The sequence below is a fragment of the Bactrocera neohumeralis genome, chromosome 3 (assembly GCF_024586455.1).
Source record: "Bactrocera neohumeralis isolate Rockhampton chromosome 3, APGP_CSIRO_Bneo_wtdbg2-racon-allhic-juicebox.fasta_v2, whole genome shotgun sequence".
Taxonomy (NCBI): Eukaryota; Metazoa; Arthropoda; class Insecta; order Diptera; family Tephritidae; genus Bactrocera; species Bactrocera neohumeralis.
The window spans coordinates 35,270,305-35,342,393 of record NC_065920.1 but is presented as its reverse complement, the minus strand read 5'-3'; the positions used below and the strand labels follow the sequence as shown (position 1 = coordinate 35,342,393).

At 36.1% G+C, this 72,089-nt stretch overlaps 1 protein-coding gene across 1 annotated transcript; it reads left to right on the top strand.

The window, feature by feature from the left end:
* Positions 1 to 17,013: 17,013 nt before the first annotated feature.
* LOC126754037 (gamma-aminobutyric acid type B receptor subunit 1) lies at positions 17,014 to 62,352 on the top strand. Its single transcript, XM_050465892.1, has 12 exons — positions 17,014 to 17,598; positions 36,429 to 37,455; positions 41,010 to 41,153; positions 46,418 to 46,693; positions 48,428 to 48,688; positions 53,990 to 54,337; positions 54,510 to 54,811; positions 55,051 to 55,189; positions 57,664 to 57,939; positions 59,141 to 59,459; positions 59,672 to 59,907; positions 60,059 to 62,352. The coding sequence occupies exons 2-12, from the start codon at positions 36,604 to 36,606 to the stop codon at positions 61,154 to 61,156; spliced, it is 4,251 nt and encodes a 1,416-aa protein (XP_050321849.1). The 5' UTR covers positions 17,014 to 17,598; positions 36,429 to 36,603; the 3' UTR covers positions 61,157 to 62,352.
* Positions 62,353 to 72,089: the final 9,737 nt, after the last annotated feature.

Below are 72,089 nucleotides of genomic sequence, written 5' to 3'. Positions count from 1 at the left end.
GTTAATAGGCAAAAATAAATAAAATCGGATCGATACTTACCAACCACAGACTGATTTTCGTTTTTCTAACAAACCTTATGCCGAATAAGTTGCGGTCAGTTAATATGTTATATACATATATGTACATAACTGATTGGATTTCGATCCTCCGGTTGGCGTTTTGCACCATGATATATCCATGGCTTTAATTATTGCGAGTTGCAGGGGTTACATTTTTCGGTGGACCCGAATTTAGCCTTTCCTAACTTGTCGATTCTTTGCATTTTTAGTATTTTTATTATGGTCCGATACATTTTCACAGTATCGATAGGGGGGTTCTTATAGAGTTCTTATAGGGTTTGTCCTAAGCGAACTCGATTAGTGAAGCTTTAGTGATAGAGATATGTACATTAAACCTATTGGAGGGAGGAAAATGAGCCCATTCCTCAATTTTTTTTTTCATAGGTGCCCCTTGCCACTGCAATCCTTTGTGCCAAATAATAGGATTATATCTTAATTTAGTGCCTAGCTGTGGCATTTTACAGTCTTTCAATTAATGACATTTTGTGGGTGTGGCAGTTGTCTGAGTACGACCATTAACGAACTCGTCTTCAGTTTTTTGCCCAGGAACACGTGTAGCATTCTATTAAGACATCTGAATTTTTACTCAAGTTGTCGCTTACACAGACGGACATATCGACAGACAGACAGACAGTCACTCGGATTTGAACTCGTCTTGTCATCCTGATCATTTATATATTAATAACCCTTTATCTATAGCGCTTATTTTTAGGTGATACGAACAACATATTGCAAGAGCATAAACAAATTTTAATGAAAAGTTAAAGTCAGTTTAAAAATAAATATACTTGTACCTCTGGATAACATTTCTTATTTATTTTCACATTATTCTCTTATCCTTCTTTCTTGCGATTTGTAGGTCGTTTAAACATATAGAAGTTGCTAATAATAAACCCTCCCATCGAAAATGAAGAGAACATGAATACTTTCCGTCTGCAAAACTTATGTACTTAAGTAAGATACACGCATACAACGAAATAACGGGTCAAATATGTAATGACTACGTATATCAGTAATTATGTTATTTTTTGACTGCTAAGGATACAGGGTTTAACCACAATTATTTAACTTCTGCTCCGGTATAACATAAGATTTGCTTACTCATTTGTTCAAATTGCCTCCTACTCTATATACCATAAGCATCAGAATCATTATATCATTTACGGCGAAAAACTGTTGGAAAAACCGTTCAGCTCATGAGGTTACCTCCATCTCCACGTCGCAGTCTTTACGGTGATTAAGCGTTGAACTCATCTGCCTTTGTCTAAGTGTTTCAGCACTTTGGCACTATTAACGCTTTCACTTTCCTTGCTTCGTTTTCGCTTTTATATTCGTTCGAAAAAATGCAATAAACAGGTCGCTAACGTTTACTGTTAAAATAGTTTAGTTGTTTTTATTTTCGTATAACTTCAGCGTAAATTGCTAGAACTAAAATCGAAAAATTTTCATACTGTTGCAACACGTTTCTACAGAGTATAATAGTTTTCTTCACCTAACGTTTATACTTATCACCTAAAACTAATCGAATTAGAAAGAGAGCTATATACTTGCATACAATCATAAACTCACCCGGAAATTGCAATTAAAAATTCCCCTGGAAAAAAAATGTTAAAACAATTAAGGAAGGGCTAAGTTCGTGTGTCACCGAACATTTTATACTCTCGCATGATAAAGTGATAATCGAGATTTCATTATCCGCAATTTACATATTTTTCAAATACCGTAGTTGTGTAAAGTTTTATTCCGCTATCATCATTGGTTCCTAATGTATATATTATACAGAGAAGGCATCAGAAGGAATTCAAAATAGCGTTATATTGGAAGAAGGCGTGGTTGTGAACCGATTTCACCCCTATTTCGTACACGTCATCAAGGTGTTAAGAAAACATAATATACCGAATTTCATTGAAATCGGTGGAGTAGTTCCTGAGATATGGTTTTTGGTCCATAAGTGGGCGACGCCACCCCCATTTTCAATTTTTAAAAAAAGCCTGTGTGCAGCTTCCTTCTGCCATTTCTTCCGTAAAATTTAGTGTTTCTGACGTTTTTTGTTAGTCCGTTAACGCACTTTTAGTGATTTTCAGCATAACCTTTGTATGGGAGGTGGGCGTGGTTATTATCCGATTTCTTCCATTTTTAAACTGTATATGGAAATGCCTGAAGGAAACGACTCTATAGAGTTTGGTTGACCTAGCTATAGTAGTTTCCGAGATATGTACAAAAAACTTAGTAGGGGCGGGGCACCCCACTTTACCAAAAAAATTACGTCCAAATATGCCCCTCCCAAATGCGATCCCTTGTGCCAAATTTCACTTTAATATCTTTATTTATGGCATAATTATGACACTTTATAGGTTTTCGGTTTTCGGCATTTTGTGAGCATAGCAGTAGGTCGATTTTACCCATCTTCGAACTTAACCTTCTTATGGAGCCAAGAAATACGTGTACCAAGTTTCATCATGATATCTCAATTTTTACTCAAGTCACAGCTTGCACGGACGGACGGACGGACAGACGGACGGACGGACAGACAGACATCCGGATTTCAACTCTACTCGTCACCCTGATCACTTTGGTATATAACCCTATATCTGACTCTTTTAGTTTTAGGACTTACAAACAACCGTTATGTGAACAAAACTATAATACTCTCCTTAGCAACTTTGTTGCGAGAGTACAAAAATCGTATTCACCAGATTTGACTCCGTGTGAGTTTTTGAAAAAATGGAGGCCAAAGCAGCATCTCCCTGTTCAATAAGTTGGCAATCGACTTTCGGTACACTAGGTTCGGGAAGATGGCGTGGCGTGTTGGAAGCGTCTTCCTTCGCATCAAGAAGGCAAACGGCAACAAAAGTAAGAGAAGTATCTCGGCATAGAAGATCTCATTTATGCTACAGGAGGTAAAGAAAGAACTTATTCAGCGATCTGAGGGTCCAAAACCAGGAGCTGAGGGTATTCCATTTAAACATCCGCAAATGAAAGATCGCCTTCGCCAAGCTTCTTCTCAACTTAGATAAGGGCAGCTACGACGTGACTTTAGTCCAGAAAACCATTGATTGCATCGGGTAACGTAGTCGCTGGGATAAAGTCACAAAACATACACCCCGAGCGTGAATAACAAGGTATTTTGGTGAACAAAAGTCTATATTCCCATATTGACTTCTGTCTTTTAACAGATGGCCTAACGGTGATGGCAGTAAAAGGTGTCAATGATGAGCCTTTACTCCTTGCATCCTGTATATGCAAGACATCAACAGTAGAGATTCAATGGCTGGCGGCTTCATCCAGCAGAAGGAAACCTTACCTGAGTGTAAATTGATGAGTTGGTTCAGTTCAAACCAAAGTTTGCTACCATTTTCAAATATTGCTACTACGAACATATCGAAACATTTCAAAATCTGTATTAACTAATGTTTAATTCTCTCTAATTATTTGGAGAAATTTTAATACTACTTTCGTATACACATACAAAATGTAAGAACACAAACTTATATGTGACGTGCCTTAGAAATTGCATTAAAACATTTAATAAGTTACGTATACGCAGTGTATCCAAAATAAACGATCAGAAAATACTCTTATGAAAATACGGAAATTTACGATTTTCCGAAAATGCTAAGGTTAGCAGATTTTTGGTGATATATTCAAAACTGAAGCCAACTCATTGTATTTGAGAGACCTAAAATATCTAATGAGTTATTCAAATTCGTGCGGCATATAGATATATTTAAGTTACTTTCCCATACAAACATACAATTTAGTGAAATGATAAAGTAGATACTATCGTAAACAAGCCTACAATTGTAAGCTCCCACTCGCGTGACTAAATTAACTTGCTATAAAAAAGTTAGCAAAATTTTTTCACAAAACCATAAAATTGTTTTCTGCAGCATGTTTTTAATTTGAAGGAATTTTATGTTTAAACCATTACAATTACTATTTAAGCAACAAAAGATTTAAACAGCGAAAAGGTACAAGTTTTGCCTAAAGAAGGGAAAGATTTGAGTTTCATATATATTATATTTATATATTATATTCTCCAGTACTCATACTAGCGAAAGTTGAAGTTTAAATATTTCGGCATTAAGAGCTTAGGCTCTAGACTCTCAAAAAAAGTATACTTTTGCCAAAAGAAGAGAAATCGTATTACTTTTGAGTCCTCAGTTCTTATTTAGTATATATTTAGTATATGACTTGTAGTTAAATTTGGAGTACTCTCTGACTCGTGGTGAGTAAATTGTAAACGCAAGAACACATCGTTCTTGCTGGATAAATGTACATACATATCACATATATAAAATTAAACACACACAGTTCTTCTTTACATAACGAATGCAGACGAGCCTTCTAACATAAAAGTATTGAATATTTTATGAGAATCCATTTGCAGCTCCGCTTCTTATCTGAATAGACATATGAAGCCTAAGAAAAGTGGATTGCAAAATCATTTTAATGCTGCGATTTGCTTTAAATATGCAATTATTTAGAGCGGCAGTTCATAGAAATTCATGTGAGAGCTTTTAATAAATTGGCGTATATTTGTATGTGGCATATTCAAAAGCTTTGCGCAATCATTGTAAAGTCACACTGATTATTTATTTTAAAGAATTTTAAGAATAAACAAGTAAGAAAGTGCTAAGTTCGGGTGCAACCAAACATTTTATACACTTGCAACTTGCAAGAATCAAAGCCAGGGAAAGACTTTAAGGTGTGAAACCAATCATATATAGCAAAGTCAGCCGGATGTTCGAAATACTGTTATTAGTTATATAGGGGCTAGGCCAAGTTTTCGCTCAAATTTATCTATTTTCATTGAGATAACCCACATATTGAGAAAGTCACCTCGAAATTCGAAAATCTTTATATTAAGTATATGGGGGCTAAGGGAAGTATTGGTCCGATTCAAATCGTTTTTGACATACAGACTTACCATTGCAAGGGAGGATTATCCCTTAATTTCAGCTATATACTATATCACACATTGACCAACCAACTCGAACATTTCTTTGTGCTAAGAAACCTGCATACCAAGTTTCATCAAGGTCTCTAAATTTTTACTCAAGTTACAGCTTGCACGGACGGACGGATAGACAGACAGTCAACCGGATTTCAATTTTTCTCGTCACCCTGATCATTTATATATGTATGAATATATATTAAACCCTATATCTATCTCGATTAACATGATGACAAAACTATAATACTCTGTAGCAACTGGTTGCAAGAGTATAAAAATTCATATTTTTTCATACTTGTGAGCTGCCAACTCCAACTGAAAATGTTTTTTTTTAAGTTGTCTAGACAATCAGCGAATGCATATCACATTTCACGTTTGCTTTAATTAACTTTACTTCTTTCATTCTTCTGCAATTTGCTGTATCTTAGATTTCATTGCGACTGCGCCTGCGACTGGAGCTGCCAACAAGAATTGACTGGAGAAGATTGACGTAAGACAATAATTAAGCATTTGCTGGAGAAAAATCGTAAGGCATTCAGTCAGAATTGCAATTGTTTGCATTACTCTGTAAATAAAGCATATGCACACTTGGCACATTTAAGGCAAATGAGCGCATTTGTGGGGAAAGTTTTGGCAGGCACGTTAGTTGGAAGATGAATTTGTCAATCAAGCTAATTATTGACAGTATCGACAAGGGCCATGATCTTGCATGAGGTAGAACAATGACAATTCAGAGTGGCATTTCGAGAAAATTGTTTATGTGCACTTATTTACATATATATATATATGAACAATGTCTGTCGAAAATTGTACGTGTTGTCGCAACTATCAATCAATCAGTATTAATCATCTAAAGATAAAACTTGAGGAAGGTAACGTTATAAAAGTATAGCCGATTTAATTTTCATGAGGTTAATTACCCTAATTGTACAATATTATGAAGGCAGTAAGACTCTTCAATAATAAAGCTTAGGCGACTAGTTCCAGAATATATAAAAACAGACTCACCATTAATGCAGTTTTGAGTACACAAACGTACTATTAGTACCTTCACAGTGCATCTTCTACGAATATATGTGGTTCATCTAATTGAAAGGGATGAAATCGGCTAAAGAATTGCCCTAGACCCCATATAACTAACAAACCTTATGTGCCTTAAGATATTACCCTGGCTTTGATCCTGGCAAGTTGCCAATGTGAAATGTTTGGTTGCACCAGAACTTAGCCCTTCTTTACTTGTTTTCGTCATCTTTTATTTTTCGAAAATATTTTCAGGAGAAAGGTTGCCAGCTGCTCAGATTTAATTATTTAATTTTATTCATATGAATAAATACAAGGTCTGTCGCAAAAGAAACAGAACTTTTTAAATATAACTGTTTCTGGTGGCGCCACCTATTGGTGGGTATATGAAATAAAAAGTTTGATCTCCTGTTGACATTTCGTAAAAATTTTAAGACAATGGGATAACTACAATCGATGTTATCGATCAAAAAGTGACAGCAGCTTTTGGTCATCGGTCGTAAAATGCATTTTGAACAAAGAGCAAATATTAAATTTGGTTTTAAACTTAGGTAAACGTTTACTGAAACATTTCAAATGATGAAAAAGTTTATGGTGATCAGTGCCTATCCCGTAGTAATGTGCATGAGTGGTTTAAGCGATTCCAAGAAGGTCGTGAGGACCTCTGTGACGATCAGAAGTCTTGCCGGCCAAAATCAATGATAACACAAAACAATATTGAAAAAGTGCAGGAATTTATTAAGAATGAGCCGAAATCTTCTTTGCCTTACATGGAAATGGAGTTAATTATCACCAAAGACTCCATTCATCACATTTTGATAGATAAACTGGGTCTACGAAAGGTGTGCTCCAAATTTGTTCCGCACAAATTGACTGAGGAGCAAAAATTGCTACGAATCCAACATTGTAAGGATTTGATTAAGGAGTCAAGAAGGGACATAAACTACAAATATTCGATTGTGACTGGTGATGAAACGTGGTGCTTTCAATATGATTCCGAAACCAAACGTCAAAGTGCCGAATGGAAGCATCCAGACGAGCCATCACCGAAAAAAGTCGTCTTCAGAAGTCAAAAATAAAGACAATGCTGATTTGTTTTTACGATTCCGAGGGTATTGTACACCGAGAGTTCGTCCCACCTGGCCAAACGATTAATGCTGTGTTTTACCTTGGTGTTATGAAGCGTCTTTTGTCACGCATTCGTCGTGCTCGACCACAATACCGTGAGGCAGGGTCCTGGCGCCTGTTGCACGATAATTCACCGTGTCATCGGTCGACGCTTGTCACTGATTTTTTGACAAAAAACTCCATATTAGCCATTAATCACTCTCCCTACTCACCTGATCTTTCAAGAGCATTCCGAAAAATGACCTTTAACACTCATTTGAAAAGCTAATTGACCGGGCTAACCGCTGTATCGAAGCACAAGGAAACTACTTTGAATAAAAAAATATAACTTTTGAAAAATATTAATTTTTTTTAACAGTCCTGCTTCTTTTGCGACAGACCTTGTTTTCATATGCATGGCAGTCAAATTGACGAGGTTAAAAAAAGATCATAATTTTAAACATATTTAAAAAATATTTCTACCTGTTTAGAAATATAATTTTAATTTAATCTTTAAGATTAAGCAGTTATTACAATGAAAACATCAAAACAACTCTCTTCTTCTTTATTGGCGTAGCACCGCTTACCTTTTCCTTTTCACCATTTGGCACCAACTGAAGATTTCAAGTGTAGCCAGGTCCTTCTCCACCTAGTCCTTCTAACGGAAAAGAGGTCTTCCTCTTCCTCTGCTTCCCCCGGGGAGTACTGCGTCGAATACTTTCAGAGCTGGAGTGTTTTTTCGTCCATTCGGACAACATGACCTAGCCAGCGTAGCCGCTGTCTTTTAATTCGCTGAACTATCATCAGATCATCGTTCCATCCATTGCAATATTCGCTGTTGCTAAAGCGCAACAGACCATAAATCTTCCACAGAACCTTGCTGCTGATGGCTCGTAATGTCAATTGATCAGATGTTGTCATCTTCCATGCCTCTGCACAATATAGCACGACGGTGATGATTGACTGGTAGAATTTGGTTTTGTTCATCGAGAGAGGACTTTACTTCTCAGTTGCCTAGTCAGTCCGAAGTAGCACCTATTGGCAAGAGTTATTCTGGATTTCGACGCTGACGTTGTTGTTGGTAATAATGCTGGTTCCAAAAGAAACGAAACTATCTACCATTTCGAAGTTATGACAGTTAACAATGACGTGGAAGCCAAGTCTACGACTGTTTGTTTCATATTTCGTCTTGCCGTCGTTGTCCAACATGGAGAAGCAGAACTAACGGCGAAGATGTTATATACGTAGCCAATGATATCGTTGTCATCGGCGTACGAAAGTTGTAGACAGATCTGCAGCTCGAATAATTTTCTCCAGCAGTAGATTGAAGAAGTCGCATGATAGGCAGTCTAGTTGTCTGAAACCTCATATGGTATGTAACGGCTCGGAGAGGTCAGCCGTATTAGTTTTGCGGAGATACCAAATTCAGACATAGCGGCATAAAGGCAGCTTCTTTTAGTGCTGTCAAAAGCAGCTTTACAATCAACGAAGAGGTGGTGTGTGTCGATTCTCTTTTTACAGGTCTTTGCCAAGATTTGGCGCATGGTTAAAATCTGCTTTATCTTTCATTCTTTACTTATGTACGATATTGAGGAGTCTTAGCCCACGGAAGTTGGCGCAGATTATGGGGTATCCTTTTTGTGGATTGAGCAGAGCACACTTAAATTCCAATCGTCGGGCATGCTTTTGTGCGACCATACTTTACACAGAAGCTAATCCATGCTCCTTATTAATTCTTCGCCGCCGTAGTTGATTATATCGGACGGTAATCCATCGGCCCTCGCAACTTTGTTGTTTTTCGGACGGGTAATTGCTATTCGATTGGTCGGCCAATGGAACGTCTGCTCCATCGTCATCGATTGGGAAATCGGGAAAAAAGATTGCTGTAGAAATATTATTTTTCGATTTTAACATTTGAAATTTTTTATGAAAATTAATTGTCAAAGATAAATGTCAAAACTGGTCAAAAGATTCATGGCCGCCAGCGTATAAGCATTGCCATTAAGCCAAGAATAAAATCCCTAAGTTATGGGTATTAATCTAGCATGATAGTTTTATAAGTTATTTGTTTTTTTTTTTTGTTTTTTTTTTTTGTGAAAGGTTGTCATGTTCAAAAGCGAAAAATGTCTAAAGATGTTGTCGAAAATACTTATATGCAAATGTTCTTACTTTTGAGAGGATTTTGAAGGGAAGAATATTAGTGTCATATGCAACGATTTCCGAAAATATTAAACATTTGTTCCTACTGAAAGTATAATAATTGAATTGCAGCTTAGTTTACTTAATTTAAGAAGACTCAATTCTTACTTTAATGAGATATTACCTAATTAGATTAACTCACATAACTTTACTTATCAAATATGAAAATCTGCCAATTAATAAAACACATTTCAGAACTTGAACAGTTTTATTTAAAATTAATTTCTACTCTTCTCCGCATTGAACTCATTATTTATTCGTTATTTAGTTACAATTTAGTTTTACGTACTTTGCCTCACAACTCTAGTTTGATTAATAAAATTTCCGGTTACACACCCACTGTGGGAAACAATGTTGTCGTTAGCCCATTAACAGTGCGAACACCAATTAAATTAGCAGAAGCAAGCAACAACAAAAACAATCGACACCTCTACGCCAAGCTGCGCTATCCACATGGCAACTTGATTCTGAAAACCGATGAATCAAATCGTTGTAATTGAAAAACCAAAGCGAATCATCCAGCGGGTATGACGAGAAGCAGCAAATAAATGAATAATTGTAGAATCGGTTGGCAATAAAAAATGTGCTAAATGTGGCAAGTGGAACACAACCATGTATAGTATTGTAATAAGTATATATATGTCTAAATGAAGTTATGTTTATCGGAGCAATATTGAAATGGACAATTATGCAAATTACACCGACTATTGAAAGCACCGAGTGTTTGAAACGCATCACACTCATGTCGGGGCTGGTGAGTAATTGCATCAGCTTAAGCCGCGTTCACTGCGCACACATTACCAGAGATTTCCATTTCGCAAATATATACGCAAACACACATACGGCCACCCACACATACACAAGTAGCTGTGCAATGTAAACGCATAAGAACTTACCCCTCGCCTCGCTCGCAACAAGTTGTGGCATCCCACTGTCTCTTGCAATTTTCCACATGTTAAAGTTCACCGTGGCAGATACCTGCGGCAGTCAGTAACACATTTATAACACTAATAACATTAATCACACCATTTTATAAAGAGTTTATCTTTTATCAGCTGTCAGTGGAAGAACAGTGAGCTGCCAATTGCCAGTGGCCAACTTTCCGCTGCCAACAATTCCATCTTCACTTGCAGACACCGGTTAAGTAGCAGCCAGTGTGCGGAATATTTTACTTTCACCTTCTTTCGTTACATACTTGTATATTTATAATTGCAGACGCACATTTGCTTTTATATATGGATTAAGGTGTTTCTTAAATCTGGAAAATTTTGATGACACCAAAAAACTCATTTACCAACCTAACACCAAACTCAGCTGAAATACCAAATTTGGTTATAGAACTTCTTCTAAAAACCAATTTTAATTACTTTTAAAGTTTTTTTTTTAAATAGTGTTTTAATAAATAATACAGAAGCGAAAATGTTCTGTTTAGGGGACTCACCACTTGTCATTACGCATCGTAAAGTGATAAAATCATACATTTGTATTACATAGAAAAAATGAGTTTACGCAATTACTATACTCAACGCTATGTTTTCGGTTCGTTACAACTGATAACTTTATGAGACTTTATGAAACCCCTAAATATATATTATTATATAAAACATAAACGCCTTTTTTCGATATTCTGATGCAGATTCCCGTTGTTTCTGCTCTTCTTCGAACTTGCCAATCCTTTGAAAATCGTAAACTGCTTTGAAGACTCTCTAAGTACTTTGAAGTCTCTCTATCTACTTCAAGTAACTTTCTATGTTTTGAGCTTTTTAACAAACTGCTTTAATTTCTCACCAAGATTCACAAAAAACTTCATCGGCTTGCAATCGAGATCGATACAACACAAAGTAATTTCTACTAAATTTCATTTTTCTCATACCAGCTTCACAATAATATGTTGTGATAGAAACCACTGGCAAATCAAAACTCTCAGACTTAAAGCATCCCGAGCTTCCATAAGAGTAAGAACGTCTAGCCTACTTCCAACTTTTTTCTATCCCGGTTTCGATTAGAATTTAATTAGCCAATTTACAAGCATAATAACAAGAATTTTATTAAAGTTTCGTTTCGAAAGAACATTAGTTAATTAAAATATAATATTGATGGCGCTTTCAAACTGCAAGAAGGTCCTCATTATTACCAAACGGGAAAAAAGTAATCGAGCTAACCTTGAACTTTTTTTAAATAATAGCAATGGAACAAATGATTCATATACCACAATACTATAACAACATATATAAATAAAACAAGTATGGAAGGTCTAAGCAGAGTGCAACCAAAGATTTTATACGCGGATTAAAGCCGGTTAAATACCTTCAGGTGCTGGCAATATAGAAAAATACAGCGAAAGGGTTCAACTTCATTCTTCGACGAAATGAGGAATGAATTACAAATTTGGTATCACAGCCTCACTTAATTTTTTTTACTATATTTTACTTCCGATCACCGAAAATTATACTGAAATCATACTCAAATGAAATATATGTGATATGAACTCAACCGAAAAGTCTAACTTTAGTATATGAAAAACACCAACCACATAATAGCAATTCATTATACTTATTAGAATATGAGGTTTAGAACAAAACCAATTAATTTCAAAATCCTGAGTGCCAGTAATTTGGGGGCTAGGTCAAGTTTTCGCCCAATTTTGTCCATTTTAGGCACAAAGATACACTGTTTGGAGTAAGACTTGCTCTCTCATTTTCATTGAGAAAACTCACATATTATAATCGGTTATATGCGGTACAAAGTCACCTGGAAGTTCGAAAATTTTTATATTAGGTATATGGGGGCTAAAGGAAGTATTGAACCGACTCTACTAATTTTTGACACTAGAGTATATTATTATCATATAGACATTTTATCCGAATTTCAATAACATACTCAAAATACTGACCGATATTCTCGGAAAAATTCAGCCATACGCACTGGGGTCTACATATTTGGCGTCTGGGCTCTTGAAAAGTTATAGTCCGATTGCGCCACTTTTTGGGCGTAAGATGGAATACCTGAGGGTACTTTTGTACAAAGTTATATTGGGATAGTCTGATTGCTTCCTGATTTGTATACTGGAAAGTAAAAAACTGAGAACGAATTTTAAATTATGTATGTGATATGGGTAATAGGCGTGCTATTCGTCTATTTTCTCACTGTAGTGTAGAAACGTTAGGATAATATTACATACCGAATGTGGTTGTTACCGGTAGATCCCGAAAAATTGAATATCACCTCAATGGACGCCTATAAGGCGCTCCTGTATCTCCCTGGGTGTAAAATTTATATCTGTGACGTATCTAGTTTATGATTTTTGATCCTTGTTTCTGCAATTCCCTTTACCAAATTACAGTTTTATATCTTAATTTAGTGCTTACTTATAGCATTTTATTGGTTTTCGAATAAAGGAATTTTGTGGTAGTCCGATTACATCTACAAACTCGTCCCTTTGTTTTTGCCAAGGAACACTTGTGCCAAGTTTCAATGCGATATCTCAATGTTCCGAGGCTATAATACCCTTCACAACTAAAATAGATTCCTTAAAAGACCTTGATTTTCATCACTCAATTTTACGGCAGCTAATTGAAAAGTTTTCCACACAAATGCTTGATTCCGATCGTTCAGTTGGTTTGGCAGCTTTTTACTATCATAGTCCGATATCGATATCGGTTCTGACAAATGAGCAGCTTCTTGGTGAAAGAATACGTGTGTAGTATTTCAGATCGATATCTTAAAAACTGAGGGACTGAGAAAGGTATACAGACAGACGGACAGACCTGGTAGAGACGAAATGAAATGTACATGGGTGTACCAGAGGCTTAGAACTGTTTTTGTATATATTCCAGGTTCGGTTGAAATGATGCAACTCATCTGCAAGTAGTCTTCCCAATTATCTGCTCCTCTACACTCTTGTAAACAAAGAAGACTCTGCCCTGAATTTAGCAAAGTTTCCCAAAGAAGTATAATTTTGTTGGCACAACAATTAATAGTGAAGTCTTTCATAAATAGATTGCATATAATATTTTTCTGGTCAACCGTTTTACTACTTTACGCAAATATTTTTCTGATGTAAAATTGTTTAAAGCTTTCTGCTCAAAAGGATAAGATCTTTGAAGAATCAGGAGTACCCTTATGTACACACATACTCTTACATATGTTTCGCTTTCTGCCACTCGTGCAATCTTGGGTATTGCAAACAATTTTAATTGACTTTTCCATTTACTATTTAAATATTTAATGTAGGAAGACGTTCCATAGTGTTTTTGTTTTCCGCTGATACTTTCAATTCTGCGGAAATAGAAGTTGTAATGTATTTGTATGAGTTTGACTTTGCACGGACAGGTAAGTATAGTTGTTGTTGCTGCGGTAATTGAAATTGCTTACGTGCACTATTATTATCATTCTCCTTGCCGGAAAACAAATATAAGAAAAAAGTAAAATTTTCATTCAATAGCCGATTCTGAATTAAAAACGCGCTGCTCAATTCCATTATTTCCGTTTCAAAACAATATTTTTTGTTATCAAATTCAATGTTCGAATCAAACGATTCTACCAATTAAATAAATTTAAAATCTTTAAAGAAACGTTATTTTGCCTTTTAGGTAACTACATACATATGTATAACTATATGCAGAGTTGTACGGACAAAATTTAGTTGGTTCTTTGAGAAATATATTTTTTTATTCAAATTGTAAGATACAGATACGATTTTTATACCCTGAACAGGATATATTATGTTTAACACGAAGTTTGTAACTCCCAGAAGGAAGCGTCGGAGACCCTATAAAGTATATATATATAAATGATCAGTATGTTGAGCTGAGTTGATTTAGCCATGTCCGTCTGTCTGTCTGTCCGTCTGTCTGTGTATATACGAACTAGTTCCTCAGTTTTTAAGATATCCTTTTGAAATTTTGCAAACGTCATTTTCACTATAGCGTATAGCTGCCACACAAACTGAACGATCGGAATCAAGTTCTTGTATGGAAAACTTTTGTATCTTCACCAAATTTGGTATAGATTATTTTCTAAGACAGCAATGTAATCTTCGAAGAAATTGCTCAGATCGGCTTACTATAGCATATAGCTGCCATATAAACTGAACGATCGGAATCAAGGGCTTGTACGGGAAACTTTCGCATTTGACGTGGTATTTTCACGAAATTTGACATGGATTACTGCTTAAGGTAATAATGTTATCTCCGAAAAAATTGTTCAGATCGGATTACTATAGCATATAGCTTCCATACAAACGGAACACATAGTTACTAAAATAAATGCATCTATGAAGGGTATATTAGCTTCGGTGCAGCCGAAGTTAACGTTTTTTCTTGTTTTGTTAATATTCAGAAAAAATGTGGTTCAAATATTCCTAGTCCCAAGTTCGAGCCGAGTTCGAACTTCTTGTTAGCGCTACTTCAAATGAAAAGGAGCTAAACATCACAAAAAAAACCGATAGAAACCTTTATAAAAGGCCGGATGGATTATTTCAACTATGCTAAAAAAATGTCCAATTGAATGAAAAAATAATGGATTTAATTTTACTAAACCCATTAAAAGTATTGCTACAAATACGAATTAGCGGAATATAAAAACATAACGGATTTTTCAATAGGGACCCTACAAAAGTCGACCGATAAGGACCATATTTTTCCCCGCTTTTTTGACATTTCTCTTTATTAAGGATTGTCATTTCATCATGGAAAGACATAGGATCCAACAACGAGTCGAAATTATTAAAATTCTTTACTGAAATTCGGAATCAGTGGCCTCAACTTTAAAAGCGCTACATCCAATTTATGGTCGTCATAATCGTCCTGTCAGATCAACAATTGAGCGTCTACTGGAAAAATTTGAATCTACAGACATCATACAAGATGTTCCCGTAGCAGTGAGACAGTAATGTCGAGAATATTGCTGCCGCTTGGGCATCAATCGTTCTCAAGTGATGGGTATCTCTGTGACGTCGTTGTGACAAATTTTACGAAAACATCTTGGCATACATCCCTACAAGATCAAATAGACGCAAGCCGCTTGACCATCAAAATCATATCATATGTTCGTGAATTGGGCTGAGCGACAACTTGAAAATGAATCGGAATTTCATCGAAAAATCATCTTCAGCGATAAGACTCATTTCTGGCTGAGTAGCTTCGTGAATAAGGTCAGGCAGCAATCCAGACGTACTCCATGAGTCATTATCGCATTCCGGAAAAATTACGGTGTGATAAGGTTTATGAGGAGGCGGCGTCATTTGGCCGTACTTCTTTCATGATTATCAAGACCGGTACGTTACTGTGAATAGAATCGCTACCGCTCAATGATAACCCAATATTTTTGGCCCGAATTGTATTATATGGACGTGGACAATATGTGGTTCCAACAGAACGGCACATTGCGAATGTCGCAATCGCTGCATTGAAAACCAAGTGTGGTGATCAATTGGCCGCTTCGGTCGTGCGATTTGACACTTTACATGCCAACATGCCAGCGACGATTGATGAACTTTGTACGAATATCGAACGTGAAATTGCAGCAGTATCGGCGGAATTATGCTTGAAAACCGTCGAAAATTGGGTTCAGTGTCTGGACTTCTGAAAGCGTGTCCATTGTGGCCATTCAAAAGATATCGAGTTCCATATTATTGACACTGAATGTACTTTCAAAGGAATATAGAATTTTATTGATATCCCAAATCGTTTTTGTTTTATTTAAAAATTTTGTAGCGCTCTTATTGAAAATTCCGTTACATTGGACGTATTTTTTTACTATTTTTAAAGGCACATAAGAAGGGACTAGATTCGATCAAATACTCTCCCAAATTACGCAAACTCAACCTTAAGTATGGTGAAGTTTGAAAAAGAATATATAGACCTAATTAACATTAAAAAATAAATAAGTTTAAATTATTTACTAATTAGTAAATGAATTAATTATAGAACAATGACGCTTTAATACTCCTAACTTTCTCATAATAAAATTTTAAGCAGATTCAAGTCTATTACAAAATGTATTGAATGTGTCATTGGCATTTCAAAAGCAGGGGAGGGCAGCAAAATAACTAACAAACCTTTAAGCCCAATTCTTTTGTTCTTTCTGACAAACCGAAAGTGTTGTTCAATCAATATGTACCGATAACGTTAGTTCTTATAAGGCTTTGTTGCAATAGTTCTTTTTGAACGCAATGAAAAGGGCACTCAATTCCAATGTTGAAGTCAATGTCATTCTTGATAGAACCACAAAGGCAACAAACAATGCGCATATGCCCAATAAACCATCAATAACGTTAGAAAAAATCCTTACAATTTTCCTTCCACATAACTAGAACGGGGTCAACGCAATCCAACAATAATTTTCAATATATTACTCACACACTGGAATACATAATCGTATGCAGGTGTTTCGCATCTTCAAGTCAGTGTCTAACAAGTAGTTGGTCACATAGAAACATTGAATTCGCTTAAATTTCTACAAATCGTCCGTTTAAATGTTAAACGGCAACATGACTTATTGCCAAACAATGAGCAGTCTGCAAATAATAACGGCAGACTGCAACAATTTATGAATGAAATTCTAATTGGAGGCGCAACGCATGCGCCGCCAACGAGGCGAAACGAAGGCTACAGTACAGCATCTCGGCGAAGAATGTTCGCACTTAACATCGCATTTGTGCTGAAGCTGGACGCATATAAAGCAGAGATCTGAAGCGGCGAACTTCAGTTGCGGCGGAGGACTCAACCAGTGTGGCACACTGGAAGAAAACCGAACTGAGGCGGTGGTGTCATTACAAACAATAATAAATAATAAGTGTATAAAAATGTAATAAAATATTAAAACTAAAAAAGCAGATATATGAAAAAATAAAAAACAAAAACACAAAACAAAATGTGTTTTAAATTGTTTCACCGTGAAGTTAAATAAAAAAATTGTGTTTGTTTAAGGTGTGAATAATCACGGTTTATTTGGGTTGTAATTAATTTTTTTCCAGACAGTCATATATTGTCAATCTCTAAATTCGCCATAAAATACCAATTAAATGCATTTGTGTCTATGTGTGTGTGTGTTTACTGTTATTGTTTGTACCATAAATTTCACTTGAATATGGGAATACATTAAAACGGCGTCTTCGTTACAATCAGTGTCAACAACGATGAATCTACAACGATAATAAAAGCAGAAACGCTTGAACGCCAACCAACAACTATATAAAACGCGACTTTAAGACAGCAATGTCCTTCAGGTGCAACGGGGACATTAAGCGAAACGTAGGTGCTTTGTTGATAGTTTAAATTTTACTCCAGCCAGTATTTATGAATGCACCTATATATATATATATATAAATATTAAATATACGTATACATATGTACATACTCGTATATTGTGTTATATATGTAACATGTCTGAAGATACTTTGTCTGTGGAAAATCATAGTTGTGATGTATGCTTTCGTATTATAAATTATTAACCAGAGTTAGTGCTGTCAAATTGTACAACAATAAAACCGACGCATTTATATTCTTCATTATTTACACATGTGTTATAGCGACAAATCTAGATTGGTGCGACATGACGTATGAGTAACTCAATAAAATAAGCACAAGTCAATCAACTCATGCGAAAGAATGCAAAGCTGTTGTTGTCCCTTGGTGAATGTGTTGTATAAAAAACACTTTTAATTCAACAAATAATAATTTAAAATGCCAGAAAAAATGCCGAAGATTTTAAAATATTGATTTATTGCGCTCACGTGATGAAGAATTTACTTTTACTATACTATAATTAATAGCAGCACCTTGTCGTTGTTATATAATATATACTCATTTATAACGGCATTAGTTTCTTTGCGAAAACATAGTTCAATTATGAGCAGGAAAATGAGCCAAATCGCGATGCTAAGCAATATTTTGAAATAAATTTATATTTTTCCAGTACTTGTCTTCAATAGATGAAAATACGATCGGCTGAAACAAGTTACCAAAACTGTTGGGTTTTATTTAATACGAGTACTAGGGGATCCAGCCACGCGTTGCTGTGGTAGACATTGTACGCTATATTCATATAATAAACTATTCAATACAGTGAAAATACAGGTACAAATCCAAGGGATTGTACTTGAGATTTAATTTTGAATATGTTCATACAAATAAATTTCATTTGAAAAAATAACGAATTTAAGGTTAATAGAGTTGTCCGCTTAATAGATTGTACTTAATAAACATCAACAATTTGAATGGTTAATGGAGATGTCCGCTTAATAGAGCGTCCATCTAATAGTGCTTTCACTGTATTTTTTTTTATTTCTGAACTATTTTTACTATTCTATCTTCTAAGTTGGTTCGAACTGGACAGTGCGCAAAATTTTACTAAAATCGGTTCAGTAGTTTAGGAGTCCATCGCGGACAAACAACGTGACAAGTACTTTTTACATAAAGCTGTAGCTTGGCAGAGAAGAACGAAGTAGCAAAGGGCATTTGTGGGCAAAATTTATTGAAAAATTGGGCGTGGCCCCGCCCTCTAACAGTTTAATGTATATCTCCTAAACCACTTAAGCCACAACAATCAAATTCTTATAAGAACTTCTACCGACAGTGTGAAAATGTATACAACCGGAAATTGGTTAACCCAACTCACTCCCCATATAACGGTACAGTTAAAAACTACTAAAAGCGCAATAAATCAATAACTAAATAAGTCAGAGACATTAAATTTTACCACGGAGATGCTATGAGAAAGCTTTACACGCCCCGGTGTGAAAATTGGACGATGGGTGTGGCACCGCCGACTTTTTGGTTAAATTCCATATTTCGGGACCCGACCAATCGTCTTCGATAAAATTTAGTACGTGGCATTCTTCTTACATTCTTATATCACACTGTGAAAATGGAAGAAATGGGTAACAACCACTCCTACTTCCCATATAGCACAACTTAAATTCCACTTGATTCGTTCAGATTCAAATTAAGAAGCAATTAATATAACGGAATAAAACTTGCACGAATAATTTCTTTAGTTTGTGCTACCTTATCACCAAAAATTGTTTAAATTCAACAAAAACTGTTCAAGCCTCTAGGTCCCGAATATTTACACACCGGTACCTATAGTTGACGTTTGATCGCAAATGCCTGTCAATGTGTGATATATAACTGAAATTAAGGGATAATCCTTCTCTTATAATGGTATGATTGTTTGACAAAACTGAGTTGAATCGAACCAACACTTCCCTTAGCCCCCTTATATTTAAAATAAAGATTTCGAGCGTGTGGCTGACTTTGTACCGCATATATCGGCCAATATGTGAGTTATCCCAATGAAAATAAAAGAGCGCGTTTTAGTAAGAAAAATATAAATTTGAGCGAAAACTTGGCCTAGCCCCCAAACTAATATCATGATTTTCGAACATCCGGCTGAGTCTTATCTATATGATTGGTTTTACACCTTAAAGTGTTTCCCTGCCTTTGAGTCTTGCAAGTTGCAAAAGTATAAAATGTTCGGTTGCTCCCGAACTTAGCCCTTCCTTACTTGTCTTCTAATTTACTTTGGTGTGAAAATATACAACATAAAAGCAAGGACGAGGATAATAATGATTTTGAATTGGATTGTGCATAAAAAATAATGTAATTTATGATTTTATAGTAATTTTAAAATTATCTCTTTCGATTTATAATTGGAATTCGACCTCTATTTACCTTAGCTTTTAATTTTAAGAACTCAAAAATTATTCCAGTGTTATTTATTTTTTATTTGCACAACCTGTTAACATTAAGAACTTGAATTTTATTTTTTTTTTTGTACTTTCGGACGATATTTCGAAAAAAAAGAAAAAAAATTTACTTTTTTGGTCCACCCTACATACTATACATATATTTTAAGCAAAATCTATATGTGTTTCCTTTTACGAACAATTAATGCATTATAACGTACAAGTTAAAACTACTATTAATCCAATTATATTCTCGGCATGGAAAAACAAAACTAATTAAATACCTGAACATTTAAATAATTCGAACTGGACAAAAAATTATTGTGTCAATAGCTGGAAGCCAGCAATGTTGTACAATTCTGATGGCCGCCGAATAATAATATACAAAGCAAAACTACTTCTTCACAAAGTTGTTTTATTTAGCTGAAACTGCCTTTAAAGTAATTATTTTTCTTATAATTTTATGCTCTTTTTAAACCCCATACATTAGTGCCAAGTTGGACTTTAAGGAGCCCCGGTGGTCTAGAACGCTCAAATTAAGGGGATTTTCTGAATTTTTTTTAAGGTTTAAAAAAAGACCAATCAATTTAAAATTTTTACAGTTTATTTATACACTTATGAAAAGTACAAAAATATTTCTTTCTTAAATAAAAAAAAAATTTAACGATATTAAAAATGGCGTCCAAACAAAGCTATCTTAAAAAATTACTCCCGTTGCCGTTGTTGATTTTGACTCTTCTGAACATCTCAAACATAAAAACCAAATAAATTATTAATCAGTAGGAGTGCAGCTATCGCTGGTTTTACAACCAAAAAATAAAATTGAAAATTAAAAAAATTTCGCGCTTTTGAAGTTCAGATTCTGAAAACAGCTATTTTTGGACCAGTTTTAGATCGAAAAAAAATCGAAGTTCTTAAAATTAAAATTTGATCGTAGTCCCCGCAATAGATATTGATCTTATAAACACCATATTAAAATTTCAAGTGATTCGGATGGACAGTTTTTTTTTTAATCAACGGCACTCCGAAAAAAGTAGTTTTGAGATAAATGAGTTTAAAGTATCAATTCATAGAGCGCCTCGACCGCGCGCTACCAACTTAAACGGCTATAGAAGCTAAAATAATGTGAATATCCTTCCAAAAATTTTACAGTATATTTTTAAAGGACTATGCTTTCGAACCAACTAAAAAAAGTCGATTTTTTGAAAATTCTAGACCACCGGGACCCCTTAAGTTTCGAATCCGTGAACATTAGAAGAACATTACAAAATAATATACAGACGAGTACTGAACCAAACCAAATACTATAATACAGTATATATTTCAAAGCACTATTTCTTTTTGGCATAAAAAGTATAGTAAATATCCATATAAGTCGAGCGAAACTGCTGCTATCACCTATTTTGCACAGATACCGAGATTTGTGGAATTTAAATGCGCAACGACAGTATTGGAAATAATGTGTAAGGTGTAACAAAAAGAAAGAAATTATTATGATTAAATAGAATGATTATTTTACTAATTTAATTAGGTTTATGAACTTATAGATCACATATTGACAAAAAATTAGGCAAACTTAAGGCAAATATTTCATATACAAATCATTCACCATAGCCAAAAACAGGTATAAGATCCACGTCTCTATCAATGTACGTGTTGCTGTTCTGACAAAACTCAATTCTTATCGTATTGACCAAAATCGGCCGCTTCTGAACGGTAACTTCCCTCACACAAGTCGTGGTCCATCTTTGACATTAAAACAAGAAAAAACGTTAACTTCGGCTGCACCGAAGCTAATACACTCTTCACAGATGCATTTCTTTTAGTAACTATGTGTTCAGTTTGTATGGAAGCTATATGCTATAGTAATTCGTTCTGAACAATTTTTTTGGAGATTATATTGTTACCTTAAGCAGTAATACACACCAAATTTCGTAAAGATACCGCGTCAAATGCGAAAGTTTTCCATACAAGAACTTGATTCCGATCGTTCGGTTTGTATGGCAGCTATATGCTATAGTTAACCGATCTGAACAATTTCTTCTGATATTACATTATTTCTATAAACAATAACTCATACCAAATTTCGTGAAGATATGTCGTCAAATGAGGAAGTTTCCCATAAAAGAACTTTTTTCCGATCGTTTGTATGGCAGCTATATGTTTTAGTGTTCCGATATCGGCAGTTCCGACAAATAAGCAGCTCCATGAAAAGAAAATGACGTTTGCAAAATTTCAAAACGATATCTTAACAAGTAAGGAAGGGCTAAGTTCGGGTGTCACCGAACATTTTATACTCTCGCATGATAAAGTGATAATCGCGATTTCATTATACGTCATTTACATATTTTTCAAATACCGTATTTTTGTAAAGTTTTATTCCGCAATCATCATTGGTTCCTAATGTATATACTCGTATTATACAGAAAAGGCATCAGACGGAATTCAAAATAGCGTTATATTGGTACATGTCATCAGGGTGTTAAGGAAATATTATATACCGAATTTCATTGAAATCGGTTGAGTAGTTCCTGAGATATGATTTTTGGTCCATAAGTTGGCGAGGCCACGCCCATTTTCAATTTTTAAAAAAAGCCTGGGTGCAGCTTCCTTCTGCGATTTCTTCCGTAAATTTTAGTGTTTCTGACGTTTTTTGTTAGTCGGTTAACGCACTTTTAGTGATTTTCAATATAACCTTTGCATGGGAGGTGGGCGTGGTTATTATCCGATTTCTTCCATTTTTGAACTGTATATGGAAATGCCTGAAGAAAACGACTCTGTAGAGTTTGGTTGACATAGCTATAGTAGTTTCGAGAAATGTACAAAAAACTTAGTAGGGGGCGGGACCACGCCCACTTTTCCAAAAAAATTACGTCCAAATATGCCTCTCCCTAATGCGATCCTTTGTGCCAAATTTCACTTTAATATATTTATTTATGGCTTAGTTATGAAACTTTATAGGTTTTCGGTTTTCGCCATTTTGTGGGCGTGGCAGTGGGCCGATTTTGCCCATCTTCGAACTTAACCTTCTTATAGATCCAAGCAATACGTGTACCAAGTTTCATCATGATATCTCAATTTTTACTCAAGTTACAGCTTGCACGGGCGGACAGACGGACGGACGGACAGACAGACATCCGGATTTCGACTCTACTCGTCACCCTGATCACTTTGGTATATATAACCCTATATCTGACTCTTTTTAGTTTTAGGACTTACAAACAACCGTTATGTGAACAAAACTATAATACTTCCTTAGCAACATTGTTGCGAGAGTATAAAAACTGAAGGACTAGTTCGTATATATACGGACAGACAGACGGACAGGCATGGCTACATCGACTCAGCTCGACATACTGATCATTTATATATATACTTTATAGGGTCTCCGATCCTTCTTTCTGGGTGTTATAAACTTCGTGACAAACTTAATATACCCTGTTCAGGGTATAATAACCAGAACGAAATCGACAAAGTCACATCAAACTGTATAAAACTATAGACACCACCCGTGTTTTTTGCCTCCTGTAAATATGGCAGATATCCATCTTAAACGAGTGCTGAAACAATACTGAGTCTAGCAATCACAAAACTACTTAAGAGAAGGTTTCATAAGAGCCGGCATCAAATTTGGACTAGCCGACACCGCCCACACTGAAGTGAAAATCCATACTTCGGAACATACTCGACCGATATCAACCAAATTTGGTATATATCGGTAAATGTATCTGGCTAAAACTTTGCATAAATAATGCCTTTGAAGAGTGCCATCTTATGTCTGAAAATTTTCCAAATCGAACCAAAACTATTCAAGCCTCTAAGTACCAAATGTGTGTACCCCAGTGCGTATCGTTGACTTTTTACGGAAAATATCGGTCAACGTGTGAGATATATAATTGGAATTCAAAGAAAAGCCTTCTCAGATAATAGTATGTCTGAATTTTATAAATTATTTAAATCGGATCTACAATTCCCTTAGCCCCACATATAGTTTATTTAATATTGGGTAGTCGAAAAAGTCTTTTCGTATTTCTAATCAAACTTTAATTTACTTTTTTATATTTATAATGAACTGTAATGAACCAAATATATACCATTTTGGTCGACCACTTTTGTCCACTTTTCCGCTAGAGACATTATTCCATCAGTGTAAAACTTTTCTGATTTCTCGGCGGAAAACTGCGACAGGTAATTTTAACAGGCTTCTCTTGAACAACAAACGGTAATCCGATGGCGCAAAGTCAGGGCTATATGGGTATGCATCAAAACTTCCCAGCCAAGTTCTCCCAGTTTATGCCGAGTCATCAAAGATGTGTGTGGTCTAGCGTTGTCCTGATGGAAGACGAAGCCCTTTCTGTTGATCAGTTCTGGCCATTTTTTTCGTCCCATCAAACACTCAACATAACCTTTCGAGGCGTCAATCCTGGCTTTGCGACCATTTTTTGAGTTTCACCACGCTTGGACCATATTTTTTTTCTCACATTGATCCACTTTTCGTCTCCTATTACCATTCGCTTCAGAAATGGTTCGATTTCATTTCGCTTCAGCAAAGAATCGCAAATGTTAATTCGTTCTAACAATTACATTGACAAAATACGAAAAGACTTTTTCGAATACCCAATATAAATATTGTCGAACTTCCAGGTAACTTTATACCGTGTATAACGTCCAATATTATACTATTTTACTAAGAACAGTGCATCTTTAATAAATATAACTAACATCAGGATTTTCGAACATCCTGCTGATTTTACTCCGTAAAGATTGACAATGGTATGTGAGGTTCCTTAATGAAACCCAGAGAGATTATTGTAAGATGCCCTTGTTTTAGTACGAAATCGTATCTTTCTAACGCCATATAGCTTAACCTGATCGGATAATACTACTAGTGGTATAGTAACCAGCCCGTATCGTGAGATAAATTTCCAAAGATTTTTACCATTTACTGTTATCGAATAGATATTATAGATTACTGGTATTAAAATATGCAGTCAAATCTATGCCACAAGCATATAACCATCGATATATTTTTGATAAAATTCATTGTGGCAAATAACAAAAATATCACCTGTCCGAGTTTGACAAGTGGTCAAATTCGTTTTTATTATTATTTAACAAAATTTATTGATTTCATGTGGTTTCTTTGATTTTTTGCTTTCATGGCAATTGAGAAATAATTTATTCAGTGTAGCTGTTGGGATGTGATAAATCTGGTGAAATTCAAATAAAAATGTGAAGGTCAGTAACTGTTTTATATTTATACCAAGAGCTTCATTGGTGTGTAAAGAATTTTGAAATATCCTGTATTTTAGTATTTACTTAGGTTCAGTACTCGTCTGCATATTATTCTGTAATATTCTTCTAATGTTCAGGGATTCGAAATTTAAAGTCCAGCGAGACACTAATGTATGGGTGTTAAAACGAGCTTAAAATTATAAGAAAAATAATTACGATTTTCTTAATTAAACGAGAGATGTGATCTCGATCCTCGTTAGCAAGTAAAATTATATATATGTAGTAAAGCACTGAGTGACGTGTTTTGTTTTGAAACAGTTCAATTGATTGTATAGTTAAGAATTTGCTTTTTTCATAACTGATGTCGCTTCTTTGTCCTAATGTCATCTCTTTATTGGGACTCATATTCAAACGCTAAAAAAGTCTTGAGTTTGATTAAAGCAGAATAGTTATATTGGTTAGATTGTTAAAGTTAGCAATAACTATGTACAACATTAAATTAATTGCAACCAGCAAATTCCAAATGCCACACTACATTCGTATTACTGCTGCGGCATACATTCGGAATTAAATTCCAATTTTAACTTTCTAACTTCGTTAATTGGAAATTCGGCATTTGGCTGCTTCCACGGGAATAGTTTTTTGAATGAATCAATAAAAGTCACCAAAGTATCTTACAACAATTAATGCCACATGAGCTAAATCGAGTTTGATAAACTTTTCTACAGAAACTCTAACCAAATAACCGGTTTAACAAAAGGCTATATACATATATACTCTTGCAATGATCAAAGCAGGCGAAGCCGTTAGCAAAACTTTACATATTGCTTCGTAAATGTTTTAAGGCCAACCAAAGTTTGAAATCTTATATTACGTATTTGGGATATAATTCGAAAATAATGATATTAGTTATATCGGGACAAGGGCAAGTTTTCACCTGATTTTAAGCACTGAATTTCAATTATATATCTCACATATTGACCGGTATTTGTGCTAAAAAGTCAGCCACGACACTGGGATTCACATTTTCGGTATATGAGGGCTTCAACAGTTATATTCCGATTTTGACAATTTTTGTTTTCATTGCACTATTCGGGCAAAGTTTTCCAAGCCTTTATGTGGGGAGTGGGTGGGGTTATAATCCGAATTCACCTATTTTCACAAAGTGTGTAAGGATGTTAGAAGTATTTGTCTTTAGTAAATTGCGTTATTATAGCTTGAATGGTTTTAGATATATGTACATTAAACTTTTTACACGGCGGAACCATTCCCACTTAAACAAAAAAATTAGCCATAGATGCTCAACCCTAATGCATTCCTTTGTTCTAAATAACAGCTATTTTAACTTTTGAAGTTTAGTAATTGCACTTTATATGTTTCGATTAATGGTTTTGTCGGCAATAGTCCAATTCCGTCCTTCTTTAATACCAACCCTGCGTATGGACTATAAAACAAACCAAGGTTCCTCAAGATAACTTAATTTTTACTCAAGTTATCGTCTACATGGATGAGCGGATGGACCGACAGCCAACTCGTGTTGTCATCCTGATATCTGTCTCTAACAGTTTCGCGTTGTACAAACAACCGTTAGGTGAACAAAACTATTATACTCCAAGAGCAAAAAACTAACAGAGATATCTTAACATAACTAAGAAGTTGAAACAGGTAGAACAGGCAGTTCCCGTTATGTAAACCTAACTGCCGTTACAACCAACGCTTTATAAGATAAGTCCATATATTTACCTAGTCGCTACATGGTACATATCTACTTACTTGTCCTTCATTTTACATTTGTGTATGACTTCATTCATCCAGTCGGTATAATTTGAAGCACCGTATATTTATTTTTCCTACTTAAATATTTAATGCCATTGCGAAGTGTGCAAACAGAGGTGATATTTACTTGCTTAAATATTTATTTTAAATAAGCACGGCAACAATGACTGCACTTTATGGCGGCGGGGAGCAGAATACGAGTATAAATGTTGCCGTGTTAAATGAGGCGTCACAAATTTATTTACATTCGATTTATGTGGGAAATGGGTGCCCGTCAAGTAAACATCATGTGAAGAACAGAAAGGGGAGTTATTTTGAAAGAGTCACGTCTGCAGTTTATTCACTTTATGATTTAGTTTTACTGTTGTATACATACAGATACATAAGACATACATATATGTATGTATTTTAGCATTGAGTTTCATTTCAATTTAAAATCTTCATTAAATGTTAAAATTTTGTTCCGCGTGTCTAACTCTATATGCAAAGAGATATGTTGTTGTTGTAATTCTCAGCATACTCTTATACTTAGCAAAAGACAATCCAACACATTATGTTAGAAGAATTTTACTTCCCACGCCCACAAAGTTCCAGATTTGGATTTTCTTTATTTTCACTATCACTGTCAAGTATTAGAGAACAGTTCTGCAAAGTTACAAGCTCTTAGATTTTTAATTAAAGACAGGGTAATGGAAAATAAAACACCTGAATAATTGTATAGGAGATATATGTTATAGTCGTCCAATGTAGTCGATACCTACAAATGACCAATAGAATGTGGGTATGCGCCTATGTATTAAATTTCTTTCGTATATTTCAAAACCTAATGAACATTTTTATAATCCCTAAAAGATAAACTTCGCCTTGAAAATCGCTGGTTCGAAACCGCTTTTCAAAGTTGTTCCGCATATGCGATTTCTTAGGAAAAAAATTAAAACAAATTGTTTATGCCCAAAAGCCAAATTTTTTAGTAGTACACACTTAATACGAAATATTCGAAATATAAGTCACTTGAAGTTTAATTTTCCGTTATCTAAAGCCTTTTACGTCTACATATCATCATCAGCACAAATTTGAGGTGGACCATGTCAATACAAATTTTTCACATCGACGAGTAAAATGGATACGTTATTTAAGACGGTAGCACATATCATTATCGAATCAGATGGATGAAGTATTTCCGAATTGAGCTCAGCTAAATGAGGGTACCATTGCACGAGATTTAAATTTGCAGCCATTTCAATTTACATATCTCTTCACATTTGAAGGAGTTCAAATAATATTTTTCAAACTGCGGCCGCCAATTTCTTCTATCCTGTAACACTCCATTTTTACTAAGCCTAAACTGTCAGCTATAAATGGCAAAATTAAATCTTGGGTTAGTTTTAGAACACCCTTTATATTATGCATATTTTTCTGCTTTATTTTACATGAAATATCAGCGTTCATACTACATATATACATATGTATGGGCATTTATTTTGACATAAGTGGGAAGTCAAATATAATTATATTGTAATTTTGCACAAATATAAAGGTGTAAGAGTATTTTCTAGCCTTTTGAGCTGCTTTTATTAGATCAAATTCCATGTTGAGCTGTCACATCAACCGAATTCAATTTCTGCCATACTTCACTAAACTCAAATAATCGTGTCTGCCGGAAATTGTTTAATATTAAATTTATTATTCGTATAAGAAGCAGTTACAAAAACATTAAAAATCAGACATAATCTATTTTTTCATATGGATGATACATATGTATATGAGATCGAAGTTGCCAAACTCTTCGAAAAAATTTGTACATACATATGTGCAAGTTAGGTTTGTTTTACAAATTTCACCGTAAAATTGTATATAACAGTGAAATTCAAGGAGCATGGATACCATCAACGCTTTTAATTTTGAAAAGCTTCAATAATATAATTTAGGCTACCAGCGCAAAAGTGGTGATCAAAAGTAATAACAATTTGCTTGATTTTTTTTTTTTTTTTCTATTGTAAACATTGTATTATTAATTAATTTGTTTTTGATTTAATAGAAGTAAGGACGGGTAAGTTCGTGTGCAACCGAATAAATTATAATCTTGCATCAGAGCAATCAGAGCATCGAAATCCAAACAATTATATAGGTATATTAGGCTGTCCCTTATATGGAAAAAAATTTAGATATCGAAACGCAAACTTTCTTTTAAACTATCCAGACTTACTTAAATACAAAATTTCATCTTCCTACGTCAACGTTAACCCGTGTCGACAGACTGAAGATTTTGAAAATTGGTCGTTTTAACCCTTTCCGTTATGTAGCTAAATCAATTGAAATATTAAATTTTTTATGAAATATTTATTTTATTATACAAGTACAATCTGGATTATTTCTATACTCCTGAACACAGAGTAGAAAATTGTTTCTCTTTTCTTTTGCAGGGATCAAACCATGAAAATCTTGTATCATTAACTGCCGTTAAAGAAAGCACTTTCCTTTTCGCCTCTGGATAGGCAACATCTTCATTCCATGTAGAAACGGGGCTCTAGATAAAAATTTTAGAAATTTTAAATCGAGAAAATAAAATTGTGCTCTTGGAAAACACAAAACCACTTAATTATTTTCCCACAACAATAAATAACAATTTATTCAAAACAGTATAAAAAATAGTACTATTTAATAAATAGTATTTATTGAAATCCTACTTAATATACAAATTATTAGCCACATCTTCTTTAGATGGAATATATCTCTTCCCATAATCATGCAAACTCTCTCTTTGGAAATTCACTACTAAATTTGTCTTGGTTTATTCATTAACTTCATCATCAAAGAGTGACAAAACTACAATTTCTTCTGCCATGTACCAAAGATGTTGACTAAACTTGCTCAGGGCAAATGAAGATCAATTTGTCTACGGCTTCATATTCCTTAAGCCTCTTTAAAACGCACAAATATTAATTTGGTGTCTTCACCGCCAGACTACATCCAAGCCATGGCACTAATTTTAACTGAGATTGTAACAAATATATCTTTAAAGAGTAAATAGCTGTAGCCATCCACCTTGCTTGATGCATCGCCCCAGAGGTCTAATTTTAATTTTTTTCACTGTCTTCTCCTAAGAAAATAATAGATAGTTCAATAATCTAAAGATCTATCTAAAGATGCAACTAACTTAGGCGTGATACAGTTTTTCCTTCCTCATTTTGTACTTACCATTTGGCTTCCTCAAGGCTTTCATCAGAGCTGGTAAGTTGATCTTGATGACCTTGCATTTGAATAGAATCTTGCGCAGTAACAGATGACGATAAACCTCCGAAACACATTTATTGACACCTTTTTTTATCTTCATTTAATTTCCATTATCTTGCGATTTCTTCTTTTTCGGTTATCTTTTTCTTTATACCCCCTAAACACCCTGGACGCCATGGTTTTCTTTGTTTTTGTAAAAATATCTTATCCTCTTCAGGGGGTACTCTCATGTGAACGCATACATTTTACCACTTTTTAGGAAAATGTTTTTTATGCGACAGTAAAATTCAATAATATTAATTTCTTAATATATTTTTATTTGTATTTTAAAATGTGCCAAAAAAAATTTTTTTTTTTACAATTTTAATATATATTTTTTTTAATCAAAGTAGTCCCCGACAAAAAAAAGTATTTCACTGGTCATGGTGATAGCTTGAAATAAAAAAATCGAATGGATTATTATTCAGTAGTTCTGCAGCTATCGTCCTTACCAAATATAATCAATTTCATAAAAAAAATGTCAAACTTCAAAAAAAAGTCACGAAAATCTTGTTTTTTTCGTTAAAAATCGTTTAAAACAAATATAAAAATATTTTCGAAAATAAACAATTCTGGTAGGGACGATAAGTATAAATGAGCAGAAGAACATATGTAAATTTTAAAGCAATCGGTTGAATACTTTTTTTTAGGACCATGACAGTTTCAGAAAATGATGATTCGAGAAAAATGCGTTTAGAAACGTAGTAGCTGCAGACTTGTCATGACGCCTGGTAGACAGTCGCTTACGACACGTCGGCGACTATGAGCTGTAACTTATCAAATAATATGAATTTCGAGTTTTCGAAATGAAAAAAAAAATCGAGTTTTCGAAGTGATTACAAGAAGAGAATACCCCCTTCAGTATTAATCAGTTCCAAAGTATCAGCTTGTACTATATCAAATAAATTATCTAAATTGTTCTTAAAATGCTCCTAACTGGGATTGTAAATATCTTGTATATTTTTAGAATTTTTCCAACAGAGAAAACACATTTTTTATTGTTTCTTATTTCTACTGTCATCTTTTAAATGTTCGTGTTAATCGCGAGAATAATTGAGAACAAATGACGAAAGCCGTGAATACCCACCGCTCCTACCGCGCAACATGTATAAACACGATTCGATGCAAATCGCACTCCAAGTGAGGTAAAAATGTATTTCCCATCGTTTTAAGGGTAAATGAACCAAATTAAGGCCTATGCGATAAAAATTTAAAACTTTAAAAAATAAGGGACCCCCTAATTTATATACATATATGTATATATGAATATACTACATATACTTCCCATGCCACATGTGCAAAATAGGCGAAATTGGACTACAACCACGCCTACTTTCCATATAACACAATTTTAAGTTCCATTTGATTATTTCACTTTCCAGTACATAAATCAAGAATTAATTAATATAACGAAATAAAGTTTCGCAGTAATAATTCCCTTAAAGTATGGCATCTGTTGACCAAAAATCCAACCAAAACTCTTTAAGACCCTAAGTCCCGAATACCCCAGTATCTATAGTTGACTTGTGACCGAAAATATCGCTAGTTGTCATGCTATACCTTTTTGGAAAGCTCATTTCACGCGCTAACACGTGTTTGATGGATGTCGTTTCTTTTAAGTCGTTCGTGAGTTATAGCGTCGCAAACATGGAGCAAAATAAAGAGAAAATACGACATATTTTACAGTACTACTACGATAAAGGCAAAAATGCATCTCAAGCCGCCAATAAAATTTGTGCAGTTTATGGACTCGATACAGTTTCCATTTCCACCGCACAACGATGGTTTCAACGTTTTCGTTCTAGTGTACGAGTAGAGGTGGTCGAAGATGCGCCACGCTCCGGAAGGCCTGTCGTCGAAAATTGACCGGCATAGTAACAGCCGTAGCATCGGTCAAGAGCTGGGCATGAGTCATCAAAAATTCATTTCAATTTCAATAAAAAAAAAAATTCAATAAAAATACCGCAAGACTTTTTTGACAACCCATTATAAAGATTTTCGAACTTGGAGGGACTTTATGCTGATACATCAGCCAATATTTCAGTTATCTTAATGAAATTGGGAGAAGGTGTTTTAATCATAACAGTTTACCTTCGTGCCTAAAATGGATACATTTGAGCGAAAACTTGACCTACCCACCTTATAACCCTTACCAGAATTTTCGAACAGCCGGCTACATCTCGCTTTAATTCTTGCAAGTTGCAAGAGTACAAAATGTTCGGTTGCATCCGAACTTAGCCCTTTCTTACTTGTTTTAAATATTTTTAAAGCTTAACCTTCAATAACGTTATGCCCTTTAGAAGATTTCAATAATTTCCGTAGATACTATTTATCTGCCTTATTGAATCGACATCTGGACCGCTTGGGCCGGTTGGCACTGGACGTTATTTTAGCCGAAACATTCCGATACTAATATGGGATATTTTATGGTTTTCACGATCCACTTAACCAATTTTCTCAACATGTGAGGCTTCTCTATATATGTCACTATCGTACTAACTATAATTTAAAAGAACAATGTCTTAATTTTTTTCAAACGACTGACTATGTCAATTCTATTGATTTTTCAATTAACTCTAATTACTTTGAACAATCAAACTAAAGTATTCAAATCGGTTTCACTGATGTCACTACTATGTCCAAAGAACTCTAGCGTGAATACTTAGGTTTAATAGAGGCTTAGATTGATTAAAACGATATTATTAAAAGATAGGTAAATATAAGTCGATATAAAGTTGCGCTGGAAAGAAATTTGTAGTATGCGGACACAACAAGAACCAACTTGAAGACTTCGAATAAGACAAAATTATTAAACAGCCAATCTTTCATTCCACTATACTAAGATTAAATATTAATAAACCCATCTTAACGGCTTTCTTGGACATGAGAAAACTGACTTTTTGAGGTTCGCTAAACTGGATCAAAATTGTATGTATGTCGCCTATTTGACAAAAGTGTTGAGTTCCGAACTCATCAATAAATTCTCAATAAACTTCTCTAAAGACAGGTTAGATATCTTAAAAAAAAAATAAGTGAGTATGATAACATTAGCAAAAACCTTACCATCAAAACTGTGTACTCAATAGATTGCTGTTTTCCTAGTAGCTTCGATTGGACAAATTGTTTGCGAATTTTATATTGAAGTCGATTGGGTGAGAATTGTGTTACAATTTCAACACTTTTGTAGTGTTCACAGCATGGTAGCAGAGTTTGGTCGGTAGCTGGATCAAGCTCTCGCTTATGCCGATTCGCCAATGTCGCCATAACAATGCAGTTATCCTTACGCCGTTAACACACACATACATCCAGTTTCATAAATGTGAAGAGGCTACACAATTGTGGTCGCTTTTGTACGGGCTTTCGCTCTATAGCTCCTGGCGCAATTTTGTACATTCGAGTTGTCCAACAAAACACACAGCTGAGTCCACATGCATACGTCGATATGTTGGGGCGAGTTCTACAAATACATATGTACACAAACGATTATAAAAGTGTTTTCTCCATAATAGCGTATGCTTGAGTGCTTCAGTTCCACACGGCTTCGGGTTTTTGGGTACGAGTACACTTGTTTGTATATGTTGCCTTGTTTTCGAGTCAGTATACACTATCAAGCAGTTATACAGGGTGCCTCTTTAGTGACATGGAATATCTTAGAGAAATAGCAGTCAAAGTAAAGGGAAGTGTTTTACACTTATCACTTATCAAACAAATACTTACACCGGAAAAACCAGTTGAAATAGTGGGAATGTATTTCCAAAACTTCCGTTGTCGGTAGGTAGACCAAACTGAAGGCTGTACAATTTAGTAGTAAAGCCAAATTATTAAAAGTTTTACACCTCCAAAAACACCCTTTATATATATAAATGTTTCTGTATTTGTAAATTTTGCTTTAAGTCTGTTGCTATTTCTGCAATAATTGCAGCACTCGGACTCATCTGAAGCACGTTGTTGACACTGTTATTGTTACTATTTTATTTTTAACTTTTTTATATGAAGGCATGTGCGGTTTTCGGTTATCCATTGTGATTTGTGTTTGCAACATTTCGCGTCTGGTGTTGAACTATTTCAAACGCGGCGCTTAAGGGTTGCAGCGTCACAGTGTGGATTTTATGGCCAAAGATGCACATGTCGATTCTATTTTTAGAAATGCAGATTTAAATTATTCCGCGGAACAGAAATGGAATTTTTGAGTTCTTTTTACGTATTTCTATTAAAGTAATCGGAATGACAAGAATAGCAGAATTGTCAAAAGCAGATATATGTATATATGATTTGTTAATAGAGTTATTATTGGGGCGATCTTGTCACTTTTATGCACTACTACTATTATGTATTAGAGCGAAACGCTCTCTTAATTTCTTTAAGATGTCTCACATATAGGCCAATATATGCGGTGCAACGGAAACAGTAAGTTCGAAAGTCTTAATCGTCATGAATACGGATTTTTAAATATTGAACAATTGTTATCCATTTGTTGCATCACGACATATAATTTCCAGAAAAACATGTTCTTTGACATTCAGTTAGGTATCTGACAGATTGATCGGTATTTTCGATAAAGGATTAGCCATAGAGTCGGAATATGGGTGCTTGAAAAGTTAGTTCGAATTTCGCTTATTTTCGGAGGAGAGATCGCATACATTAAACACGCTTTGTATGCAAAGTTCTGTATCGACATTGGACCCGATTTATGTACTGTAAAGTGAAAGAAAGTGGCGTACGCCGATGACATCGACATCATTGACCAAAACAACCGCGCAATTAACTGCTTTCTTCAGAATGGATAAGGAAGCAAATCAAATGGGTCTGGTGGTGAACGAGGGCAAGACGAAATATATCCAGTCATCAAACAAACAGTCGTCGCACGCGCAACTTGGCTCCCACGTCACTGTTGACAGTCATAACGAAGTCGTAGGTAATTGGGTCTATCTTGGAACCGGTATTAACACCAACAACAACGTCAGCCAAGAAATCCAATGCAGAATAACTCCTGCTGACAGGTGCTACTTCGGCTTGAGTACGAAGTTGAGAAATAATGTCCTCTCTTGACGAGCAAATACCAAATTCTACAAGTCACTCACCACCTCCGTCCTGCTATATCTTGCAGAGGCATGGACGATGACAACATCTGATGAATCGACGTTACGAGTTTTCGAGAGAAACGTTCTTTTCCACATTGGCAACGGTGAATACCGCAGTCGATGGAGCTATAAGCTGTACGAGATATACGACGACACTGACATAGTTCAGCGAATTAAAAGTCAGCGGCTAAGCTGGCTAGGTCATGTTGTCCGGATGGACGAAAACACTCCAGCTCTGAAAGTATTCAACGCAGTACCCGCCGGTGAAAGCAGAGGAAGAGGAAGAGCTCCACTTCGTTGAAAAGACCAGGTGGAGAAGAATCTGGCTACATTTGAAATCTCGAATTGGACCCAAGCAGCGAAAACGAAGAGCGACCGGCGCGCAGTTGTAAACTCAGCTATAACCACCTAAGCAGTGTCTACGCTAATAAAGAGGAAGAAATAAATGGTGGTTAGACAGAGTTCTAAATCGATGTAGCTAACTTGTACTAAACATTATTACTTACTTACCATTTACTAACCCATTACAATTATTCCGGTTTCATTATTTGGCTTTATCCTGGACAGATTCTAAAAAAAAATGCCAAAGCATTATAAACCACATCCACACTTCTTTTGCAAGGCATTCTTACCGAGCATGTCTGAAATTTCGCCACATTGTATTCCTTCATCGTAATGACTCCTTTGATTTGCTTCCTTTGCTTACTTAGTCGCACTTTCGCCAACAGCGCGGCGCTCATCCGTCAAAGCGGCGGAAAACGGAAATTAATTTGCTGTGCGGCTGGTGCGAAGTCAAGGCTTCGCAAACCTTTTCAATTTCTTTTCATTGTCATAATGAATGCCTTTTCAGGTGTTGTCGTCAAATGCTAAAAAGGATAAAGGGCATGAAAAATGTAAATTTAATGGAAACAGAAAACGAAGAAGGAGAGTAGCAATAAAATTTATGGATTTTAAATATTCTCAAAATATTTTATTCAGACTAATAAATACATGCATGCATTAAAATTATTATGTTTTTCCCTCACTGCAGATACCACGAATGTTGCTGTAAGCTGCTTGTTGCGCCAACTGTCCTTCAGTGTCGCAATTGCTTGTCAAGAGTACACTCAGTATATGACACCCTGAGCACACAATAGTAAAATTTTAAATGACAAGTATTTGCAAGAAAATCCTACCGCTCACATCACCATCATATCGCCCGAGTAATGCCAAAGCCACGACAAAAACGTCACTGGCATTGGCTGAAAACGGGCCAATTATACCGTCTCACACTTATTGTGACATCAATATGTATACCACTTTGCAGCAGTGCTTCCGGCACGACGAGCTACTTAACCACTGAGATATATAACACCCCTAAGAGCAACAACAACAGCACCAGAAGCCAACTGCATACACCAAGGAAACAAAAAAGCCTTACAAAATCACAGGAGCTAGAACAACAGAACTTACAGGCAACCCAAATCAAACTAACCAACACGCACCAAAGCAAACATAAACTTAGTCTCCAACCAACCCACAGTCATGAAAGTGCGCCAACTGAACGTGCTGTCTTGGCACAGACAAGAAACCGTCCCAACGTCGAGCTTAATTTGCCTACGCCTCCGCTTGAAACAAGTAGTGATGATGATGTGGCATACGGTACAAAAACAAAGGTGGAAAAGCATACGCATGTAGCATATGGTCTACAACAAACACCGACCCACCACGCCACACTCGTAAAAGTACAAAACGTAAGCGGCGGTATTCAGCCCGACACGCAGACTGTGGAGAAAATAAACTTTAGCCGCAGCTCGACGAGAATTTCAGCCAATTGGCCTCAAAACAATTTGAAGGTTAATCAAGTGTTTGAAAGTCAACGTCGCATGACGACAGCAGAAATTAGGCGCAACAGCCGGCGAATTGTTTTGCTTGGTCTGTTCGAGCTTTCCAACCGACAGGGACAACGTTTAGATGGCTGGAGTGAATTGAGCGCGGCACAAATGGCCGTAGAACATATCAATAGCAAGAAAATTTTACCCGACTACACACTGGAGCTCTTGACTAACGATACACAGGTGAGTAAATCTAAATAATGAGTAAATGTGAGTTTAACAGTTCGCTTATACTATGCAATGGAGTAGAACTACAACAATGAAATATCATAAAAGCAAATTTAGTAGTAGCAAAATTGGACAAAGCTTTTCAATACAGTTATTGTCTTCAAACTAATTTGCCTGATTTTCAAATAGTTATGCTTAATTATACCTATATGTTTTGCTGGTAAAATCTCCTTCCCCCGTACTGCAATCAGGATGTAAGTATATAAAAATAAGTGCACAATAATTTGTTTGCAAATAGGATCCAAAAAGTTTAGATTTTGCTTACTTTAATCTAGGAAGAATTCACATATAACACACAAATATGCATATTTATTTAAATCGTAAAAACTTTGATCTATAATATTGAGAAGGATTTTGTTACCGCGCTATGTGAGGTGTGGTTGACCGCCAAGTTCTCGTGAATCGTAGAAATCTATTAAAAACTGCAAGAAGGCAGTGGAGTTCCAACCGGTTCCCATTCTACTGATACCGCGGTTGAAACATAATCATCTTTACAATTACCTATACTTTTGCACTCGCCTGGTGTGCTATATTTATTAAAAAAATATCTCGATGTCGTTGATAGTGAGATTATTCATTCATTCACACTAATTCATAGTGAACACTTTTAGGATAAGAACAAAATATTATCCTTCTATTAGATTAGATTCAATGTAATGACTAAATATTTTTGTTTAATGGAAAGTCACAACGATTTTATGTTAAATAATAGTACTAAAGGGTCATCCATTTCCAGAATCCCTACCAAACCAAAGACTCTTCAAATTTAATGGGGAATATTTATTCGAAAGAACATTCTTTGGCATTTATTTTTTTGAAGATTATCTCTTTCAAATTTTACCCGCGGCTTGGACACAATTGGTCTCTCTGTTGAGTCCATTTTTCGATGACTCGTTCGAGCATTTCGACTGGTAACTGGCGAATGACACGCGTGATGTTTTGCTTCAAGGCCTGAATCAAAGCGGGATTGTTCGCATAGACTTTAGACTTTACATATCTCCACAGAAAAAAGTGTAGAGTTGTGATATTATACGATCTTGAATGTGCGATACACATTCTTTACAGAACGTGAATTTTCGTAATAAAGTTAAACGATTTGTAACCATTGTTCAGTCGTAAGTCTTACCTATTGAAAAAAGTATCTCTACCTGCATCGCCAAATTGATCATTACTATACTATCATGAATAGTAAATCCTAAAGAAATACAACGATTTTCTACAAATCAAACTGTATTGATACAAAATCTAACAAAATCAGTCAAGGTTAATATTAAAGCAATGCTAAAGCAAATATACTATACAACAAAAGCTTAAGAGGCTGTTATATATGAAAAATACTACGTACTACATAAAAAGAAATTAATATAATGGTTACAGGTATATGAAAGTATGTGGCGCAATTTTCTAAAAACACATTATATATGTACGTATTTGCTCATAAATGCATGTATGCTCAAACATATCCCTATAAAGGAATTTCAAGAAATTAATGATCAAAATAAAAGTAGGCCAAAAAATATCGCTTTAAACAAAAATTTCTTGGCAGAAAATGAATCATTTAAAAGACAATGTGTCTTATATGGAAGAGATTTACTACAAGTATAGTTGGCTAACCAGTTGCACGTGAAGGTTATACTAGTTGTAAAATGGTTTCCAACTAGTACATTTTACTTCAGAAACATGTGCACGTATTACATATTTGTACGGGTAAGCTTAGCTTACATCAAACTTTTAATGGGCAAACCAAATTAAGCGCTTAATTATGAAATCGCTTAAATGCGCGTACTAGAAAATTGGGAAAGAGCGGTGATAAGTGAAGAAACTTTTGCGCAAGTAGATATGTCTGATGATGACACTGCTGTGAAAATATATGCACTCTTTAGATATTAAGAAGAATGTAATCATAATTGAAGAAAGAGTGTGAAAACGACAATTTTTGTTGTTAGCTTTTTTGTCAAAGTTTTTTTTTGTCTTAAGAATTAATATACTCGATTTATAGACTTGTTGACTGTGCTTAAGGAAACTAAATTGTATACTTAAATTTATACTTTTTATTAAATATTGAGATACCAACTTGCATTGTTTAAAACTTTTTAAACCTCCAGTGTCTTCCAGGTTTTATAATTTAACTGAAATTCGTAGAATAAAAAATTTTAAATAGTTATTCTTATGGATCAGACCATGCAGAACATAAATTGACTCCGTTTTTCTGTAGACTCGAGTTTCAAAAGTTACTTTCAAGCAGAGTTTTCAGGTTAATTAAAATGATGATGAAGATGATATTATGGATTCATCGACATTCGCATACTTCATCTTTAAATCTATATTATTTGGAGCTATATGTATTTCACAAATTCCGAGAACTCTGTAACTCTAATTTGATCAAGATAACATTATGGGTACTCGAATAATTTTCCCAATATCTAAAGCAGAGATATATTTTTTTTTTAAATTGGATTTAATGCTTCGATACTAATACAAAAACAAATGAATACCAAAGGTCGTATCTATGATCTAATTTGTTTCAATAAATTATGGCGGCAATGTAGGAAAGTTTAAAGGTGAGCAGCTTATGATACTAATAATAATATTTTAATTATTTCGGTATTCAAGATGGTTTAGGTCACAATGAAGCGGTTCGAAAATAGTCTTATTTTAGTACTCTACAAACAACCAACCGTAATATTAATATTATTTCAATGTTCGCGAGTGAGCTGATTCTATCTCGTAAAAAAGCAACAGACTTTCAAAGCTTACAAATATTTTGAACAGGACTGTGCACATTTTAGGGGAGGAAAATCACAGTCAAGCGACTTAAACGCACTTTGTACGTGCACAATTTGGCATTAATACTAGAATTTGTTGCGAGGTAAAGACAGGCAATACAACTTCTGCGCCAAACAACCTGTACATTTACATATATAAACATGTATGTACATATGTATACGTTTCTTGAAATTTCATTATTCAATGATTCTAGCGAATAGCGTACGCTCTAAGGAACTATAAATACACTCGCACGCAACAGCATCTCAACATACATATGTACATATGTATGTATGTACATATGTAGGCACATATATGTGTATATAAGGATGTAAGGATATCCATAGCTACTGAAAGGAAAGCTCATTTCGAGTTTTAATGCACAAAACTATATAAAATATTCATGGGGACACAATGTAATATCCTGTTTAATAGGCTGAGCAAAATTTCTTTAACGAACTTTGAGCCGCTTTAAACCTGGCAAGCTAAAACCATCTTCAGTTAAATAAACAAATACTTAAATATATGTATGTACAATAAGTACGATGTATGATATAAATAATTTCTACGATACATACAATATGGTATATAGTATATTCCTAATTATACAACTTACAACTCACACCTCTCATAATTCTCTTTTCTTAAGTATCATAAGTACATGTACATATATGGATGTGTATGAATAATATATTGTATTTACTTTGGAATTCTCTGTCCGAATGCCTACCCGTCTGGCTTAGTGTGATCCCGGTGTTGGAGTTGATCGATTTTTTCATGCCATTTACACGCAACCTGACACACGTATGATTATGCTGCTGGGCTCCGCCTGCTCGGAGGTGACTGAAAGCTTAGCCAAAGTGGTGCCGCACTGGAGTATTGTGCAGGTAAGTAATCTTGCAGGCATTATAATATATTTATGTATGTATATAAGTAGTAGAGGTATCACTGAATTAACTGCTACTTAAATAACAGTGCACTCGAGGTTCAATTAATCTGAAAACTTATTTAATAAATATATTTTCGTACGCATTTACGAAAAGTTAAATTTTAAGCACAATAATTCTTTAATATAGAAGTGTATAAATATATAATGAAGTGAAATTAGTGAGAAATCATTAATTAAGGAATAACTTTTACAATGTTTGAAAAGTTTAAAAAAAGTCCGAATTTTTTATGTAATTCCTAAAAATTTTTTCTTAAATATTTGAAGCGGCTGCTTTATGATTTAATAAGTGATATAACAAAGGAGCGTCCTCAAATACCCGAGTTATCTTTTAGGAAATTTTGAAGAAATTTATTTTCCATTTAGTATAGTTAGTTGGATAGTTAGTAAGTAAAATTTTTTAATATAGCTCACCCATCCTTTAGAAGGGTTATCAAAAATGCCAATGAAGTGTTTCAAAAGTAGAGACTTCGAATGCTAAACTCAGTTATTACATATGAATTTTACAGATAAGTTTCTCAGTTGGTTGGTTCTTTATTGACATTCAGTCATTGTCCACACAGGCCTATTTAAGCCCGAGGACTTAATAGAATCAAATAACAGGTGGCGCAAAAATTATCTTCCGATGTTTTTTGGAAAAAAGTTTTTAAAAAAGTTTTTTTAAAAAATTAAAAACATTGATTCTGCTTGTGGATTATTTTTATTTGGTCTTTTAAATTTTTTTTACCTCAAGACGAGAATATGATATCATGTAAATGGTCGCCGCCACAGTTGATTGTCATTTGAGCCCTTTTTATGGCGGCTTCCATCACTTTGGCCAGAACTTCCGTCGATAGGTCCTCACATTCTTGACGGATATTGTCTTTAAGAGCTGCAAGAGTCTGAGGCTTGTTGACATAAGCCCGCGACTTAAAAAAGCCTCACAAAAAGAAGTCTGGAGTGGTCAAATCAGGCTATCTTGATGGCCAGTGCAAATCGCCAAAACGGGAGATTAGGCGCCCGGGAAATGCATCCTTCAGCATTTCGGTTGTGGCACGCAGTGTAGCGTTACAATTGTTTATTTACGTGTATTTGGCATTGGTTTCTACAGAAATGTCAAAACAGAACTGATATTAGAGGTCAATTGCAAAATTTATAGCATCTTCTGATCATCTTTTCATTCATCATTTCATCTTTTGCGCCACCCTGTATATGTGGCGAAGTCAAATTGTGCGCAGTGCAACTCTGACATAGCTTTCTGGTGTAAACCAACAAATTGCTGACCACGACGTGATCTACAATATTTTTTAACGTGAGCTTAAACGATAGCACTGAAGTAACCGATGGGGTAAGTATTGTGGTTGCCGCTTCTACAAATATTTTCTGTCCTCGGATCCTGCTCCCAACGATGTCGGACGATACTATCGAGGCATATTTTTACTCCCTCGATTTTTGGTTCGAGGCATCGCAAATTCTCAACGATTCCACTAAACTAAAAGACGACCACGTGTGTTGCATTAGCTCCGAGCTGAAATCGCCGCCGTGTCAAAGAAAGTCAATTTACTTTTGGGTAACGACCGCTCCAGTCGTCCCAAGGTCAACGAAACTTAGCTCGAGCATGTCCTACCTCAATGCAACTGTTTGCAGCAAACGGCTCACCTGTGTTTAGCTACGAGGAAGTCATCCTGAAGTTAGAGCTGAAACTTAGCAAAACTTAGCAGCTGCGCGGCCAGAATTGTTTATTAAAGTGGACATTTGTTGTCCTTCCTGCAGTAACTGAGCGAGTCCTGAAGCAAGGCTGAAGATCGTGGAAGCCATGCGGCGACTATAGAGCACTGCCGTTCCAGCAGGACTTTTCTGCAATCTTAGCTGGTAAAATAGTTTTTTCCAAGATTGACCTTCAGAAAGGCTTTCATCAGGACGCCGTTTGGACTATATGAGTTCATATGACGTTTGGTTTAAGAAACGCCCCTCAAACGTTCCAGCGACTAATGAACGAGGTGTTTCGAGGTTTAGAGTAAGTCTTCACGTACCTTGACGACGTTTGCATCGCATCAACGTCCATTGACGAGCATAAGGCACATATTCGTTTAGTCTTCAGTCGTTGGAGTGACTTCAACTTAAGCATCAACGTCTCAAAATCAAAGTTTGGATTTTCTGAGCTTGAATTCTTGGGACATTCATTCACGAAAGATAGGATCCACCCACTTCTTAGCCGTATAGAAGCTTTAACGCAGATCCCACTTCCGAGTGTTGTAAGAAACTTAAGCGTTTTTTAACCATCCTGAACTTTTATCGTCGATTCTTGCCAAACGCCCTGAAACATTAAGGACCACTTTTTGCCATGAACCCAAGTAACGGAAAAAACGACAATATCACTCTTCATTTGACCGAAGCAACTAAACGCCACTTCGAAACCTGCCAATCTCAGTTAGCAAATTTCGCTATGATAACTCATCCGCTGCCCAATGCAGAACTATCACTTTGATCGTTGATGGTTCTTGCTTTTCGCTACACAAGGCGACATATCGACAAGTCAGGCAGTTCGACTTTATATCCAAGATTACTCCGATATACGTTAAAGGTGAAGAGAATGTCGCGGTTGATCTTTTTTCACGAATACAATCTCTGACCGCTGCTGCAATCAATTACGACGAGTTAGCCGAGAATCAAGTCGACGATGGAGAATTAAATTCGTATCTTAATGATATAATTTATCATTCTCTTAAGCTGAAGAAATTTGATTTACCATGTCCCTATGGGTCGCCTACGCCCATTTGTAACATCGAAGTTTCGCTCAGCATTCCTGCAAGCAATATACAATTTGTCGCATCCTGGCATACGTGCTACTGCAAAGATGCTGTATTAGGTTCAAACGGAATAAAATCATCCGACAGGATAAAAGTGTACAGCGCCGAGAGCTTCCCAGTCATTCGAGCACTTACACATCGACATAGTGAGCCCGTTTCCGTTATCGGAAGTTAACAGGTATTGCCTTACGATAATTGATAGATTCACCCAATGGCCAGACGCTTAACCAGTACCAAACATGACGGCACCGATAGTTTCTAAAGCCGTATGATGGTACCTCCCACAATGAAATGGCCTCGTTGAGCGATGACACCGCACATTAAAGTATTGGATTATGTGCCACAATACAGATCAGTGGACGTCCTATCTACCAATTATTTTATTGAGGTTAAGTGCAACCTTTAACGTAAGTGTGCCCAATTAGGCCTAATACCTAATCCCGTGCTATTTTGTTTACAAGTTTTTTAAATAAACAAAATAAGTCAATGCTACCCATCATTCAAAGGACAGTTATTTTAAATTGTTAAAAATATATTCAACTTTACATTTGAAAAATGTCAAACCATAAATCATTTTATTTCATATTAAATTCACATATGTTAGTTGGCTGGAAGCAGTTGCCTAGCCGGTGGTGATAATTAACAAGTTTTGTTGTGAAAAGTTCTAAGAGTTGTGTAAAAATTGTTTAAGACTGATATTATAATTGGGTAAGTGCATATATATACATATATATACTAAAATATTTGTACATTATAGCATTTTTTACCGAAATATATGTTTTAATATGAATTTTATATAATAAACTCATAAAAATGTTAAATGCAAAGTTAGAACGGAATTTGGTACATTGAAATTTCACCTGTACCGATCTACGTGCTATGAAACGGAATTAGGAACATATAGCATATTTCGTTTTACTTTGTTTTGGGGTTGAAAATTGAGTTTTAATATATATTTAAATTCTTAGCTTAAAGTAAACTCAATAAATTGTTTAAAGATCAATTTTCCACCAGTTTTACTAACTAAATACTTATTATTTTATGTTTATATATCGCATCAAATGCATAGCTGACAAATAATGTCATTAAAATATTTGAAGTTATTTTATTTTATTTAACTAAGTAATTTTCTATGTGATTTATGTGAATAAAAATGTTTCGTTGTGTTCCACGTATAAACTGTGTAAGTTTTACTAACAAATTGCTAGGAATAGTTGAAATAAGAACCTTTTCTAATGTAGCACGGAATTAGGATTTTGACAAAATTTTAGAACGGAATTGGGGCCAATTGAGTGTTTCAGAAAAGCATTAATAACAAAAAAAAAAACGGTACAAAAATTATATCATTTGAAAAGTTAATATGAAAAATAAAAGCTTTATTTACGATTTGTTTATAATTCTTCATTCCGTCTAACTTTTGATTCACTGTAATGTGCGTATATTCATCAATCTACCTTAATATGCCGTAATTAGGAGCATTTACCTTAAGTAGGACATGGCATGTACGCCTTCGGAGCTCTTTTACGGCACAACGCTTCACAAGCTTTCGGATTTTATCATCGTCCCATCATGCAAGATCTGCGACCCGTCGATACTTCTTGACATACCCCAACAAAACCGTTCGCTCACAGCAAGCTGGAATCAAGCCACTACGTCTTCATTTGAAATGACTCAATTCGTCCATCGTATCCGCACCCTACAGAGGCCTATTCAGGGTTGTCAGCAGCACTAATAAGTACTTCTTTATCGAAATCAACGCTAGCAAGGTCAAAGTTACCATGATTCGCCTAAAGCCCGCCTTTCTCGCAACATCTACGGCTCTCTAGGAGGGGATACTGTGGCGGAGTCACCACTAGGTGACTCTGTGCAACTCTAACAAAGCTTTCTGGTGCAAACCGCCAAACATAATAATGAATTCGTACCACATCTTAATGTAAAATGTAAATACAAAATATTTGATATAAACGACAATCAATCAAACACGTGTTAGCGCGTGAAATGAGCTTTCCAAAAAGGTATAGCATGACCCGATGCGACGAATAAAACTAGAACTACGCGCTTTCAGCGCCAACTAGCGAAAATACCGCAAGACTTTTTTGACAACCTAATATATGTACATATATATGTACATATGTACATATCATTTTTTAATATACTTATATACTATATGTATATTTTTATCTATCAACACCGTATTTGTCATTTTATCAAACATTTATCTGAACATATTTTAATACAGTCTACGAACTTGACCCTTTTTTTGCTGAAACATATTATATAAGTACTTGTAGTATATCAATATATACAGATATTTGCGCACAGCAACATTGCCACCATGCACACATGCAAATTACAGAGATATACATATATGCATATGAACAACAAAAGTTCTTTTGGTCTTTTTTTATGCCCACAGGTTTCGTTTGGTTCCACTTCACCAGCGCTCAGTGACCGCAAGGAATTCCCCAACTTTTACCGTACCGTCGCACCAGACTCATCGCACAATCCCGCGCGTATTGCTTTCATACGCTTCTTCGGTTGGGATACCGTTACCACATTTTCCCAGAACGAAGAAGTCCACTCATTGGCTGTCAATGATTTAGTAACTGAACTGGAGGCAGCAAATATCTCCTGTGCGGCAACCATTACATTTGCGGCGACAGATTTCAAGGAGCAACTATTACTGCTACGAGTAAGTAGATTTGTCGACTTATGTTTGCGTCTGTATGTACATAAGCCTCAGACACAAATTTGTACGTATACATACATATATAGTATAACTGTTTTATATATTTAATGTGGTGATAATTCTCATAAGCTCATCAATTTTGGTTTTGACTTCTGAGCATTTTTTGGGTATACATATACATATGTATATGCATGTAGGATATATACTTGTATATAGTTTATAACATTTATATTTCAACAGAATGACTGAAAGCTTTTTCATATACACTCGAGAGTTAAAAGCAATTTGTAATTAATATAAAGCCAGACGGGCTCATACCTTAATTGTGAAATTATAATCTTAGTGTTTGGAAGCCCAATCGGACACTTTTGCTCTTGTCCATTTCAATTTCATAAGACGTGTGTTCAGCGAATTGCTTGACAGCTACTACAGATTATTTGTTCTACAACTTTAGAACTCGAATGCGATTTTTACGCGTATCAAAACTCTTTAATGGTACTGGTGCCACTCTCTATAAGAATTTAAGTTCGTAAAATGTTGTACCAACCTTATCTCAAAAAGAATACGTTGGTATGCAATGTAGGCTAGCGGAGTCAAATCGCATAAGCTAAGGAACTAATATCTAATGATGGTATTCTGTACAGACCTCCTGGAAACTTTCAGAACTTAAAAGAATTAAAATTTGAGGAATCGAATCCATCCCTAAGCAATGTAGGCTATCAAAATCGCTAAGGAACTAATATCTAATTATGGTCGTCTGTACAGACGCCCACCGACGATAAAAATTTTTTATATACCTCATCAACCAGTAACTTTTTTTGGATGCCAGGAAGCATGGAGAGACTCAACTAAACGGCCAAGGAGAATAACATGTCAAAAGTTCACAATTTGTTATTGACAGACTACCTATTGAACTTGCTGGAATTAGTTAGACATTAGGCATTTCAAAAAACTTTGGTTATGGGAAATCTGTTGGCGTGATTTGTGCCGTGTATGCTAACCCCAAATAACAAATGCCACCGTGAGATCAATCCATAACAGTGTTTATTGTTGGCTCTGTGGCGAACGATGAATTGGAATTCACCTAGGAATATGCTCCGAAGATGGCGAAAAGTTTGCTGTCGGCCAGAAAGAGGTGTATCCTGTTTTCTAGGGTTCACAAGGTCCTGTAATTTACAGCTTTGGCTCCTTGTGGTTTACTTTTCTTTCCAAAGTTTAAAGTTACTAGTCAGGCAGAGATTTGAATCGAATAAAGAAGTTTTACTCTCACAGACCCACACTTCAGACCTCCAGAACGCCATTTTTTCCAGATACCTCAAAGAAATTGGAGCTTCGCTGGATCGAAATTCCTTTTAATACGCAACTTCAAAAGATGTTTTATCTCTACTGCCACTATACTTCTTTAATGATGGCACACCTAGTTGTAGGCAAGGCCAACCTACAAACTTCTTCACAGCACAGTGTGAACGAACTCATAATAAATGCATAGACGCCATATAAAATCGATTAATCTGTCGTAAATTGCAATTCCAACACATAATTGTTCATTCCCCAACTCTCTACACTCATCTACATTGCTGAAATAAAAATATACCACTATATATATAATATACATATATCTTTCATCATTTTGTTGTATCTCCATATATTTTCGCAAAACGCTGACCGCACTGCTGTTATCGACCGAATCGAACATCGACAATTGGCGCCCACCCGCCTTCTTCGCTGCGCGCAAAGGAGACAGATACCCGCATTATTATCGGCAGCTTCTCGCAGGACTTAGCACCACAAGTACTTTGCGAAGCGTTTCGGTTACGCATGTTCGGCGCGGATTACGCCTGGATATTGCACGAGAGCATGGGCGCGCCATGGTGGAACGACATATCGGCCACTGGAACCAATTGTACGCCGAAGGAACTGCAGGACGCCGTCGAGAATTTGATTATCATTGCCAGTCACAATAGGATTGTGGGAAATAAGACCAGCTACAGTGGATTGGTAAGTCGATTATAGCAACAAGAACAACACGAGTAATAACACTACTATTTAAGGATATTTAATATGACGAAATCTGAGAAGAGATTTCTGGTTTTATATCAGCTGTAAAAGCAGCTGTAATGCAGAGTGGGGAGATGTTTGATGAAATGCCAGATTGCTGACAAAACTGTATGAATTCGCGAAGGTAGAATGTCGGAAAGCATGCTTTTATATGCTTGTAAATTGTATTTGCCTTCGTCTTGACAAGTGTGCATGAGTGTGTGTCCTATATATATGTATGTAAGCTTGTCGTTACTCCGTCGATTTATAGGTTTTGCCATGTTGATTTCTCCATTGTTTGTTTGTTGGTATGTTTGATTATTTACTTTATGGCAGATTGGTCAGCGACTTTGTCGGTACGAAAAACGATTTATTTGATTAGACTATTTCGTGGTGGCAATGAATTGGTGCTAAATGGGAATTGGAATTCAAAATATATGTATTTATTTATTTAGCAATATGATAAAATTGCTCAATGAATTTGTTTAAGTAGTTGGTGAATTGTGGAAAGAAGCTAAATGTGTATATACGTATTCTTTTGGAAATGAAAAATAAATACTCATTAATACTATTTAGCTAGATGCACTCAATAATAGATACAAGCATGGAACAAACGAAAATGGAGGACACTCTAAATAAATATTTTAAAACGCTAGTGGCATTGGAGGTAATTTTTGTTTTTTAAAAATAAGGCACGTAAGGCAGGACAGGTTCGCTCAAACCCGAAATAAAATCAAGATGAGGAATGGATCTTTCACATCATCTACTCAGATAAAAACCAAAATTATTCCTTCGGCTGTAACACTCTCCGTCTATATTTAAAGGTTAAGATTGCTTATTTACGACTGAAAGTGTAAAATTTTGAAGCTTTAGGACAAAGTTTGCACATTTCGACAGGCTTGATATGATATTCAGCTGTATTTAAGTCAAATAAAACAAGTAGAGAAGGGCTTCCTGTAAGTTCGGTTGTAACCGGACATTTTATACACTTGCAACTTGATAGGATTAAATCCGGAGTTTAAGGAAAGTCTTCATTCGATTTTATTCATTCTAAGCACAAATATGCAAGTTCGAAAGTATTTATATTAGGTTTATAGGATAAAAAAAGTATTGACCCGATTCAGCACGAGGGAAAGAATTTTCTCTGAATTTCAATGATATGTCTCCCTTATTTACCGATATTTTCTGTCAAAAGTCAACTATACACAGAACGAAAAGTATCTAGTAAAATAGAGCAAAACTGAGCTGATATCTCTATGGATTATTTTTCAATAACATGTTATTAATATATCGGTAGAGAAAATCTTTCTTATATTTCTAAACAGATATCTAAGATAAATAACATTAAAAAAAATAGTAAACATTAACCAAACAAAGTAAAATGATCAAAACGTAATTTGTGGACAACTGTCAAGACACTCAATGTCAGTATTTTTCAGTCATAAAACTTTAAGTTCTTTATTGGGAACAAAAAAATATGTTGGTGGCCCAAACTAACCAACTAACTCTTTTAAATACGATTGATAATTTTGTAAGTAAATCAGTTATAAACCACAGATTTTTACAGCATTGCGCTTGACTTACTTTATAAATATTTGTGTCGTCACGTTCAGAGACTCGTTCAACTCTATTACGATAAATACACCTTTTGCAAGAACTCAAGCCGATCGACCTTCTCAATCGCCATCGTTAGGCTTTTGGAAAGTTCCAAGAAGGTCTGACCTTTTCAGCCAATTTTTATTCAGCGATGAATCCCGTTTCTGGATCAATGAGTATGCAAACAACCAAAAATGCCGCATTTGGGACGAAGAGCAACCTGAAGAGATTCAAGAGCTGCCATTTCATCAAGAAAAAACAACGGTCTGGTGTGGTTTGTGGCCGGTGGAATTATGGCTCCATATTTATTCAAAAATGATGCCGGTGAGAATGTAACCATCAGACAACCGTTATCGTGCCATGATAACCGACTATTTGATACCTGAAATTTAAACTCAGGCGAAATTTGAAATCAACAAGACGGCGCCGCTTTCCACACATCGCATCATTCAATGGATTTATTGAAAAAACACTTCGGTGAGCAGATAATTTCACGTTTTGGGCTGGTCGATTGGCCATCAAGATTGTGTGATTACACACCGTTAGACTTGTTTTGTCTCATTCGCCACTTACCAGACGAAATGCTCGAACGAGTCATCGAAAATTAGACTCAACGGATGGACCATCTGAAACGTAGCCGCGGCCAACATTTGAAAGAGATAATCTTCAAAAACGAAAGCCAAGAAATGTTCTTTCGAATGATAATAAACATTTCCCATCAAATTTGTGTGTTTTTCTTTAAAAAATAAGGAACCTCGAAATGGATCACCCTTTAATATGATTCGTGTTATACTGACTATAATTGGTTCTCTTCTCTACAGTGAACTTTTGAAGCAGACATTGACCTATGCACAGAATCCAATGTGGTTTAACGTGGGTATCTGCCTAAGGAGGCTCAAATCCACGGTGTTTTTACTAGAAACACACAGATCAAAACAATGCGTTGATCAGCGCCCCAAAGCGTAAGTGTGTGCACCCACACTACACTCTGGAGAAACCAAAGTATGAGTGCCTGCCACACACACATACACTTTGGTTCCAAATTGAAAGGGTGGGACTCCCTTTCCACCTTGGTCGGGTGCGAGGCCCATCTAAAACCTCTGCCGTACTCTGGGTCCGGCACCCGGCCGCAGTGCGACTCCACATTGGACTAAGTCCTTCCTGCATTTAGGTTTAAACCACAGCCACCACGAATCTCCCCAAAGGGCCAAGACCCAATGAGCAGACTGGAGCGAACTCCAGGGGCGGCTGCTCCCCGTGGTACCATGTTTTAATCTTTGGTGTGACCTTTAGCCCAAGCTTGCGCTTAAGCTACTGCCAGTCGAGCCCCCAAGAATTCCAAGGAATTCCTAAGAACCCGACTGTATGATGTGTTGTCCGTCAAATCCATTTAGTGTTTGTTATATCGGGTGATTTTTTAAGAGCTTGATAACTTTTTTTTAAAAAAAAACGCATAAAATTTGCAAAATCTCATCGGTTCTTTATTTGAAACGTTAGATTGGTTCATGACATTTACTTTTTGAAGATAATTTCATTTAAATGTTGACCGCGGCTGCGTCTTAGGTGGTCCATTCGGAAAGTCCAATTTTGGGCAACTTTTTCGAGCATTTCGGCCGGAATAGCCCTAATTTCTTCGGAAATGTTGTCTTCCAAAGCTGGAATAGTTGCTGGCTTATTTCTGTAGACTTTAGACTTGACGTAGCCCCACAAAAATAGTCTAAAGGCGTTAAATCGCATGATCTTGGTGGCCAACTTACGGGTCCATTTCTTGAGATGAATTGTTCTCCGAAGTTTTCCCTCAAAATGGCCATAGAATCGCGATCTGTGTGGCATGTAGCGCCATCTTCTTGAAACCACATGTCAACCAAGTTCAGTTCTTCCATTTTTGGCAACAAAAAGTTTGTTAGCATCGAACGATAGCGATCGCCATTCACCGTAACATTGCGTCCAACAGCATCTTTGAAAAAATACGGTCCAATGATTCCACCAGCGTACAAACCACACCAAACAGTGCATTTTTCGGGATGCATGGGCAGTTGGCCACCAAGATCATGCGATTTAACGCCTTTAGACTATTTTTTGTGGGGCTACGTCAAGTCTAAAGTCTACAGAAATAAGCCAGCAACTATTCCAGCTTTGGAAGACAACATTTCCGAAGAAATTCGGGCTATATGGACCACCTAAGACGCAGCCGCGGTCAACATTTAAATGAAATTATCTTCAAAAAGTAAATGTCATGAACCAATCTAACGTTTCAAATAAAGAACCGATGAGATTTTGCAAATCTTATGCGTTTTTTTTTTTAAAAAGTTATCAAGCTCTTAAAAAATCACCCGATATAATCGCAAACCCATTTAAAGAATATGATAGTATCTCAATATAGCACTTTTCTGACATCTCTGACCATGCCGACATTCAATAAACCAGACATGTGAATGTCGGACATAGTGCATTTGGATTTTAGTCGCCTCCTACGACAGGCATGCCTTACCGCGGGAATATTCTTATCTCCCTCCCCGCAAGGAGATTGACCTATGCACAGTAAGAAAATAAGTTAGACCCGTCAAACGAATCTCACTCATTGAGTAGTCAGGAACTTGGCTTTTAAAAGTCGACCATGCACAATGCCGGTGCACAATTATAAAAAGATTGATGAAAGAGAAGCATATCGTAGAATGACAATTTATGTCAAAATACTCTCTTGTATCACTAACTCGAAAAGGCGAATCGAAGACAACTTATCACGATATTATCTGAGGCATCTACTCAATAGTCAACCAGAGAGAATGAAACTTATTACTTTATGAGGATGCAAAATAAACAGTTCCTACTATTTTCAGTGCCATTATTATCGTATTGTTTTAATTTTAACTTTCTAAGCTAAATTCCTTTATGATATTCAGTCATTCGGAGATTTTTGGAGAAGTTCTGAATCGATTTCCAAACTATCAATATAGTAACAATTAAAGTAGTTGAACAGAACAGAATTAGGTAGTTTACGGTGACGATTTGTCCGGCTAATATAGAGGCGCCAAGTCGAGGCAATTAAGCTGTCAAAATTGCCAGAGGCCTGAATGACTAAATCAGTTAATTCGAAACTCTCTCTTAGAGCCATTATACTGAGGTTTTATTTACAGCATAACAAAATGCAACAAAATAATCAGAGAATTTTTAACCTACAGATTTGGTGTTTTCATGCTTATTTACACTCAGCCTGCATATCGGGCGCTATTATCGTTTTTAGCTAGGGGAATTTATTTCTAATTTTCATGTTTATCTTAAATTCCGTTACGTTAATTGAAAATTCGATTTTGAAATAGTATTGCTTTCCTTTTGATACCTGTATATTAGTGCAGGGAAAACTATTCAACACAACCAAAATGTCGTCGTATCGGTAAGTCGAACATATTAGGGATGTCCGTTAGTATACAGTGATGGTGCTAAATAATTTTAATTCATTTATTTAAGGGGTTACGTCAAATTCTCTTATAATAACGTTTGTTATCAATACTCACGCCATATAATTGTGCTCCCATAAAATCGACAATGCCCCACACCATATATAATTTAGATTATGAAAGAGTCTCCTCAGTTTAGTCAACTTATTAAATTTTTTATTTTCATCATTTGAAATTCATAAATTACAATTTTCTTCTTTATGATCAGAGCAATGAAATGTTCTTGTCCGAATTACGTCAAAGGGCTAATGGTTTGCTTGATAACGGCAGTGTTGATAAACAACGAAAATCGAATGCGGCACGTACTCAGAATTCATTAAGAGATAAAGCATTGAACACTAACGACATACCCACCCTAAACGCTATAGCCGTATCGACTTATGCACCTCAAACGTATGACGCGGTTTGGGCAATCGCTTTAGCATTACGAGCTGCCGAAGAACGCTGGCAAAAGTTGGGTTTGCAATCAAAACTCAATCAATTCGATTATGTGCGAGCGGATATGGCGCGGGAATTCCTTCAACAGATGGCGAAATTGGATTTTCTGGGAGTGTCGGTAAGTAAAGTGCGTTTTCCCTAAGAAAAAATTACTTTCTATACAATAGATAAATGGAAATTTGTAAAAACGAGGCGAAATTACATTCTTCTATAAATATACAATATTTTACATGAATTTGTGCTCAGTTTTTAAAATTTATCGTGCTTATTCGCTCACTTACACCTTGCAGGGTCCAGTTTCCTTTAGTGGCCCGGATCGCATTGGCACAACGGCTTTCTATCAAATACAAAATGGCACACTCGCGCTCGTTGCCCTCTACTATCCAGCAGTCAGCCGTTTGGATTTTCACTGCCCCCATTGCCGTGCGGTGCGCTGGCATACCGGCCAAGTGCCCATCGCCAGACGAATTTTCAAAATGCGCGTCGCCACTATCGCGACGAGCGCCTTTTATACGATAGCCACTCTATCGGTTGTCGGCATCATATTAGCCATAGCTTTCCTCGCCTTTACGTTGCACTTTCGAAAAATGAAGTGAGTAGCCAATTGTGGACTTAAGCGTTCTGATAGTTTTAAAAAGCGCAAGAGCACTGCGAAATGGTAAATTTGAGAGTGCCAGTTAAGTTGTCATCAAAGTGCTTGCCATAAATGTGAATTTGAACCATTTCGCAGTTTTCTTTTGTATAAAGTATCACCTATGTCAACAACCTCACTAACTTTCCGTTTTTAATATTTTTTTTATTTTTTTGCAAAAACAATTTTCTTTGGCGAAGAGCTATTAAGCTTTCTAGCCCCAAACTGAGTAATATTTCTGCAGTTGGCTGCGTTTGTGTGTATGTCGCAGTAATTTTGCTTGGACTGGACTATTCCACGCTACCCACTCCGGAGACTTCATATTCTAATGTTTGCACGGTGAGTGTTGTATGAAAAATAGTTTAATTATCTATCAAGTAGATATTTTCAAAAACAATTAGGCTATGAAATATACTATTCGGGTTTTGAACACTTAAGTTGGTATACCAATATTGGAACTCCATCGCTACTTAATTTAATAGTTTAGATGAGTGCAGGATCCCATTATATCGAAATATATTTGCTATGTTTCATACAAATGATGTTTTCAAAATATTTGGGTTGTGCCGGTGATCTTAATACTAACGTTTATCTTAGACCTTACTTCGGACTTATGCTTCAGATGCTTGTATCATTAATCATATACCGGATTTAAATCGACTCCACAAAGAACGCTGGTTAAATTTATCAAATAAGTATAGGCTTTCCTTTTCTTCCGCCATTTTGGGAATGTAATCCATTATAAGATGATCAAACAAGGTTATCAGAATGCATCCCTTGATTTTTCGTTTCATCTAGCTAGTGTAGTCTCCTTGGAACGTTGGATGAAAAAATATTGCTAAGTGATCTTATTTTTAGTTCGTACACAAATATTATAATCAGAGCTTCAAATATTGCAATACAAAAATAATTAAATTATTATTTGAATTTTTAGTGCGCCATCCCGCAAATTTTTACTTAAAATAATTTTCAAATTTCTAATCATCTAAGCCGTTTTTTTCTCGCAAAGCTCATTTTCTTATTTTAGAACGACAGATATCATCTTTTGCATTCGACGAATTCTTGAGTTATTGCTTAAGGCAATCGCAAACTCCTAAAAAATTCATTAGATCGGATAGTTATAGCACATAGCTGCCATACAAACTGACGGATCAAAGTTCTTAAAGGATCTTTTGTGAAGGGTGTTATAGCTTCGGCGCAATTTTTTATTGTTTTTAATTAAATATCAACTTGGATAAGCGCACTTTGGTTTTTTTCAATTTAATTACTTTTAATTATGGGGTTTCAGTTACGTAGGTTGCTATATACATAAATTTCCGGCCTAATAATGTAAATAGGCATATTTATCAACGAAAATGTTTTTTTTTGTTTTTTTTTTATTTTTTTTTGTCGATTGCTGTTTTGTTTCGGGCTCATACGCATAGATCCATGATTCGTCACCTGTGACGATCTTATAAAAATCTTTTGAAGCACCGCGATCGTATTTTTTCAGCATTTCTTTACACCAATCCACACGAGCCTTTTTTTTAGCGATTGTCAAATTGTGTGGGATCCAACGAGAACAAACCTTTTTTACGGCCAGGTGTTCATGCAATATCGAATGTATGCTGGTGGGAGGAATGCATAGGCATGCCTCTCTCTGAAGGTATGTTACATGACGGTCTTGCATTATCAGTTCACGTACGGACTAGCTGTTTTCTGGCACAACGGCTGTTTTTGGACGACCTTCACGGAATTCGTCTTTGAGCGAGCATCGGCAACGATTGAATTCGTTGTACCAGTTTTTCACAGTGCTATAGGATGGTGCTTCATAGCCATACAAAGATTTTAGTTCATCGATGCACTCTTGTCGTGATAATCCACGTCGAAAGTTGTAAAAAATGATCGCACAAAAATGTTCACGAGTTAATTCCATTTTTTGGCCGAGATGAATTTTTTAATTCCCTGAAAATAAAACAATTCACGATTAAATGACTAAACGTTCTGAGTGATGTTATGCTAAAAAATGTCAAACTTTCCAATGGAAATGTCAGATTGCACCTGGCAACACTCAGTGTTGCCCTAGGCCAGAATATATATAGCAGCCCTCGTACAATTGCGTAAATTCTAGATTTTTGCCACTTTTCATTCCAGTTTTAATTTGAAAAATATGCTTCTATTTTATTTTTAATCCCCAAACATTTTGCATTTGATGAAAATGTAAATTTTAAAACAAAAGTTTTGTAAGCAAAACATTTGCAACACTAACTCGAATGTATAAATGTTCGGCAAGCTAGAGAACGAAGATCCCAATTCTTCTGGATATTGAAATGGAAGTGCCAATACTAAATAAAGTTATTCAACGGAAAAAAACGATTCCAAGTCTGGAGGCAAAAATATATGCACCACATGCGTTCACTAACAAAGAAGATTTTAACAAAAAACAGCATTTATTACAATTACATCCAAAATTAAACTTTTTGTTCGGAGTTAAATTTTTTGACCCAATACGGGCGATTTATTATCATGTTAATAAATTTTTATGCAAAACTGCAACAACAAGGCACGCCATCGGCCTAATTTGCATAGCTGAATATCTCAATTCACAACAATTGTTTGCCAACACAAACAAACGCACGCAGTCACGCCGACAAAAGTGAAAGTGTCGTAGACAATGTCAAATTTTAATTTGCATAATTTGAGGGACGCTGCCAACAAATTTGTGGCATTTCGTTGCTTGTATTGTTTCATTTTTTCGTTTTTCTTTCGAATTCGCTGTACATAATTCACAAACATTTTACTTAATTTCTCTCTTCTCACGCCCATCTTCGCAGGCACGTGTTTATTTGCTCTGCGCTGGCTTTTCGCTGGCATTCGGTTCGATGTTTGCCAAAACATATCGTGTTCACCGCATTTTCACACGCACCGGCAGTGTATTCAAGGACAAAATGCTACAGGACGCGCAACTTATAATGTTGGTATGTATACTGTTGGTGGTCGACGCGCTCCTCGTCACCCTCTGGGTGTTCGTCGATCCGATGGAGAGGCATTTGCACAATTTGACGTTGGAAATCAGCAGCATCGACCGAAGCGTCGTCTATCAGCCACAGGTGATTTTTAAAGTTATATGTATTCACCATTTATATTGTATGTGTAAACCATATAATTTTACCATATTTATGCAAATGTTTGTCGCACACACACGCATGTTAGTATTTGAGTGTTTAAAATTTAAATTTGCATTTAACATCATGAGTCTGGGGGTATAAAAATTGTGATAATGTGCCTCAATGCTTTGCCCTTCTTCTTCTTTACATAAATATCTACTAACCTTTTGCTAATTACTTCCCAATTACCATGATATTTCCAGCTTAAAAATCTCATACTCTGTTCCCACCGACACTCAATCACAAAGTTTAAGTTGCTGAGTAGATTACATCACTAATCTACTGGATTCAGCAAGATTTCGCCTAACAAATATGGTACATATGTATTAATCTCGTCACCGATAAGATTTGAAACTAATATACTCGAAATCTCTCTGCGTTACTCTGATTTAGCCCCACCTTTTTGTCAGTAAGCAAATCCATAACATTATCACATCTGATTTAGACACTACAAAAGAAAAAATTCTAAAGAAATAAATTAAAAGCAATGCAACTGAATTCCCCTGGCAATCGACTTTCCAAGTCAAAAAATGCGTCCATTATAACCATTAAAAGGAAAATATTGAAAATATATAATTTTGGATGCTAGGTCAAGTGTTTGCCCAATTTTATCCATTTTAGCCACAAAGATACACTGTTATCAGTAAAACAAGCTCTTTCATTTTCATTGAGATATATTGGCCGATATATACGGTATAAAGTCACCTAGAAGTTCGAAAATGGTTGCCTTAGGTATATGTGAGCTTAGGGAAGTATTGACTCATAGATCATAAGATCGTTAAAGGCATTATTCGAGCCAGGTTGTATATCGTTATAATAATTGCTTCCTGAGTTGTACACTGAAAAGGAAAGAGTCAGAAGAAAAATGTCAGATTGCTATCTCAAAAGCTGAGAGACTAGCTCGCATGTATGCAAAATGGGTAAATCGGATGATCATTTACATATATAAATATTAAATTTTATAGGGTATCTGACGTTTCCTTTTTGGTTTTACGAAATCGTGGCAAACTTGGGGTATGATAGAGTTGTCTGGAAAAAATATCTTGCTGACGAATAATTTATTAATATTATTTATTATACAGTTTAATATTAGCCAAAGAACATGATAACACAAATATAAAATGTTAACTTAATATCAAACCAGGTCGAAGTTTGTCGCTCGCAACACACTCAAGGTTGGCTGGGCGCTTTATATGCCTACAAAGGCCTGTTGCTTGTGGTTGGCGTGTATATGGCTTGGGAAACGCGTCATGTGACCATACCTGCACTCAACGATTCGCAGTACATTGGTGTATCTGTGTATCTCGTAGTAATTACAAGCGCTATAGTTGTGGTTTTAGCCAACTTGATTTCAGAACGAGTGACACTAGCGTTCATAACTATAACATCACTGATACTGGCATCAACAACGGCAACATTGTGTTTGTCATTTATACCGAAACTTCACGATATTTGGGGACGAAGTAAGTATTAAGTAGAAAGTAAATAAATAACTGTTTATAGTACGAAAGAACTATGTTTGAATTGGTTGTAGAATAAATGTTTCGAATTCTCGATTATAATAAATAATAAACAGTTTTAGTTTGATAACCTAATATTTGAGTTTCCAAAGTATTGAAGAGACAATTCTAAAAACAACTCGATGCAAACTCGCATAATAATTTTTTGTGTTCAGATGTTATTGTCGATCCAGTGATCCACAGCATGGGTTTAAAGATGGAGTGCAACACGCGACGATTTGTTATAGACGATAGACGAGAGCTACAATACCGCGTAGAGGTACAAAATCGCGTCTATAAGAAAGAAATAGCCGCACTAGATCAAGAGATACGAAAGCTTGAACGTATTCTTGAATTTGGCACTGCGTCATCAGCTACATCTTCTTCCTCGTTAGTGGGAGGACAACAAAGGGTGAGCATAAGAAATTATCTCATAACTGTAATTTTATACGTCTATAAAAGTACTTATCCCAAAACTTTAACCAAAATGTTACTTGAAAGATCCTTTCGCCTTTATGCAGTACTTATTCTTTCCTTTTATATACACAATTTTATTCGGACAGCCTGAGTTAACAGTTACCAGTGATACTTCTATATTTATGCATCCATCGTCACCAACTTTCCCTCCGGTTTTTCCTGCATTGCCACCGAGTAATAATAAATCACGGGCACCCAGCATATCTGGCATCCTGCCCAACCTTTTACTATCTGTTTTACCACCGGTCATACCGCGTGCCAGTTGGCCCTCCGCTGAATACATGCAACTTTCTATGCGTCGTTCTATTGCGTTCGCCTCGCAGCCACAGCTGGAAGAACGTAAGAGCGCTGCGACCTGTCTGGCCGAACAAGACCTATACAATCTACGCATTGCCCACCGACAAGCGACGGAAACCAAAACAGGACTAATCAATCGCCTACGTGGGATATTTTCACGTACAGCCTCAAGTAACAAAGGTTCCAGTTGTAGCCTTGGCGAGCAAAAGAGTTTGCGTGCTGCATTTAAGTCACATATGGGACTCTTTACGCGTCACGTTCCCACCACGCAAGCAGCCTCTTGTAATGCCATCTACAATCAGACAAACCGTAATGATGAAGGTTCGAACGGGTCTAATGAAGCGCCGCTCAAAGCAATGAAGCGATTGTCATTTGCTAAGAGCGGTACACATTTGGATGTTGCTACGCCCGACCCCAATTTTCTGCAAATACCATCAATATCGGCAGAAACACCAGAAGAGCCCACCCACATGGGTTTGATACTGCCACTCGACGAAAGCGAATTGGAACGCATCGGTGTAGCGCGTTATACCAAAGTACACGAGACTAAAGTGAATTTCCAACTGCCTGCTAATCGGCGACCGTCCATTCTAGAACCACAACCCTCTATGCGTGAGCGAGTGCGTTGCTCTCCACGTTTTCCTCATCGCGTGGTGCCCACCAGCAGTCTGGGCGCATTGGAGGAGGCTGATGATCGCAGTAGCATAGCGTTGCAGGAACGTATACCATTGGGGCGTGCGACTGGTGCCGGAACTTGGAAATCTATGGAAGTCACTACTGAATCAAAGTTATCACTCAGTGTGACACCAAGCGATAAAAGTAGTACACCGACATCGGGCGAAGTCGAGGATATAATCGAAATTGAAATTACAAAACCCATGGATTAGCATAACTAGCAGATGAAACGCTTAGTTTAATTATTTTATATTTGGTAGCCTCATTTTTTAACCAGATAACCACCCTACTGGTTAAGAATGCAATGAAAGAGGTGAGCATTCTAAAGTAGTGTAGGAAATAAAACTCCGAACAGTCGTCAATTACCCATTTGAGGTAAAATAGTTATTGCTGTTTCAGTTTGTAGTAAAAAATGCCCGTTAACAATTGACGTTATTCCAAATTTTCTACCTGATACTTTTACACAGACAATCCTTTAGAATCTACATTTGTAAATAACTAGATAAGTAGTAAGAAAATATCATTTTAATGAACTCTAGAAACTATTTCTTAGTAGCGAGCCTTTAATGATAAAAAATATTTAAGAAAGTTTAAGAACTCAACAGCGCCAGTTAACTGTAAATTAGGTAGGAAAAAATTACAAGTTGTATATTGAGTATGGAAACTCAAAAGATCAAATTTAGTCAAAATCCTGAGTTCTAGTATAAATATATATTCTTTGAAACTCTGGAAATGCAAATTATAGGAAATTATATATAAGACTTCAATTTGAAGTGCACTATTACCAATATCATTCTGAGCAATCGAATAAATTCATAAATGTGATGTACAAGTATCTCTTTTCGAACCCCTAGGTATAAAAACTTTCCCTCCATATTTACGAATGCTAGTATAAGCAATATACTAAACATTAGCATTGGAAGGATGCTCATGGTTTACATAGATTAACCTATTTGTGTAAGAATAGAAGTACCAAAACAATCTTAGCTATATTTGTCAAATTATATATAAATTTCTGTAGTAATACTTAGGAATAAGTAGACCCTTAAATTTGCAATATTTTACACCATTAAGGGCTTTATGAGCCAACTACGGTATGAGGAAGCAATATTTAATGAAAAGTAAAAATAGGTGATTTAATATTTATAAGAACACATATAAATTGCTCAATCGGATTTGAATATATACTACAGTTAGTGAAATATTAAATCTTTGATGTAAAAACTGGAACACACAATTTAAAAAATGTAGAGGAAAGCAAAAATGCGAATTTCAAACGAAATATTTTATGGTCTCAATGTACAATTTAGGATTACTATATACACCTTTAATGTATACACCATCACCTTTATAAAGCAATAAGTTAAGAAATAAATTAAAGCAAGTCACTCAATGTACAAAGGAAAAAAACAAATTGTATTTATTTTATCGAATGACAACTTACATATCAATCACAGGTGAGTAAAGCTTTTATAATTATAACCTAGATAAAAATCTTAGTTTTGGCTTTGATTTTGAACACATTAGCAAATTTCTAAGGTTAGTGTGTTTTGAGTGATGACTATCAAAGTAAGCACAAGGCCAAGGCTTTGGTATTTAACGGGAGGATGTTTCAACTCGTAAACATTTACTTCAAGAACTCAGTATGAAAAACTGTATTATTAAAACTGTATTATAATAATTAAAAAAATATTTATTTTTCAGGCTTTAGGAGTACATTTTTAGAAAGAAAGCTCGGAATTGAAACTAAATAAAATGTATCCGTTGTCGCACTGTCGCACTTTTTACAGATGACGGGTCTCTCCCGTAAGCATTTGCCACAAACATATTTTTTACGTGTTAAACAAATGTTTATAGTTTTATTATTATTATTTTGTTATGGAATCTGGTGAAGTTTTCGCCATAATTTCCACGTTTCATGTGTTTCGTGGTATTCGGTGGCAAGTCCCTCTGTCAACTGAATTAAAAATACTTGTCGCGTTATCCTTTCTCCAGTTGTTTGCACATAGAAAAATCAAGCATTTATAGCAGCTAAATTCAAAATGTTGCGATACACCTGGACAGGCTATCTATTAGACTTAGATTTTGTGCTGTACTTTCTAGCCATTGGATCCGTCATATTCACGCCAAATTCTCTATTATTATAAATAGCAATAGTTTCAGGTGTACATTTACCTGTTTCTAAAATTTTTACACACAGGTATTTATGATACGAACTTAATAAGAGACCTTTTTTGTTGGGTTTGCTTTTGTAAATTGTTACAGTACAATTATTGGAACGAAGTTCCTTACGGCAGGCTTGCAGAAGATAGGGATTTTGCTGCGGGAGCTAACTGAAAAAAAAAGTGATAGTAAAACCGTAAGAAAAAACCCGTAAGAAAAAACCCGTAAGAAATAACCCATAAGAAATAACCCGTAAGAAATAACCCGTAAGAAAAATTCTGTAAGATCGCTAGTTATAGCCTACCTTTAGGTTTTGCAAAATAATTAGGCATGAAAATCTGTAACGTTATTGTGTATGCAAATTAGTTTTGAGTGAAGTGCGGAACACATAGAGTGCGACAGACTGCAAACTACATCTGTCAAATATTAAAATACAGACGTTCTTATGGACACTGTTATTTTGACAGCTGCACGACTACACAACTGCAGGCCGACAGTTGTTGTTTCCGCTAACTTGAATATTTCCTATATTTGCCGACGGCAGTAGGGCGACAGTAGAGTTTTCTTAATACTTATCTGTACTTAAATAAAAACTAATCAGCGAAATTTGAGAGAAAAATCAGGACAACCTAAATAAAATTAAACACAATTTTTTTTGCAAATTGTATCGATTCTACATTATCCGAAGGAACTTCGTTCCTACCTGGTGTCCCACGACACCACATTTCTTTTTTTGATTTGTAAGGCTGCGTTGAAAACCGCGCCATTTTGTCATTCTTTTCTTTTGTAGGTTTGGGAATAGTTCCTACTAAGGTACTTCTTTTTGATAAAAGTTTTGTTGCTATAGATGAGCTTGTAAAAAAATTGTCATATTTCGTCCGCACCCTATGTATAAATGGTTCAGTGAGTTTGCGAATATTGCTTATGGTCTCATCTCATCATAAATACGGAAATCACAGATTACTTCATAAAATTTCGTATATATTCTAGAGAAATATATATTGAACAAATAAGAAAGCACTCAGTTCGAGTGCAACCGAAATACCTAAAGATGTAAAACTTCAATCAGACGATCGCAATCTAAGCAATTTTATATAAACTTATTCTCTATATAACTCATACACAGACCGACAAATTTATCATAAGATTTGTTAGAAAAATTTTTTGCCAATACTACATACAATGAAGATGCCACATACCAATAAATTGTTCCCTGGATTTCATTAAGGTATCTCACATAAAATCACCAATCACATACAGCAAAGTCAGCCGGGTGTTCGAAAATCCGTGTATTAGTTATATGGGAGCTAGGTCAAGTTTTCGCCCAATTGGGTGCTCAGGGATGTATTGATCCGATTCAACCCATTTTTTATACACAGAAATACTATTGTCAGCAAAGGATTCTCTCTGAATTTCTATTATACGTCTCACAGACTGATCGATATTATCGGTCAAAAGTTAACTGGGGTCCATTTATTCGGTAACTGGGGCTTGAACAATTTTGTTTGGATTTGGACAATTTTTGGTGGATGTGGTATTTTTTTGTGAAAAGTGGCAATAGTCCGATTACGCTCATCTACTAACTTGTATTTTTATTTTGTACTAAGGAACCCACAAACCAAGTTTCACCAAGATATCTAATTTTTTACTCAAGTTACAGCTTGCACGTACGGACAGACAGTCAACCAGATTTTAACTTTTCTTGTCATCTTAAACATTTATATATACATAACCCTATATCTATCTCGATTAGGTTTAGATGATACATACAACCGTTAGGTGAGCAAAACTATTATACTCTGTGACAACAGGTTCTTCTTCTTAATTGGCGTAGACACCGCTTACGCGATTATAGCCGAGCTAACAACAGCGCGCCTGTCGTTTCTCCTTTTCGCTACGTGGCGCCAATTGGATATTCCAAGCGTAGCCAGGTCCTTCTCCACTTGGTCCTTCCAACGGAGTGGAAGTCTTCCTCTTCCTCTGCTTCCCCCGGCGGGTACAGCGTCGAATACTTTCAGAGCTAGAGTGTTTTCGTCCATCCGGACAACATGACCTAGCCAGCTTAGCCGCTGTCTTTTAATTCGCTGAACTATGTCAATGTCGTCGTATATCTCGTACAGCTCATCGTTCCATCGAATGCGATATTCGCCGTGGCCAACGCGCAAAGGACCATAAATCTTTCGCAGAACTTTTCTCTCGAAAACTCGCAACGTCGACTCATCAGTTGTTGACAACGTCCAAGCCTCTGCACCATATAGCAGGACGGGAATTATGAGCGACTTATAGAGTTTGGCTTTTGTTCGTCGAGAGAGGACTTTACTTTTCAATTGCCTACTCAGTCCGAAATAGCACCTGTTGGCAAGAGTTATCCTGCGTTGGATTTCTAGGCTGACATTGTTGGTGGTGTTTACGCTGGTTCCAAGATAGACGAAATTATCTACGACTTCAAAGTTATGACTGTCAACAGTGACGTGAGAGCCAAGTCGCGAGTGCGACGACTGTTTGTTTGATGGCAGGAGATATTTCGTTTTGCCCTCGTTCACTACCAGACCCATTTTCTGTGCTTCCTTGTCCAGCCTGGAGAAAGCAGAACTAACGGCGCGGATGTTGAGGCCGATGATATCAATATCGTCGGCGTACGCCAGCAGCTGTACACTCTTATAGAAGATGGTACCTTCTCTGTTTAGTTCTGCAGCTCGTACTATTTTCTCCAGAAGCAGGTTGAAGAAGTCGCACGATAGGGAGTCGCCTTGTCTGAAACCTCGTTTGGTATCGAACGGCTCGGAGAGGTCCTTCCCGATCCTGACGGAGCTTTTGGTGTTGCTCAACGTCAGTTTACACAGCCGTATTAGTTTTGCGGGGATACCAAATTCAGACATCGCGGCATAAAGGCAGCTCCTTTTCGTGCTGTCGAAAGCAGCTTTGAAATCGACGAAGAGGTGGTGTGTGTGTCGATTCTCCTTTCACGGGTCTTTTCCAAGATTTGGCGCTTGGTGAATATCTGGTCGGTTGTTGATTTTCCAGGTCTGAAGCCACACTGATAAGGTCCAATCAGTTTGTTGACGGTGGGCTTTAATCTTTCACACAATACGCTCGATAGAACCTTATATGCGATGTTGAGGAGGCTAATCCCACGGTAGTTGGCGAAGATTGTGGGGTCTCCTTTTTTATGGATTGGGCATAGCACACTTAAATTCCAATCGTTGGGCATGCTTTCGTCCGACCATATTTTACAAAGAAGCTGATGCATGCTTCTTATCAGTTCTTCGCCGCCGTGTTTGAATAGCTCGGCCGGCAATCCGTCGGCCCCTGCCGCTTTGTTGTTCTTCAGGAGGGCAATTGCTATTCGAACTTCTTCATGGTCGGGTAATGGTACGTCTGCTCCATCGTCATCGATTGGGGAATCGGGTTCTCCTTCTCCTGATGTTGTGCGTTCACTGCCATTCAGCAGGCTGGAGAAGTGTTCCCTCCATAATTTAAGTATACTCTGGGCATCAGTGACTAGATCACCTTTGGGGGTTCTACAAGAGTATGCTCCGGTCTTGAAACCTTCTGTAAGCCGCCGCATTTTTTCGTAGAATTTTCGAGCATTACCCCTGTCGGCCAGCTTATCAAGCTCTTCATACTCACGCATTTCGGCCTCTTTCTTTTTCTGTCTGCAGATGCGTCTCGCTTCCTTCTTCAATTCTCGGTATCTATCCCATCCCGCACGTGTTGTGGTCGATCGTAACGTTGCGAGGTAGGCAGCCTGTTTTCTCTCCGCTGCGGCGCGGCACTCCTCGTCGTACCAGTTGTTCTTTTGCACTTTCCGAAAACTAAGGGTTTCGGATGCAGCTGTACGTAAGGAGTTTGAAATGCCGTCCCACAGTTCCCTTATACCGAGTTGTTGATGAGTGCTCTCAGAGAGCAGGAGTGCAAGCCGAGTAGAAAATCGTTCGGCAGTCTGTTGTGATTGCAGCTTTTCGACGTCGAACCTTCCTTGTGTTTGTTGATGTGCGGTTTTTTCTGCACAGAGGCGGATGCATATCTTGGCTGCAACAAGATACATAGTGGTCCGAGTCAATGTTAGGACCTCGGAGCGCACGCACATCTAAAACACTGGAGACGTGTCTTCCGTCTATCACAACATGATCGATCTGGTTGGTAGTTTTTCGATCCGGAGACAGCCAGGTAGCTTGATGAATTTTTTTGTGCTGGAATCTAGTACTACAGATAACCATATTTCGGGCCCCGGCGAAGTCGATCAGCCTCAACCCATTTGGGGATGTTTCCTCGTGGAGGCTGAATTTACCGACCGTAGTGCCAAAGATACCTTCTTTGCCCACCCTGGCGTTGAAGTCGCCAAGCACGATTTTGACATCGTGGCGGGGGCATCTCTCATAAGTGCGTTCCAAGCACTCATAAAAGGCATCTTTGGTCACATCGTCCTTCTCATCCGTCGGAGCGTGGGCGCAGATCAGCGATATGTTGAAGAACCTCGCTTTGATGCGGATTGTGGCTAGACGTTCATTCACCGGAGTGAATGATAGTACTCGGCGACGGAGTCTCTCTCCCACCACGAATCCCACACCAAACTTGCGCTCCTTTATATGGCCACTGTAGTAAATGTCACAAGGACCTACTCGTCTCTGTCCTTGTCCCGTCCATCGCATTTCTTGGACGGCGGTGATGTCAGCCTTTGTTTTTACGAGGACATCAACCAGCTGGGCAGCGGCACCTTCCCAATTAAGGGACCGGACATTCCAGGTGCATGCCCTTAATTCGTAGTCCTTATTTCGTTTGCCATGGTCGTCATCAAAAGGGGGTCTCTCATCCAAGGCTGCTGTTGGTTTTTCATTGGGGTGAGCTTTTTACGTGGCGGGTCCCAAACCCAGCGCACAACCCTTTGCAGGGGTGTTTCGCCTTCTCACTTTAGCTCACCTTCGAACGGATGTTCTTAGGCTACCCAGAGGATACTTGGTCAAAGACCGGAAGTCGTGAGCTGCTTGAGTCATATGTAAAAGAATCGTTTCTGGCCACTCCCAAGTGAATGGCGATCAGAGAACTTTCCTCACTTGCGTGAACTTCTACACATGACCCCATCCCAGAGCATAAAAATTAAAACACTATATATATTAAAAAAAACTCGTGCAGTAAGTTCAAGAAAAATAAAAACCTGGAATTAAACAATTTTGATTAAAGTCTCTGTATTATCGTGTTGCAATAACCAAGTACTGTCGGCCCATAATTCTGGCTTCTTTTACGAATAGCTTTGCGCAAATGACGCGTAACACTCAAATAATACTCCTTGTTGACATTTTGACCGGTCGGAAAGAATTCCTAGTGGATCACATCTTGATTATTGACTTGCTTTGACGTGATTTTATCAGCTTCGGCTCACACTTGCCACGACCGAATGAAAACAGACGATGATTTCCGGGTCGTAAGCATATATCCAAGCCTCATCGCCACTTACGTTAAAACTTAGTGATTTTGCAACAAATCGTGCTTTCACTTTATGTACTTTAGAAAAACAAGCGTATACTAAACACTAGTCATTATTTTGATTGACATTTGGCGCAGATGTCATTGACAGTCAAGCCAACCCAGAAAATAAATATCTCGACGAATGGAATATTAGAAGCACTGGTGTATCCGGAAAATCTTGGTTCGTTCGCAAACATTACATGATCAATCGGCATTTTAATGCCTAACACATACTCTGAAGTTTAACTTTGTGTATCAAAGTCGAGATATTGGGTAGTCGAAAACATATTTTCGTATTTTGTCAATAGATGTCGATGCAGTCGATATCTCCTGTGCTACCAATCACATTGTGTCATACCATAAAGTGTTGGAAAGATAAGAGTTTAAGCTTCATTTAACTAAAAATTAAATTCGGGAAAGTTGAAAAAAAGTTACAGCTGTTCAAAAATGAATGAAAATAATGAAGAAATTCGTTATAGTTTGAAATGTTTGTATAAAAAAGGGAAGAACGCCACGCAAGCCAAGAAATTTGTGAAGTTTACGGAGACGATGCTGTATCAGTTCGTGTAGCACAATAATGGTTCGCTCGTTTCCGAAATTTCGATTTACACTGCCGATGAAAAATGGCAAAAGGAAATCGACCAAAATGGTACTTATTTGTTTATTTATTTACTATTAATACTAAATTAAAGTACTTTTTCGACTACCCAACATAATTATTGCTTGGATAAACAAAAAAATATTAGTTCGTCTTTCGTTGACGTTTTTTTGAAATCAGTAAAAGCAGAGCACATAAGAATGATAGAGCGTCTGAGGCAAAAGCGTGATATAAGAACTCACAATCAAAAATTTAATTTAATTTGTTAAGAGCTGCCGGAGTAGGAGCACAATCAGATAAAAGGTTCAATGTTGGTCGGAAATTAGGGTGGCTTTTTGAGTTGCTTATTTGCTACTTTATACAGGACTGTTTGGCTGGACTTTGATATCCGGCTCGAACAGCATATCTTTAGTTTGTAAGATCAAATGATGACGAACTATTCATTTTTGTCTCACCTCTGATGGAGAACTAAAATTGATAGACACGTCATCTATATATATAGAACTATTTCATTCTGATTTATTTCAGTATTTTCATCGCTTATACTATATACAATTTTGGGATCTATCATGTCTAATTAAATTTATAAGTATATGTGTATATTGGTATGTATAGTTACATGACATGGAGTTGTTTTTAAATAAAACACTCAGTGTATGTGCGTGTGTATGTTCGTATGTAATTATCTATGTTTCTCAAGTGTACAAATTTGTGTTTAAATATGTTCTTGTGTATAATATTTTATCAATGTTAAGAATTGTAATAGTTAGAATTACATGCTTTTACTAATGCTTAAACTAATAAATATGATCTATACGGCGGCGAACCTTAAACAGCGCACCTTGGTATCAACGCACATGTTCATTTGAACAATGGCATTTAGGAATTGGATCGCCTGTTACAGAGGCTCTGCTAAAAAGAATATCATCATCACTATAAAGTACAACTTATACAACTAATAAAGTATTTTCAGCAAAATTTTCTCAAATGACGACAAAACTATTCTTGGAGTACTTAATATTGGCTTAATTTGTCCAAAGAGCAATGGTATTCCAAAAATAACTTTATAACACAAATAGTCTCGTATTTAATGTTCTCAATATGCTGTTAAGGAACATAAATTTTCAATAGCGAACATATATATCTAAAAGTACATAAACAAACCAAAAAATAAGAACTACTAAAAGAGCAATCATCATTAGCAAAGTTGAATTTCCTTTAAAATGCTACTTTATTGCGGAAAATCACCGTAAAATACTCTCTTAATATGATATAAATGAGCCGATAACTACATCAGGCTACAATAAAAATTTAATGCCCGAAACACAAGGAAGGGTATACAGCCATACACACCTGCTTATGAGAATTTTATCTGTGGTGCAGCCACTTGTAAGAATTGAAGCTTAAAGGCCAATCCAATATAGAGAATACGATAGACACACACACATAGTAGAATATATAACAGTGTCTGTAAGGCCACAAAGCCATAAATTTAAAAGTGTAGGAAAAAGCAACAGGATATAAAGAAATCGAAACCTGTTAAGAAGCTTAATCTTTAACAAATATATGTGATGGACAAGGTTGACATAAAACAACAACAACATATCACACAATCAGTCTCTTTGGAATTGCCGAAGGGATTTAAGCTGGGAAAAAATTAAAGTTACAAAATTGTCAGTAGAGAGCTTGCTGGGGTCCTGCCACAAGCAGTACATCACTTGCAAAAATGTGTTGAACGACAGACGCAACAGCAACAACAACAACAGTAACAACACCTTAAGTGAAAATATATGCGAAAGTAAGAGTCAAAGCAACGGAGCAACTGAGGCAACTGAGGTAAAAACATACTCATATACGAAATGACACACTTGGGAAAAGTCTGTAAATCACGCCGAAAAGGAGCAACCGTAAAGTAAAATGGGCTTAAACTGAAACGCACAGTATATGGCATATAAGTAAGTGTGAATGTGTGAATTCACTTTATCGGCACATAAGGTGAAAGCCGTTATTTAACGCAAAAAATTGTGTGAAAAGGCGGATTCCGAACGAAAGGCGACAATTATTTTGTTATATATTCTGCTAGACAAACTTGCACTTGACCCTAAATAATTCCGTTGAGCACATGAATAAACAGCTTGGTGTTATAGAGAATATTCTTAAGAAAGATAGAACTTTTATTTCAAATGAGTATTTAAAATCTGGTGGAAAGACAAATATTCTGAGTTTATTAGTTGGTAAATTGTACGACTTCAATGATTAATAATATTCAAAAATATGGCCCGTATGGCTATCAATTACTAAGCTGTTCCTAAATTTGTTTCTTTTGGTTTTATGTAATAAAGTTATGTGTACTTTTGTACTCAAGTGATTTGATACTTTACATCATGACAAGAATTGGCGAGAATACCATACTTTTGATTTAACCAATTAAGTAACTCATATTACCTTTATATAAGTTTTAATCACTAATAGACTGCTTGTAAAACAAAAACTACTTGATATACCAAGGTAGATAATTTCGTAAAATAAATTATAGTTGAATGAAACTCATCGAAAACGAAACGAATCAGTATTTACAAAAGGTTCAAACTATCAATTGTGGGTGTGACACCCCCCCATCTATGAACGAGTCGGCATTTTCGGCCGTTTTAATATCATAACTAAAAATTTGAAAGTTCATTTCGGCAATTCCAGTAAGAGTTGCCAAGTACCCGGAAATTTGTTGTCAAAACTTATTGAATATTTTTAAGATTTTCATCAAAATATATTATTGCACATTAATTTTTACGTCATATCCATTGCGAATTCACTAGCCGGCATTTATGAAAATTCTAACTTCAGTAAAACGCAATAAATAGCTCTATAATTGCGGAAGCAAGCTTAAAAAGGCACCTTTTCGTAATTTCCAGGATTATTAA

Bases quoted from the DNA above. Each gene is read 5' to 3' on its own strand.
- LOC126754037 (XM_050465892.1), top strand. From the start codon at position 36,604: ATGCCAAAGCCACGACAAAAACGTCACTGGCATTGGCTGAAAACGGGC. The intron at 41,154-46,417 runs GTAAGTAATCTT...TTATGCCCACAG, and splicing joins CGCACTGGAGTATTGTGCAG to GTTTCGTTTGGTTCCACTTC. The intron at 54,338-54,509 runs GTAAGTAAAGTG...TACACCTTGCAG, and splicing joins TGGATTTTCTGGGAGTGTCG to GGTCCAGTTTCCTTTAGTGG.